The following is a 72,089-nucleotide window of genomic DNA, read 5'->3' as shown; positions in this document are numbered from 1 at the left end:
GTAGTGTTCATAATTAAAATGTGGTCATATTACTGCAATCCATTATAATTGCTAAAGGTTAAAATGTTATATTTTGATTCCATTGAACTGTTATTAGAAAAATACTAATTGTCTTTCTACAACAATACTATTTTGTTTTCCTTACTGAAAGGGATTTTAATGCTGCACAACACCTAGAAAACCCAGTTAGATTATATTGCATTTATTATTCTGGACTATAAACCTGTTGTTTATACAGGTCAGGTTTTTTTTTTTATTCATGCAAGAAAAACCTGAGAAGCTTCAGTCCTTCTACAAAGTGGACCAATGATCCATTTGGTGGCGAGCCTCCCATGACAAATTGTGAAAATCCACCATACAGCTTGACCAGTGGATCCTATGGTAAGATTTTGCCAATCTTGTCGACCAAAAATAACAAGGTCCCTTTCCTGGACATTTTCCCTGACTTTTGACTATTCCCCGTGACTTTTGACTTGACTAAATCTTGGATCCTCAAAGAACAATTTCTATAAGGAGCAATTTTGAAAAGGACATTTTATTTTAATTTTATTTTATTACTTATTGGGCCCTTAGGAGTTGCGCACATGTTATAAATTGTTTGCATATTTTGTAAAACTAAAAGTTCACATATTTGCAACATTAAACTTGTGTCACTCTGTTATTGCTTCAACTCGCAGCTCCTTACAAACCTAGCAGTGACGTGTACATACTCTGAAGTGGGTCACAGATGCTTGTAGACATTTTAATAATTTTATGACACATTCATCTGTACTTTTCTACTAGCCCGGTGTTATTTGGTCGCACTATGGTCTATCCCTTCTTTCTGCATTGGCATCTAAGATAGAGAACCCCTGTTGTAAAACATTTAGCACTCTTGCAAGCCAATGGATTGCATTGCTGCTTATCTATGTAGGCCCTCCCAGAACAGAAAACATTTGTGCTGGTTCCACTTTCAGTCAAGGCACCAAAATATAATTTCTCAACTATGAATGTTATCAGAAACTTTCTTTTGAGTCAGTATGAGTAAAATGACTGTGATGTATTTTGTTAATACAATAGAGTGATATCTGCTTCACAAAAACTGTCCACATGTTATTGACTGGCCTAAACACAATTTCTTAGGTGCTTGTGACTGTTTGTTCACACACTTATTATACCCACTTAATAATATACTGTAGCTACTATTGTAACCAATATTCCATACTGCATTGCACTGTGCACAGCATTATCAGGCCGCATAGTGGGATTGGAGGACTAATTTATTCCCTCCTGCATGCCTGAGGGCAATAAAAGGTGCCAGTTTGAGTCGTTGAGATCTTTACATCCTCGCACAGCCTACTCTCTTCTTCACTATAAACGCTCTCTTTTTATACGTTTTTAGTTCACCCTCTTATAATCTAAGCGAGATAGGTCTCTTCTCATGGCTGCAAGCAGTATAACTCTTCCCCGCTTTGCTTTATCTCCATGTTCGTACAAGTCAGCTTGAATAGGAAAAACTATTATCTCAGGGCTCACAAAAGAGCCAGACGTCGACATTCAAGATGTTCTATACATGATATATTGATCAATCCACAGAGACTAATAGTGTTGCAGTGAATAGAGGAGAGGATGGTAATGACATGCAAACTGCAAAGTGCAAATGAAGCACTTAAGTGACACAAAATGTCTCGTCCGGTGAATTATAACTTGACCCGACATGGCCCAATAAAAGTCAAGGGGTTGGTGCTGGGCCCTCTGCCTAATTACAACTGACAACTACAGCAGCCTAAAGCTATGTTTACACTATTTTGCTCAGCATCTATGGCTGCTCCATTTCAGGCCACCGTTGGCGTTGACAAGATGGGCTGAAAGTGAGACAACACGGGGGAGAAGAAAGCCTTGCCTTGACAGAATGTGAGACACCCCATAAGAATGTGACAGGCCAGAAGGGAACCTACTGGAATCTGTGGAGAACCACGGCCTGAAATATTTTGTGCATTCTAGCGAGAGTATATGAAATAGATTAATTTGGCGCACAAAATGAGATTTGTTTAACGTTCGATGACTTGTCATAGCTGATTCAGGATTTTCCAATACCACGTCCGAAAGGCAAATGCAAAGTAGTACATAAAGCAATGTCATCATAGCACAAGCAAAATGAGAGGCAATTAGGAGAACGTTTTCTCTCAATATTTTTTAAATGGCGCAAAAAAAAATTATTGCCCTCTATTTCTAGTCAGCAATGATCTCAGGGCTCACTTGGAGCGAGAAGCAGTCATGCTATAACAACTGACAAAACTCCTTTAAACTCTTGAGTTTTCATGCATCTGGATCATTTCAGCGCACTGTGACAATTGGTGCTGGCCTATCCCAGAGCAGTTTTGGGTTTTTACATCAAACAAAACATATAGCATTTATGCGGTTGCTAGCTTCCCCAAAATTGTTATCTGTAATTCAGGACTGTTCGCCTCCTCCACTAACACTTCCAATTCCTTGACTTTAAACCTAATTTTGCCTTGCACTACTCTCCCAAGTTACCATGGTGAAAATCATCAGAGCTCCCTAAAGCGCAAAACCCTCTTAAATATGGCAGTCTTTACCACTTTTACACCTGTTGTCAAAGATGCATGTAATCTATTAGAGTGAGGAAACACACAATTTGGGATCTTAGTAAATCAGAGCCTAAATATGTGTAAAAAAATAAAAAAACAAGCATATATAGGCTTGCATCCCATATTTCTTTTTTAAAAATATACTGTTTATTTGATCATAGCAATGGTGAAGGAAAGACTCTTTTTAGGTTTAAAGGATATGAAAAACAAAAAGGGGAGACATTATAAAAAAGTATTGAACAACGATCCAAATCAAAAGAGAACATTTCTTATTTTAGAGGAAAACCTAATTTGCAGTGCATGGCAACAGATCACATAATACATTAGTCGTATTTGGATCATTTGTTTTGTTGGTTTTAGTACAGTGATGTGCACGTTGGCTATAACCCTTTCATAATTCATAACAGCTGCAAAAGATAAAGCAAACACATTAGGCCATATGTAGCGCCTGTGTCAACTCCACAGCCATTTTTGTCATTACCATCCAACACCTCTTAATCTGCTCGTCTTCACAAATAATGCTAAGTTACTCACTGACAACAATGCCTCTCCTCTCAATATGTTCCAGCACCATCACAGCACGGAAGACAATTTGTATCTTTCTAGGCAGGCTCGCAGCAATATGTTTAGATGTAAGGGGGCGGGTGGGTCTGTAGGCATCTGATAGGCTAGGGCTTAGTTGGTTAGACAATGGGGGCCTCCGGAGAAATGTGTGATTTTCTTTTCCTTTCAGTGGCCCCTAGAGTAATGGTGTGTGATTTTTTTCCCCCCTTTTTTTCCTTTCTAGAAAGCACTCGAGGCAAAGCCCACCTACAGCTTGATGTGCGAACACACCTACTTTTAATCCTCTGCCATTCATTGGAAGAGAAAGCTAAGAAAGATGACTTTTGACAACGCAAGAAATCAAACCAGAGCTGTCATAGATTTTCCTGAAGTGAGGGTGGGGTGCAGAACTGAGAGGAAAGGGGCAGCCTACACAGTCAGCTCTCTTCATGCCTACACCCTTCAGTTTGCTAACACACACACGCACACACTTACAGGCACCAGCGTGCATCCTGCAAGTCCTGCCTCATCTTCTGCAGCTCAACAAGAACTTTTGCTGACACATTTTCTCTCAGTGAAGAGGGTTAAAAAAAAAAAAGACGGGGAGGCTAAGGTGTAAGAGAGAGAGAGAGAGATGAATGAGGACCTTCGTGATATAACTCGAGTTGGGGAGAAAAAGCATTTAAACGGATTAACTACAGAAGTAGTTCTCATATCAGAAGGCTCACTTTGCTGATCTGGTGAGCAATTGAGTCAAAGAACCTCTTTCCATCCCTTCACTCCACCTCAACTCAATTTTTCCTGCCTCAATAGGTTGCTAGAATTAGTGGCACTCTTGGCAGTCACTCCAGGTGTCATTTTGTGGGTTCGCTAAGGGCACCAATGCTTTTTTCCCCCTCTTCTTCTTTTTGGATTTCAGGGTCAAAGAAACGATGAAATCTTGCTGTGGTTCAAGTGGAACAATGGCTGCCCTGCAAAATCACGTCTTGCTTGGGGGTGGTGGCTTGTGAAAAATGTTGTTCTGGGGCCCCCTTGCTTCTTGAATAGATTTGTTAAAGCCCCTATGGTCGCTTTATGCTAAACAGAGCACAAGCATGAGGGAGAGGGCAAAGGCATGCCCAAACCAGAACATCACTACTTTGGGCTTTCTTTGATGCCTTTTTCTCTATTTTTTTTAGAGGGAATCTGAATCTTTCCCCCCCTCTCGTCACTTTCTTGTTCCATATATCCTCCTCCTTCAGTTCCCTTACTTACCCTTTTCTTCTCTTTCTGCCATGCAAAGATAATCAGGTTTATGTAAAGTATGTGTGCTCTTTTGACAGTCGGCAATACCTCATTAATTCAATCACACCAAGCACCATTGTTCCCAAAGTGTTTGAAATGCGTAACAGGGACGGGGGCCTTTTTTAATCCTGTCAATCAATGTTAACATTTTTCATGCTGTTGCCATGGTTGAGGCCAGAGTTCATGAAAACAGTGAATAAGGGCCAACAAAACAAGAATAAAGACTTATTTGAGATTGGTCTTTTTAAAGGGACATCTAGCATGCACAAAAACATGAGAGGCAAATGTAGACAACTTTGGACACTATAGCGTGGCTGAGAGGTGGTGAGAGAAAAGAGCATTTGGAAACCAAACATGCACCATAAAAACTTGACCTGGGAGGGCTCTGGGAAAAACCTGATGAATCACACTCCGGAAGGAACGTGTCTTTTTTTTTTCCTATGCATGGTCTCCTATAGCACAAAGACAATGATATATTTTAACACAGCGCTTCCACATTCAACACTGTAGTACAACAGGGACTATGACCTCTGTGATACCGGAAATATGTATTGCATATGCACTTAATATCGCTTGTTATCTCAAATATATAAATATATAATAATATATGTATATTTTTTTAAGACATGCACAGCATCAACTCCTTCACTGCCAGACATTTTTAGACCCTCTTTTACCCTAACGTTTGAAAATAATTGAGATAAATATAAATTAATTCCTGGGGTTGACTGTGTAAAGACAAATATGTCAATGGCAGTGAATGAGTTAAAATTCAAAACGGAATTATGAATGCAATTACAGTACAATAACAAAGCAGCATTAGTAGTACAATTAAGAAACACAAAAACACACACACATTCACACAATCTGGACCAACTTCCATAATCTTCATTCAATTCACTGCACAATTAATACAAATAGTCATGTTTGCCCTCTACTTGTCATGTGCATTGTGCTACCTGTATAGTTACAGCAAACAAAACAAACAAAAAAAGATAGAAAATCTCAATGTTCGTGTGTCTCTTGAAGTGATAATTCACAAGGCACACTTTAGTCATTCACTGTAATTTCTACAATACATTTCTCAAAAGGGTCACAGTTGATTTAGTTGTTCAGAAACTTGACTGCATGCAGTGTGGCTAAATTCTGTCTCAATGGCGGTGTGAAAGTACCGTATTTTCCAGACTATAAATCCCGTTTTTTTTCATAGTATGGCTGGGGGTGCGACTTATATCCGGAGCGATTTATGTGTGAAATTATTAACACATTAATACCTGTATATCATTTCACATGTTATTTTAACCCACATAAAGAACATAAAGATAAACTTATACTTATACTCAGACTCCGGTGCAACTTGTACTCCGGAGCGACATATAGTCCGGAAAATACAGTAAGGGTGAATGGTTGCCTGTCTCAATATGTCCCCTCCGACAGACTGGCCGTCACTCCCGAGTGCAGTCCGCCTTCCGCTCGAAGACAGCTGATCTCGGCTTCAACACACCGGGATCCTGAACAGGATAAGTGGTATAGAAAATGGTTATACCCTATAGAGCTCTCTTCATTGAATTTAAGATCTTTATTTTGGGAATGCATCTTAGTGGTGGTGAACTATATACTTAATCATCATGACACTGCATGACAAAAATAGGACACACAACCAAATGTTTATATATATTTAGTGAATAGAGGAAGTTGGACTTATTATTTGGGAAAAATATCCTTGAAAAGTTATATTTAAAAAAAAAAAAAAAAGTAAATTTTAATATTAATCATATGTTTTTACAATTATTAAATGATTTAAAAATGTGGTACAGGTGTCATACTGAAGCTAAACAGCAACTGCAAAAAAAACCAAACAAAAAAAACATTTGAACCCGTTCAGACAATCCTGGCTGATCGATAATAAAATACAAAATAACGTTAGTGTGGAAGGTTCTAGTGTCAAGGAGATCCCAATCCCCTCTTCCTATGTTCATTTACAACCTAATCTGTTGTGAGAAAGTGAAAAAGCAGAGTGAGAAAGAGGCAGATTAAGCTATTGAAGCGTTGGGGGTGCTTCCTACGCATCACTGACTCCTTTCAGGCCAATTTAAACACTGTTTGTTTATTAGTGTTTTACGGACGGCATTAGCGTCCTGGCTTATCTCAGCACACACACAGAAGGCCACAATATGTTACTGTTCAAAGCCCAGATGTGTGTGCGTGTGTGTTTGTGTGTGGTAGCTCAGTTGTTCTCATTGCTGCTCTGACCCTGTTTAAGTAGTGAAAGACCATGTGAGACACTAATTATTGGACACGGATGTTCTTGTGCGCTGTGTAAACATGCTCCACACACACAGTGGCTACACAGGCTCTGTGACACTGACAAAAGACTCAAAGGTGCACTGGGGATATTTGTTTTTAACTCATCTGTCTGTGCTTTTTTTCCATAAATACACAGACCTATCAGCCGCTGATTCCACCACTTTTAGAAAAATACCTCTGGTTTCTGTATCTGATCATGGTAGTAATGTGTAATCCTATTTTGACGACAAACAGGCATATCTCCCTACTTGCTTCAAGGATTTCTCGAGCCTATGATGCTCTCTCTTCTTTTTATGATGTTCACACTTTTTTTTATTATTCTAATGATTTTTTAAATTCTATCCATTCAAACATTTTCTATACCGCTTATTCTCACAAGGGTCGCGGGGAGCGCTAGAGCCTATACCAACTAAATAATTATAATTCAATTCAACTATGAAAACTGTATCCGTGTATAACTAGTATTTGGAAATATTTCACTCTAGTATATCAGTATAAAGTCCATCCATCCATTATCTGTACCGCTTCTCCTCACAAGGGTCGCGGGGCGTGCTGGAGCCTATCCCAGCTGTCTTTGGGCAGTAGGCGGGGGACACCCTGAACTGGTTGCCAGCCAATCGCAGGGCACACAGAGACAAACATCCGCACTCACAATCACACCTAGGGGCAATTTAGAGTATCCAATCAACTTACCATGCATGTTTTTGGAATGTGGGAGGAAACCGGAGTGCCCGGAGAAAACCCACGCAGGCACGGGGAGAACATGCAAGCTCCACACAGGGAGGCCGGAGCCGGGATCGAACCCACGACCTCTGAACTGTGAGGCGGACGTGCTAACCAGTCGACCACCGTGCCGCCCAGTATAAAGTCATTTCATTGAAATGTATAATAATGCCGGTCTAATTATTTAGTCACAGCCCTTTGAGGGTTCTGAGCATAAAACTACAAATTAAAGCCATTCATTTAAAATGTAATATTTTTAAATACATTTTATTTTGAAGTTATTAGCATGTTTTAATGTAATTTTGTTCAATAAATGTGTAATTAACTTTCTTCAATAAATCTCTCACAAACTCAACATCTATTTATTCACTCATTGTTATCCTGATAAGTGAAATCATTATCTGTTATTTGTAATGAAGATTGATATATTCCAAATTGATGGTCTTTGTTCTTGCTTTAAAAAAGGTACTTGTTAAAAAAGGCTGACCAGTTGCCCGCATTTATGAGGACCAGTTGTCCGAAGTACCGGTATGCACTTGCATTCAAAAGAGAGAATTATGTAAATGTAATGGGTTGACTGAAAATGTTTCCAGGTAACTTATTTCATTTTTATTTATTGTCTTCAGTGTGAGGACAGATACAGTAGGATATGGCTTCGGCAATATGTAACACACGTCAAAGGCAATCTGTGCTGCAGAATCGCAGACCTCTTCATTGTGTGAGTGACAAGACCCATCAATGTTGCATGAAAATAATTTGCCAGCTTTATTCAATCTACATACATCTAACCCCCACACCCTCTTTGCGCTAAATCTAAAACTCACTCAGATGAGACGCCATGTGATTGTTATCTTGCCGTGCCTTTGTATGAAAATCAAATTGGGAATTGCTTTTTTCCTTGATTCACTTCCGTGCAAACAAAGAACTTGTTTTCTTATTTTCATGTAAATGTCTTTTTCATAGGAGACGACAAGTGTAATCAATCTTCTTCAAGACAAGGTAGGAGGGCCTGCCAAGGGGGTATTATTGGTGCTTAGTAGCCCGGGGATCATAAAACAAGGAAATTGAAAGTGATATTTAATTGACACTGCCATTTCCACTGCATGCCGAAGTCTTGTCTCCCGTCGCTGCATCTCTCCCACACACTCGGCCATTTCACTCTCCACAGGTGAAGACAGGAGGACAGAATGCAACATATTCTTTGCAACCCTCCTCCTGAGAGAAGGCCGTCAATCTAAAAGCTCAGTGCTGTGAAAATAACAAGCAACGGAAAGTTCCTACTCTGAAAAAAATATATTTCATGTATAACACTTCATATAAGTGATGCTTTGCACTAGTGAAGTAGAACATGATCATCATTTTTTTGTCCACCATAATACACAATGAAGTTGATCTTGAATGCTCAGAAAACACCGTCGTTATAAACAAAAGAAACCATTTATAGATATGCAAAATTAAGCTTTTAGTTTTCCAACCTCAAATATACATGTGCGGTATATTAAAATGTAAATACACTGCAGTATTCAATACATAAGGTTTCTTACCACCATTTTTGACAGTTGATGCTTTACAAATGAAACTGTCTTTCATTTAATTACTACTCTGACAGTCTCTGGTCTCTGGCAGTGCACAAAACAGGGGGAATGGAGTAGAATTACCAGCTGAGATAATGTCCCTTGAATGGAAAGTGACACTGTCTAATTAGGGTAAACTAATGAGATTAGAAGTCTTTGTCCTGAGACGTGTCGAGCAATAGGCACAGGTTTGGCTTTGTGACCATTTTTAATGTTATTATAGGACCTATTCCATAGAGCTACACTATCATCCTCCATTATATACTATATATTTGATTCAGTCTTAAAAACACATTTAAATAGTATATAATGACATACACACATGTGTTTCCTCAATATGTGCTTTAACACCGCTGATTTGATTGACAGAAAATGTTGTGCCATACAAACAGTCACCTACTTCACCTTCAGGTAAAGTTCACTTCATCCTCACAATGTTATGAGATCCAATATTGAATCAAAAGTAGCAGAGAAAATTGGCCCTTACAAAAATTAATTAATTCAAATTTGATTCAGCTGTTAAGAAAATACCATTAAAACATTGTATACATTTATAAAATGCAATGACTGTCCATGCATGCCAACATTGGTGGAAATTATTCTTTGCCTAATGCTAAAAAGAGAGAGAGAGAGAGAGAGAGAGACAGACAGACAGAGACAGAGTGATATGATCTTTGAAAATGCTGCATTTTATTATCTAAAGTCTATGTATTAGAAGTAGTTGAAGTAGTAGTCGTCATTTTATACAACCTGCATCAAGGGAATAAAACGTGTATATTTTAATTGGAAGATAACATTTTATTTGTCTATTTAGGATGTATTAGTAATATAATTATTATCTGTTAAGATTTATTTATAACCCTTTCTTCCAGCTGCGGATGTTTGACAGTTTTGTATGAATAACGTTGAGTTCAGTTTTAACAAACGTATTGAAGCCATTGGCACTTATCATGTGGCCATATCATTACAGCATACGACAACCCGTCAATGTCATTCTTTAGCTAACCTAAGAGCGTGGTCATGGTAAGAGCAAGGAGTGTAGCTGCACTTTAGCCTGTATTTCTGTAAATTTGTTGAGGAACCTATAATTAATGTAAGTTCCCGGCTCCACGTTCTCGTATGCTGAACTCACTTCACTGAGTTGAATATAAAGACAAAACTAAATACACCACAGCAGCCTGCCTACACAAAGTCTATGTGGTAGCCATATTGGATAGGGCAAGTTCATATTAAAAGCCACTTATATTTAATCTCAGGTATACAGAATATAGCAGTTAATGAATTTCTCTGTAACTTTGTTGTGTTTCGTATATTTCTTTGTATATGGGTTTGCATGCTCACCACTTAACGTGACCTGAATCACTGTCTGATTAAAAAAAATATATATAATCAACAGAGGTCTTATTTCTATATTTGGTTTCTAAATACTATGATTATTGTCACTTCACAACTGTTGTTGATTCCAGGCCTGCAGTATGAGCGAGTCAGTCTCACTGACAAAAGCTGTTTAAAGAGTTTGCCGCTGACGTATAGTGGCATTAGGTGAGCTTTGGGGACAGGCAGCAATTGGTGTCAAAGAGAGGCCAAACAGGAATGATTTATAGCTAGGAAGATGTGACTGGCTGCTACTGCTCCTACAATTACCTTTACTGCTAAACTCACAAGTTGCATGCGTACGAGCTGTATCCACAGCTAGTGGCTCATGTGAGCACCAACACACAGAAATGCCACTCTCTCCCTTTACACGTTTTGTTTATGTTTGAATGGCCGGGCCTCTGCTTTGCCTGCCTTGTCCACTTAAAAGGGCATTAATCAACTGCTACTTTATAAATCTGGAGGTCCTCGCAGGCTCAAAGCGATTATGAGGTCAAGACTCTGCAGAAGTACTTAACCAATTCCCAAACCCATTTGGACTGGATATATTCTGCTTCCTTGAGGCCAAGCGATTCATCATCATTCTCCCACTGAGGCATAATGGACCAGGCAGCAAGGGAGGACTGGGTATTAAACAAAGAGTAGGAACTCATGGGGGGTATAGCTCACCCTCTATTAGCTGTCTATTCCTTGTCCTTATCTCCAGGTATGTCTTACCATCCCTGCATAAAGGCAGTGAATGATCATTTTGTGGAATGTCAACACTGAGGAGGCTCACGAAGGAATCACAAGTCCAAATTCTCCATTAAACTGTATCCAATGAGTTGTCTGGGTGGCTTTTGCAAAGTATACAAGGAGAATAAGTAGACTCAGGAAAAGTGACATTCAGAAACACAGCAAACTCAGATGATCCGATTGAATCAACTTAGATCAGATGTATTCATTGCCTGACTTGAATGAGCAGAAAGAAACACAGAGGACTCAGATGTTTAAAAAAAAAAAAAAAAAAAATATATATATATATATATATATATATATATATATATATATATATATATATATATATATATATATATATATATATATATATGCACCTCAACAGCAGCTACGAGGCAGACTAGCATCCCTCCAACAACTAGTTGCCATATTTACATTTTTGTCCGCACAGGACTTCAGTTGTGACACTGAGCTCCAAAGCACAAGTCCTTACATAGGAGCTACTGTCGTTGCGCTATTATTAACCGTACAAACAATGTTCATTTTTTTATATTTAATATTGACGGCCATTCAATTTTATTTACAACTTAACTGCAGGAATATTGATACATATTACAATAACAAACTCTCAACTGTAATGATGAATTTGGTGGCTTTCATAAAATGTGCCTCACAGACATTCATCTTGCATCTCCATATGGTTTGTTTCTTAATGACCTTTGAGCTGGAAGAGTTTTTAAGTTTTAGTGATCATTCAGTTAAATCAAGGGGTGGCATCCTGCCGTCAGTGCTTTATCAAGAATCAACTCTTAACAGGTGCTTTCATACCTTGATATTGGTGTAATGTCCAATTTAGGGAAAGATATTGGATTCATTTAGTCATGAAGACAGATGAGGTGATGAAGATCAAACGGAAAGAATGCAAGTAGCAAAGAAATAAAAGAAACAAAAAATCAAACAAATGGAAAAAGGAATAGGAAAAAATAATGACGAACTAAATAAGGTTATCACAAGAGTAGCTGAGGAGCTGGACATAAAGTGGAGAAGACAGTTTCCATTACCCCTGGCACCCACCTGAGAATAATTTGCTGAGGCTGAGTAAATTGTGATTTAAGAGGCGTAATCGCATCATCATTTTCTGTCTGTTAATAGTTGAGGGTCCTTATGAAATGGAAAAGCAGAGAGAAAGAAACACAAGCAGTACAAATTACTGGACACTTATGCAGTTATGATATTCATTTAGAACTTAAGCACTTTCTAATTCTCAGGAGAACACGTAGTATTTGAACACTCATATTGCTCTATTTTCGTGCCTAGTGTAAGTCTGAAGTGAGGCACAGTCTAAATCTGTGCAGGGGCAGACTGCACCAAGTTTTGATATTTTCACAGACCCGTGGAAGCCGACGCATTGTGACACATTCGACAAAGGGTGTTTTGCACTGTTGTGTACACAGCCAACATAACCAATCAAAGCAGCTCCTCTCATTCTCTTTAAATGCTTAGCGTGAGAGGACCGCAGATAGTCCTTGAAATGGCGTAAGGAAAAACGGATTTGCTCGTGTCCTCCGGCTGGTCGAGGTGTGCAAAGTACGTTTATAAGAAACTGCGAGAAGACTTCCACGGACGTATGGTATATAGTTGGCTACAGAGATCACAGATGTGTGAAGTTGGAATTTGGAGACTGCCTTCTACCCTGATCGTACATCCACCCGCCTCCATCCCATAGTGTTACTACAGTTCCTTCAAACAAAATGTATATCCAATAGATAATGCAAGTGGCTCGTCAGTTTAAAGTAATTTTCCAACTACAGTATAAATCCACATATTTTTATAAGAATAAAAAATGTATATTTTCAGTACGAAACAAGTCAGGAATGATGATATCCTTTATTGTCCTCGGGCTCGCATATATGGTCCCTCAACAAAAGAGTTTCATCTTTGACACATGTAATTTAATAAAAATAAAAGACCAGTCTTACTGTTATCCAAGCCTCATCACAAGCTCCAATAGAGCAGAGAATCATGGGCTTTGAGTGATTGCATTACCGTTTAATGTAAATTTGCATAGACGTGCACCACTTCAGCCTAAAAAATCAGGTGAATAAAGTGCAAAACATCATTGTTAAACCTTAAAGAGACTATACTATATATATATATATTATATATATATATATATATATATATATATATATATATATATATATATACACACACACAAGGATTAATTATTTAATGGGATGAAAAATTGTATGTTAATGTAAAGTATTGAAGAGGCCAAATTGGGAAGTCAATTTACAATAAATTCTTCTATTCAGTTTACAACAAAGAACATGTAGTAAGTATATAATGATGGTATGAAAGAGATGAGACAAAAATGGCTCAACAGATAACTGCATGAAGCGTGCATGCTTATTGTAATCAATAATATCTCTGTACAAGGGTTGGATAAGGATGCACATTGCATTATTGCAGAACACCTAAAGTCATAAATCAAATTGAAAGTTATATGGGTGTCAATGCAGCATAGTAACTAAGCAGCAGTGACAAATTCAGCAGCTTTAGTTTCTGCTATTTAGTATATGACATGTTCTAAATTTCATGTTCAGATCATGTCATATTTTATTTTATCACATTATTGTCATAATGATTATAAATAATATCTCTCTCTGTCTCCCTCGTCCTCTCTCACTTTCTCTTACACTCGCTCTCAGTCTATCTGTCTTGCTGCTGAAATGCTGATCATAAATTGTTGAAGTGCAATGACTTGTCTCCTCCACTTTCACACAGTGGTCCTACTAGTAGCAAGAACAGATTAAAAAGTGTGCCACACTTTCCAAGCGGTCTCAGCATACTATTAGCATATATATGAGATTTGAGACATTTTCTAATATTCTCCAGCAGGACTCATCTGTCATGGCCTGGCGATGAATTATAAAATGCTTGTTTGGATGTAAGGAACCTGAAAAAAGTGTGCCTTACTTCAATAACCTTTACTTTGGGTGTGAAGGCAGGAGAAACAACATGCTGATACTTTAATTAAAAAAAAGGTATTTTCGTGCACAACATTACCTATGCTATTGTTCAGCTTAATGTACAGGTGAATGGGGGACAGAGAGTTATGCTGCTATAAAACTAGTGATCAATTGCCATTTATATAAGGAAATGTGAGCTGCATACCTTCAATGAAAATATGAAATACCACCCAACTAAGAGAAGATTGGGAAATGTTTTTTTTATAATATAATTGCTCAAACAATATTAGAGTCAAAGGCATGCAATGCCTTAGAAAACACTCAACCCCCACATTCTCAAGGAACCAATAAGCGTCTTCTCTTCCGCATTACAAATGAACAATGACAACCATCCTAATCTCAAAGGGAAAATTTGTCATGAAGTTGTGTTGATATGGTAATATTAAGAGAACATCTAAGGATGTGTGAATTTAAAACAAATTACTACAGATGCAACTAGTTGTCAGACAAAAAAGTTGGACTTCATTGTAGAGCATATTAACCAATACCTCATGGGCTGTGATGATGCTTTATATTATTGCAAATATCCCATGTGTTAATTAAATTGGAGAAAAGTGCAGTGGCCTGTGTCCTAAATTAATTGCTTTCTATTCGATTACCTTATTGTAGATGAGACTATGCTATGGTATTAACATTGTTGTACATTTCCTTACATTCAATTTTCTTGAACATGATTGTTAATAGAAGCAAGGGTCTCTATTCCTTGAGCTCTCTCTCTCTCTCGCCCTCTCTCTCTCTCTCTCTCTCTCTCTCTCTCTCTCTCTCTCTCTCTCTCTCTCTCGTCCACCCTTCTTAAGATTGTTCCAAATGTGTATCATAGTGCTTTTGGCTCAGTTAATTAAAGCTAGCTAAAGTGCAGTGGCCTGTATCCTACTGCTATCAAATCATATAGCTTGGAGAGAAAACATTTACATGAACCTGCCATTAATGCCGACTTTCCAATTCCCGCTAAGTATGATCTTATACAATAATTACTGTTGTCTGTGTGGCAAAAAGTTGAGAAGGGCTCATGAAGGGAGTGGAAAGTGGGGATGGTAAATTAATAAAAAGTGCACCAGGGTGTGTCTTGGAAAACAGAGTGGTTTAATATTACTGTAATATGAAAATAGTAAACAATCCCTCTCCCTTATACATTTCAATTCTGTTTTCAATATTATCACGCATGGTAATGAAGTTTGGAAATGGGAACTTCTTGATAGCTGTCAGAAAGAAAGAGAACACAGGCAGCAGGCCTTGTATTCATCCCATGTTTTGGAAAACAACCAAGCTCAGCAGTCTGCGTCCTATCTCAGCTATTGAATCTATTGGATTGGATTGTTTTACATTTTGATTGAAACGATGTCCACACCAGATAAAAGCACAGACCCAGCCGTTGTAATTGAATCATTGTGGAGTTGTTTATTCACTTGATCTACAGCTGTGATTTCCATGTCCTAACACCCAATGCATAAAAGATCCACTCTTGTTTAACACACTTCTGATTAGATCTGTTTAAAATAACGAAACAAGAGTCGTCCGTGTCTTGAGATGGACCGGCATCAAGATAGTACATATAACGACATCGGGAGAAGGTGTGCCAAAGAGAGGACGAAAGGGAGGGTCCCCATCTTCCCCTGGCTCCTTGATGGGGCTGTTTGTCTAAATGCGTGCATGCATGTGCGTGTGCGCTTGAGTGCTGTCTGACTGCTGCTGAAGCACCATCTGGTTAACTTTCCATGTGTGACCAAAATGTTCACTAAATAAATTTAACGTGGCACAGATGCCAGATGAATATTATGTTTGGATAAACTCTAAATGGCATGTGAAGTTAATCTGAGATAGACTTTAAATTCGCTTTTGAAGATTTATGCACATATAACAATATCTTATGTACTCAAGATGTGGTAGGAGTCAATTTAGAGTTACTTTCAACTATCTGTATTAAGTATCTGTATTACACAAAGGGTGTGAGTACATTGTATTCGGGCTGTTCGATTTTGCCTAACAAGAAAATCCCGATTATTTTCTATCAAACCGGATTTCACGATTACGATTTCTTTGTAAAATAGAAAATAATGAAAAATGAAGTATTTTGAATGTCTTTTATTTCATCTTAATTTTTCTTTCTTTGAACTCAAAATGCCAGTCAATTTAACTTAATACACACAGAACAATCTATTAGGATTCACAGCATTTTACTTACACAATAGATTTCAGATCTGTTCTTAATTAAACCAATAATGAAAGAAAAAAGTGCAAATACCATCTGAAACGAAATCATCAACATGAGAGAAGGTAGACAGTCAAGTCTGTAAACCAAACAGTCTGTCAGCAAGTCATTTTGCCAACCCGCTAGTGACTAGCCTTTTACCTTTCTCCCTGGTTTTACTTAAACATAAACCAATGATTAGTTTAAAACTATCACTCAATAATACAATGCTTGTATTATTGTCAAGCTTAAGTATAGATGCATAGTCATGACCAGAGGTCCGTTGTAGAGGAGAAAAAAAGTGACGCCTTTCAGACTTTGAGTTACTTGCTCACGGGTTGTATTGTACATGCGGGGCACACACTACACTACAGATCTATATTTACCCGATGTATTAACTAAACGCTCACTTGCCTGAGCAAATAGCAGAATCGCCGGTAGCGCCGGTGTTGTTGTAGTTTTTCCGGACTGCGCGCTAGTGGGAGGAAGCGGAAATGCAGAGGAAACTACGGTGGCTTAGGTACACCAAAAATAAAAAAAATTGAACGTGCCGATTTGAACGTTTTTAACATCGTTTTATTAAGAAAATTCGGTTTCGGTTCAAAATCGCTTAATCGAGCAGCCCTACATTGTATAGTCAATTGTGTACGTTTACACTCATCACAGTGGACTAATACATTTATTTTCATCAAGAGGCTTAACGTGCTAGCGTTCAACGGAATCTCCGTTGTGTCGTCACCTCTGTCATGAATGTTCCCGCACTGACAATGCAATGGAAGCACTGAGCCAGCGAATATAGCAGTTCTCTGATTCTAAAGTTTGTATTTCATTCATTTCTAATTACTTGTGTGAAGACTCACTTGAGGGTCGCTGATGCTGTAGTGGTACACACGCCTGAGTTGTGTGTGGGCAGTGTGAGATCGGTTACCGTTCAGTGACGGTGTCTGTGTGTGTTCCCTGCGACTGGCTGGCGACCAGTTCAGGGTGTAGTCAGCCTTTCGCCCATTGTCAGCCGGGATAAGCTCCAGCACCTCCCCGCGACCCTGTACAGGATAAGCGGTGTGGAAGATGACACAAGACTCACTTGCTTAGAAACAGAAAAACCTAAAGTCAATCGTTAATGGTGTCCTGTATTTAGGAAGCCAAGCAGTCATTTACCACCAAACTTTCAAGTGGGTTGGTGCATTTGCAGAGGAAGGACGCATTACATTCTCAAAAGAACCACTTCATAGTCATAAAAGATCCGTTTTAATCATAACGCATAATTTAGCTACTGCAGTGTGCAATTTTACTCAGTGACTTGGCATGCAACAATCATAAAGTTACTTTGTAGATACGTAAGCGTCACTGACTGCCGTGACGGCACCCCCCACGTTCAGTGTTAGTGCTATTGATACAGAACAGCAACACAGATAAAGCAAGATAAATCCTTTTGGGAACATCGCCTCATCACAATTTAATTCCCATTTTATTCCCAAAAGATATTAACACTGTCACCCCGACCAGTAAAAGTTTCAGTCAAGAAAAAGACAAAATGAGTTGGGCCATTAAATGTCACGGATCAGCTTACACAGTACTGTTGATTTTCTGTAGGACTTTTCACTTACACTTTGCTGTTTTGTTAGTTTAACATTCATTGTGTTTTGCCATCAGCCCTTTCTCGCGTGTTGCTAAATTAGCCTGTTAGCTACCCTTGTGTTCCACCAATTTGTCTGATCTACAAATGACTTGATTGCATTTAATTTAATTTCAAATTAGATGTGCCTTCATTTGCAATTTAGTATTGTACTTTGTAATTTGTTAGGGTTCTAATTTATAGTATAATATAGGAGTATAAGATGCACCTCCTCCCTTTTTTTTCCTGATGGACTTTTTTTGTCTACCTGCCTTTGCCTTTGCCCAATTGCCTAATATCAAAAAGCATTAGGTCATAAGCATGATTTAGTGAACCGCATTTATGAGGACTAATAAATGCATGCTTCACAATGGATGGCTGATCATCAAATAATCAGTCATATCACTTTGGGAGTAGGATGCTCATCAATCATGCTGAGGAAATAGTGACACATAGCCTGGTGAGCAATGCATACTGATTTCAGTATCACTTCTTGAAGGACCCTTCATTAAAGGGTCCCTTGTACTACAATAACATTCTCAGCTGTATTCACATTGAATTTTTAATCCAATATCGTTGGGTAACATTTGAAGGCTAGTGGACTTTATACTACTTTCCATGATGAACTATCTCTTTACCAAAACAACAAAATATCACAAGGTATGATCGATGCTATGTACACACAACATACTAAAATGTAATCAACATGTTTTGAGGTGTTGTGTATCAACAATGAATATGAATTTAAACTGCGGAAATACCTGTAGAATACACAATTGTATTTGCTGTAAAAAGAAAAAAGAAAAAAAAGCAACAACAAACAGAGAGGAGTTTCCCATTCACATTTGGGATGCAGCACATAACTGCAAATAGTATCAACACTGTACTTCATGTGGGACACAAAAAATATGTGTAATCTTTGACATTTACTGACATTCAGATTAGGCCAACATGTGTCACAAAGCCCAACCTTTGTCCTTGTATCAACCCCATCTGCATTTCGTATCAGTTGAATATCTAAATACAGCTTTTTATGAAAGACACTGATCAAGGTTTTATTAATTTCTCCTGTTCAAGATGCTTTTGGGTCACCATGCTATAATCAATCATCTCTATTAACGGCCATATCTCGCGCTCCACCAGCCATGACCCCTAGACAGCTGAGCTCAGATGTTATCACAGCATGCATGCAGCGTTTTCCTTTCCCTGACACGCCAGTGTTACTGTACAACTCTCTCTCTCCTGTCTGTTGCTGTGGTATTTTGAGCAACCTAATGTCTTGTTGGGGTTTTATCAGGGCGCTGCAATTGCACATTTTGGCACCTTCTAACCTATACAGCGGGGAATATCTCCAGTGACTGAACTCTGTGTAGAATGGTGAAAACGGACGCAATATGAAGTACTGATGTGTGCTCTGACTTGACACAATAATTAATGATCCACTTACTTGTCATCTCACATAAGACCAAACATTTTTATTACACGCACTGCAGATATGGCAAACATGAATAATTAAAAAAAAAGGATTCTCATTTCTTAATCTGTCCATTGTGCATAGTTAAAACCTTGCTATTTGATACATGTTAAAAATAACCAATCATAGTTAATTTTGTATATCGTTAATGTGATGTCTGTAACACGGAAACACCATTCACGTAAAAATAAGTAAATTGAAAAAATGTTTTTCACAGGACAACGACGATATGGTTTAGGGCTGTTCGATTTTGCCCAACAAGAAAATCCCGATTATTTTCTCTCAAACCCGACTTTACGATTACGATTTCAAGTCATTTTGCCAACCAGCTAGTGACTAGCCTTTCACCTTTCTCCCTGATCTTACTTAAACATAAATAAATGATTAGTTTAAAACTGTCACTCAATAACACAATGCACTGTCAAGCTTAAGTACAGATGCATAGTCATGACCAGAGGTCCGTTGTAGAGTAGAAAAAAGTGCCGCCTTTTAGACGTTGAGTTACTTGCTAATGGGTTGTATTGTACATGTGGGGCACACACTATACTACAGATCTATATTTGCCCAATTTATCCACCAAACACTCACCTGCCTGAGCAAATAGCAGAATCGCCGGTAGCGCCGGTGTTGTTGTAGTTTTTCCGGACTGCACGCTCGTGGGAGGAAGCGGAAATGCAGAGGAAACTACTGTGGCTTAGATACACCAAAAATAAAAAAATCGAACGTGCCGATTTGAACGTTTTTAACATCGTTTTATCCAGAAAATTTGGTTTCGGTTCAAAATCGCTTAATCGAGCAGCCCTAATATGGTTATTGCTATCGTGTTAATATAAGGACAGGAAATAAAAATGTATTCATATATTTGATTTACAGATTTAATGAGGAAAGTATGTGTTAGAAAACACTGATGCTGATGTAGTCTTCATGGGGTTGATTTTTGACAGTTGGGAAACATTTTCAACGTATTTTAATTTGAATCTTGTGAAGACTACTGCTCTCGATGCTTTCAGAATTTGAAAATCTTATAGAAAATGGATGGCTTTTTTTCATTGGAAAGGGATATAATAAGGGGATGTTCAAGTTGGATTATACATCTGGACCGTGGTCCTGCTTGCGCCCTGTGAAAAGTGCATTGGAATACCAACAGTTGCGATTTACCGCTGCTTGAATAAAAGTGAAGTGATATACTCCCAATTGGTTGCTGTACAGAACACTCAATGCCATGTTGTTGATCTTTACATCAATACACATCAGACAAAAAGAAAGTGCACAAAAGGATTAAACAGAGATGTTTACATGTTCATGCCAGTGTTTGACCTTTTCACTCACGATTGGTGTCAGCTCTTCAGACACATGCACACGCACACACAAAAAAAACACCCATACACAAGCTTTAATGGAGAAAAACCCACAAAGCAATAATGTGGAAATGTTAACAGCTTACAATTAAAAATGTGATTTATGTTCCAAGCAGCTGTTCAATGACACGGCTGCCCCAACAATATTGATTTCCATATCATTAGCATGATAGTTTTATTGTCCTATAATTGCTAAATAAAACGGTTCCTACCTGACAAACCTTTACTGCATATCAGGGACTCTTAAACGAACAAAATGTTGCTTCACACAAGTTACATGGGTCAACTGCAGTCGGGGATAGTCGGGGGTAATGATTAGATCATTAAAATTTAGTCTATGCTTCACAGAGCATAGAGAAAATTAACTTTCCCCCACCAAGCCCATTTTTCTGCTGAACATGAAATAATGATTTTCTGCCAGTATAATTACAAAGCTAACATCTGATAGAGTCAGCATCCGGGGGGGAGGATTATCACATGCATGAGTATTAGACCTCATTACCAGCTTGACTGCAAAATTATTACATCTTGTAATTGGATGGTGAGATTTATACACAGATTGGGCCAGGGTTCCTCGGTAAGATTGTAATTACAGGCTTCGCTGGTTCGCTACTTATCACACTGTGTGCAGGAGGGAGGAGGAACGAAAAACAAGCGGAGAAAAGAGAGGGAGGACGAGAGGAAGAACCGTGTCATTAAGCAGGGCTCTGCTATCAATGGCAGAAAGGCGCCGAGTCCAAGCTGTGCGGATGAGGCAAGTGGGGAACATCTTCTCTCTCCTCTTCTATTTATGAGGCCAAACAGCTGAGGTGTTTGCAGAAGGCGTGTGAGGGGGGGTGGACATTTATTATTACGGGACCTTTTCTTCTTGACAAATGGGATTTCATTTATTTAACCTCTGCTGATTCATTTCAGCGCAACGTATAAACAAGCCATCCGTTTTTATGACCGCTGCCGAGTCAACGCCTCAATTATCTAAAGGCTAACTGAGTGTTAAAGTGAGCCATCTGCCAGTGGGAAACCCATTGATTTAATTTGCCTTGTAGTTGTAGCCACGATACAACCGGGGCTCCGATTTGTGTTCGCAGAAGAAGACGCGACGGATACACATATACCTCATTGAACTTGAGTTCACAGTGTTCATGGGTTGCTGTTCCGAGTAAGGCACTCACACAAACACACACACCCCAACGCACTCCTCCACACACGCCCGTTAGTCCTCAGTGGTCACTTTACACAAAGTCCTACGAAATCAAAAATACAGTCCGAGACTAAATGGAACTTAATATGTTGAGGACACCTTTAAGCGGCCTTAGTTTTGCTGTACCCAACAAATGTGATGACCATCGTTACCATATGTGTGCATTCAAATGGGTGAATTTTTTGTCCTTACGTCCATGATGTGCTTGTGTGTGCCCGTCCTGTAACTAATCTTATAGTCAGCCCCACACACTAATCAGTGTCCCAGAAGTAATGGAGCTGTTATTGGAGTCCATTACAAAAACCCAGGTTGGATCAATGCTGGTATCAGTGCTCACAGTTGCAGCTGTTCCAACCCAGAGGGGGACACTTGTGTTTGTCCAAATGTATGTATTGTGCAATGAAGTGGGTGGTATGTTTTTTCCACAGTTAACAAAAGTTCACACCTAAAAATCTAAACCTTGATAAGAGCTGATAAATGTTGAGCCGATAAACATGACTCGTAATCAAAGTTGAGATTAAGGGATTTTGTTTTAAGTTTAACAATTAACTGTTTAGCCGCGTAAGGTAGGCTACTTGCAAGGACAATTAAAAAATACTTAAAAATAATGAAAATAAATTGCAATACAAATTACTCTATGATAAGTACATGTTTAGCACTCGTTAAGGATCATTTCTGATTCATTAAAGAAACATCAAGTTTCCCAGAGTGGATTGTCTTGTCATTGTTAACTTTTTATATTTTTCGTACTATTTACTTTGTAAAGTATACCACTTAAATACAGAGATCCAAAAGTAAGTCATTTGTGGACTAATTACAATGCATTTATTTTTCAACCAAAGCAAATGAAATTCTCAAGAGAACAAGTTGACAAATTAAATATAACCATAACAGACCTAAATTCTCATAGGAAATATGTAAATGTTCGACACTGAAATAATAAATACTTTAGTTGCCATGGATATCTGCATTGACCCACTCTTATATATTATTCTTAATATTTACTTGTTTCGTGAAATAACTGTTTCCCCGTTACATTATTTGATGGTTTTCTTGGCTCCTTTTAGTCTTGTTCACTACCTTACTTTCGTTCCTGTCCCTTTCTCTCTCAATCGCTGTTCCCCAGAGTCCCTCAGATGGTATTTAAATAGAGAGGGGCCCATTAACCCTGCCAGCTTGCGTCTCTTCTCTACTCCATTGATCAGAATGCACACTGGAGATATTTTATTACAGCTGCTTGTGGGACTCTGACACAGCCATTTAAGCATCTCTTCATTTTTAGTCATGATGGAGGTGGATAACGTGTGTGTGTGTGCGTGTGTGCCCCAGTGTGTGTGTGTAAAATAGATGCACTACCCAAGAGAACTATCAGAGGGATTTATGAATGCAGTGAGTCAGACTGAAACTAGAAATGAGAAAATTGCAACCTTGCATATGCTGGGGTCTAAGTGTATAATAAGTTGTTGACTTGTTTACATGGAACCAGTTTTGCACAAGAAATTCCCTTACATTATTTTAGGTTACACTGTTTTTTTGTTGTTGTTGTTGTTGTTGTTTTTAACCATTATTATTTATTAGGAGCCAATCGATTAAACCACATGATTTGTTTTATTCATCCTTAATAACATTATTTCAAATGGTATTTCTAGTATTTCACAAATTAGAGGGACAGAACTCCATTGTCTTATGCATTGGAATTTCATTATTCAAACAGAGAAAAGGTCAACTGATTTACGTTACAGAAAAAAAAACGTTATCACATTACAGGCGCATTTAATATAAATAAATTGATGATTATTTTGCGGGATTACATTTTTAATGCAGGGAGATGGCGGAGTCAAGTCCTCACCACTTTCAAACTTGTTGCCCAAACACGTGTTCTCAGAGTTAAGTGGATAACTGGTCACGATATAGTTTAATGGAATGCTATTAATGTCCCATAAGCGACAGGTCACTGGGTGGGTACGCGTTGGTCTAGCGCAATCGCTTTCAAAAGTGATTCGAAGGGAATGGATGGTGACTGTTTGGGATTTTATTCACTGCAGGACTTGTTTTTCTTCATTTTAAATAACATTTACAAAGAAACATGTGCTGCCAAAATCATCGGGACTACTTGTTGTTAGCACAAGCCATCTCAGCCCTACGCCCGCAAATCGGAAGTACAAAATTAAATAGGGACTACTTCACCAATTCCCATCACAAATCAGCCACAGCTTTACTATTGAAACGCCATATTACCAATGTCATCTGCTAAATTTGTCACCGGCAACAAAACAAAATACAATATTTTTCTTTTCGCGGTTGACGTCACGTTCCAGCCGGTCAAGCTCACAAACATGAGCGTGTGTGTGTGTGAAGGTGTGTGTGTATGAGACGGGGAGCGAGGAAGGGGGCGAATCTAGCAAATCTACTTCCTCTCACCAGATGAAGATCTCTATCTCTGCGGCACGGTGCTCAAGTGTTTAGCATGTCTCCCTCACATTTATTTTGCTTTGGATTTGAATTGTGGATGCTCATCAAATACACCAGACAGATATAAGGCACAAGGTAAACAGGCACGAATAATTTTAGTGCCATCCATCCATCCATCCATTATCGGTACCGCTTCTCCTCACAAGGGTCGCGGGGCGTGCTGGAGCCTATCCCAGCTGTCTTTGGGCAGTAGGCGGGGGACACCCTGAACTGGTTGCCAGCCAATCGCAGGGCACACAGAGACAAACATCCGCACTCACAATCACACCTAGGGGCAATTTAGAGTATCCAATCAACTTACCATGCATGTTTTTGGAATGTGGGAGGAAACCGGAGTGCCCGGAGAAAACCCACGCAGGCACGGGGAGAACATGCAAACTCCACACAGGGAGGCCGGAGCCGGGATCGAACCCGCGACCTCTGAACTGTGAGGCGGACGTGCTAACCAGTCGACCACCGTGCCGCCAATTTTAGTGCCAGCTAATGCTAATGTTAGTGCACGTCCATCGGTAGCAGCAGGACTAACCATGAACACTACACATTGAATGACAATGCCACTCACCTCTCATGGACACAAAGTGGAAAAGGCAGCCCCAAAAAAACATCTCTTCAAACACCAACACCTTTGATGGGTGGTAAATCTCTTAACAGTGACCCACTCTTTAACTGCTAAACAACTTGCTCATCGCGCCCGTCATTCTCCCTCTCCCCTCTCGCTTGACTGCAATGCCAAGTTTGTTTTTTTTTTTTTTTTTGTGGTCATTGATTTGTGTTTGTGATTACCTTTTTTGTCTGTTTGGTTATTTGTTATTGTGATTTGCACTTCCGGGCCATCATAACAGCCAGATGATGTGAAGTTAGCAAGGGAGAACACCCACCAAGATTGTACGCGTCCGTGTGTGACCCCGAATCCACACCCTAAACCCTAACCCGCTCCCACCCTCCATAGCTATGCCGCGGTCAGTGGGATGATTTAAAAATATGTATAATAAAGATGATGATAATAATAATAATAATGCTTTCAATGTACAGTGGTAACTCTACTTACGAACGTCTCTTCATGCGAAAGTTCCGAAATGCCTCAACAGGAAAATATTGCCTCTAGTAAAGAAAGAAATTTCAGGATACGAAAAGTAAAGGTATGGGCTGCTACTCGCAGTATGCTCGCAACTCCAGAGTTTCCTGAACGCAACATACTCATAGCTGCTCTGCCATTGGCTATTACCTAGCATCTTCCTGTCATCCCGTTGGCTAAGAGTGACCTTTACCGTATGTGTCTATGTGTGTAGATAGACAGGTAGATAGATATATGTGATAGATATGTCTATGCAGCGTCCTCGTCATTCACCCCTCGGGCCATGAGGTGTTCCGATAGTTTTACGTGAATTAAAAACGAGGAACAGAAAAAAAGGAGAAAAATCTTTTTTTTTTTTTTGTCCATACAAACAAAGCAAAAGATAATAGAAAAGTATGAAAAGGGGATGATCTCGCCAAAGAATGTGACCGTAATGTATCGAGAGTCGCCACGTTATTAAATCAGTTCTTTACAAAATGCCAGGCAAAATCCACTTCTGAGAGAGAACATGAACCAAAGAGGGCAAAAAGCAATGAGGACAGCAATTAAAAGGCAAATGACCATCATTTTTATTCTTTACTCTATTCTTTTTTTTTTACATTATGCGCAACTCTCATTTATTGTGCAATAATCCAATTGTAACATGTATTTGTTACATGTTTTGATGCATTTTTATGCTTTATAAAACATTTATGTCTGAATATTGGGGGGCTTGGCACGAATTAGGGTATTTACATGGATAACACGTCTCTACTTACAAAATGTTCTACTTAAGAAATTTCTTCCAGGACCAATTAATTTCGTAAGTAGAGGTACCACTGTATTGTTTTTGAGCAGAGAAGAGCATTGCGCCTATGTGATGGACCGGTCCGCCTATCCACCTATGAAGGATGCCCATTTTGTAGGCGATAAACGATAGATGGGAAAAAATAGTCAGATCAAGCATAGTTGTAAAACCATTTTTCCCGTCGATGTAATGGTCTATCGTCTGTTTTCACAGTGAATCTGTCTGCCTGCACCTCAATCAAATTCACCAAAACCACATATTACACCACCTGCGCTAAAAGTTAGACATTGTTCCAGCAGCCACAGTCTACTTTCAGTCACCAAATTGTCAGGTGCGCCGGGCGCACGTCAAACGAAGCGCACTCAGTACGCTGGATCATCCAGCATGGTGCAGAGAGCTGAATCAAATTCCCGAACAAGTGCAAAACTTGCATCGACAGAAACATTTGGATTCGACTATTTCCATGCTCGAGTGCAGCTGCACTTTCGACAAATATAGAGCCCATTGCCTGTTGTTTTAGTCGAGTGTGCAATTCAGTGTAGGTGTGTTCTTCTGTGAGCCACTGTGGGTCGCAGGAACAAATGAGGAGATAATGAAAGAAGTCAGCCTGGGGAGAAAATCAAACAAAGTCAGTGAGTTTTTTTGCTCCTTCTTCCTGAGCTCAGCAGTTCTTGGCAAGTGAGATTTACATGATTCAACATGAAGGTACAGTATGAACTTGGATTTTATTGTAATAAGAACACATCCTCACTGGTGCATGCTCTCTGATGTATTTCAGCTGAAATGAGTGTCCCACATAAAGTCCAATCTGTAGAATAATTCGATTTCATTTCCCAAAAACAAAAATAAGTTGGGAAGTGGCAGAGGGGGGAGGATGGTCATTAAGGGAGCTTTAAAAAAATGAAGAAAAACTCAATAAAACTAATCAGGTGAACTAAAATCCATTTTTGCTATTCCACCCAATACACTCAGTGATCCCTATGCACCATGTACACCGTTGTACAGTAATGAATGAGTATGAGATATGACCATAGTGAGGTCTCAGTCATTCGCAAATAACATTTTTATTGTCATTGTTGCTGACATCTCCATGTTGACACATTGTCAGCAAGAAAAGAGGTGAGGGAGAGAGCACTTGGCAGCTTCATTGTTGTGGGAACAAAAACGAAATTCTACTGGATATGGAGTCTGTTCAGCACAATAAACTGGCCAATTATTTCTGAAGTGGCAGGGGAGTGTTTGAAATGTGAGAATTTTCCCCTTTATACACAACCACTGACAGGGAATAAATGACAAGCACATAAACAAGACATTGAACTGACGACTTTTCCTCCCCCCTCATTTTTTTCTTAAACAAACACACATAATAGACAGATATACAATTGACTGCTTGAACTGACTGCTCAGTATTGCATTCAGCAATGTGTGTGTTTGTTCAGAGTGCACACAAATTCCTTTCACCTGAAGCTGCGATTGAAAGGTTGGCTGGTGTATCATAAACCTGTGCTGTTTGACATTTGATTAAATAGCATTACTGCCAATCAGCAGAGTGAGATACCAGGCAGCTGCTCATACAGGCTTTGCTTCATTTTTGACTGGGTCAGCGTTATAAACCACTATAAAAGTGCTCACAAGACATACAGTAATATGCAAAACTGACTTTTTGATTGCTTGTATTCACCTATCTGTGCCTCTGGAATGCATGCATGCCTGTGAAATTGTACACGCAATTACATGTTCTAGCTTCCTATATATGGTATGTCAGAAATAATTTCTTTCAGCAAGCAGTTCAACTGTTGGTCCCACTCTGATGTGACTGGCTGGCCAATCAAATAATCATGCTCCCAAACCAAGTTTTTTTTCACCCATGTCTTGGCAGCTACCTGTGTGAAAATCCACAATTTGTTTTCTTGCAACCAACGGTTGGACTAAACAGATTGACCACTATCACGTTAAAGCCAAAAGACATGTAGTGTTTTAGACAACAGTATGTTTCCTTTATTACGCGTTTAATGAGAAAAACACTTTGTTCTGGTATTTTCAGAGGTTGATGTGGGCATAAGTAGGGATGTCCACATCAATTTTGGTGACAATTGATTGCAGTTTTGTGACGCTACGCTTAACATAAGCTTTTGTACCATTTTGTTAAGCGAGGCTGTCCTGTGTGCCAGTCTACTTCACTGTCCTTGGCTCTCGTTATTTTCGATGCATAGCCTATTTTACGGACATGTCATGCCACATTACACAATACCACACAAAAAACTTGCAGATTCACTTTGAAAAAGACCACACGAACATTGCTGTATTTGTCATGTACAGGCCTGACATTATTTTCAGAAAGGCTGTGATAGGCTGTTGCAGATAAGACTGGCCATCAATCAGACAAAGTCACGCCATCGCACCCATAATTTTAATATTTTAGTGATGACCAACACAAAATTAATATTTCACAACACAAAAGTACCTATAGCTGATATGATGAAATTAAATGAAAATTACATTTTAAAAATGCTTACTTTTAGAGATATGTGCCTCATGTGGGAAGGGTTGGGGGGGCATAGGCATCTTGGTGTGTGGGCCCATGAGGGCAGGTGTGTTTGTATGTCGGTACTTTCTCCAGCAGCTGCGTCTCTTTTTCCCAGGAGTCATGCTCACCAGTTGTCAAGATAATGCAAAACTGTGAGCAGTGACTTACATGAGAGCGGAGAGCGCCCCCAAAATTGGTTGCATGCAACATGGCTTTCAAGAGAGGATATTAAGAGTGCTGTAACTCTTGGCCCTTGTGGTATCATGAGCAAAGCACGTCACGTAATTTGTATTCAGACACCTCTTTTCAGTTTGTGGAAAATATCTAAATGTCGTTTAAGTAATATGACTAAGGAACACAAGTTTTAAATACTTTACCTGACGAATGCTACGTTAGTAAGACAAACCCGAATAAAATAAACTTGACTGTTTCCCATGTACAGCGTAAAACAAAAACAAAAAAACAACAATAGCGGATCTTTTGAGCTTGGTAAATTAAAACCTCGATCATTAGATAAACAAGTGGAATCGTGTATGGAACAGATGTTAGAAACATGCTCTGCTATCTCTATCCAATGTTCATTTTCAGCCAACTGTCACTAAACAAGGTCAGCCACTGATGGTCTAACAAGAACAGGAGTGTCACATATCGGGGAAGGAGGGCGGCAGCCGTATTTATTTGTTTTCAGGTCAAGCTACTTGCACAATAAAAGGTTGACCCATGACCCATCCGTCCATTAATCAATGTAAAGATGAATAAATGAATGATATACATGGCAGCTGGCTTTCTAACAGGCTCCCCTCAACTGTTCAAATCACTTCGAAATCATTTGCCAATGGGGGCCCGGTGGATCAGCCAAATGGAGTTTGAAACCTAAAGAGTGACCAGGGGATTGGAAAGTAGATGAGGGGGTGATGAGTGCGTGGCAATCTGCTACTGGTGTGGGAGGTCTCCATTACAACGGAACAGGGTTAAAGTGGAGGACAGAGAAAGTGTATGGTGAAAAGGGGTGGACGTGGGGGCATTTTAGAGGGGAGATGACGAAAGAGGGACAAGTGGAAAGCAGTGTAACAAGTAATCAGACAGCTATACTACTGGACAACGTGTTGATGTAGGTGGTCAGGGAGGGGCACGGAGTGGTGACACTTCAGACGCGGGATGTGTTGTGTGACGCTGACCTCAAAAGTAGAGAACCTGTGGAGGTGAATAGACTGGATGAGATGTCTGTATAGGCCTTCTGGGATGAATGGATACAGGGAAGAATAGCTATCCTCAGTTGTGTTGCACAGGATACCAGTATACCAGTACCGTACTGTGATTTTTCGGCGTCAAAAACGGCTCGATACCATTTTTTCTGAAACATCTGTATTTATCAAAACACACACAGACAAAGCAACATTACATTGAATCATTATCAATTAAATGAACATATTTGCTTGACAGTAACGGTGCAAATGTATTGTCAATACAATACATATCAACAGCGGATGACAGGAAATGCAGTCAAATAGGTCAAGAATATCGCATGTAATGTAAAATCTTATAGTGAATATAATTATATACTGTATATGTACATACATTGACATGTATTGTATGCATTATGCTTACATAAACATATAAATGCATGCATTGATCTCATGATGTAAAAAAAAATCTTTCTTAATATCAGAATTGGCTAATTTTGTGTCCAAAAAGGACGAAGGCTACACAGCTGCATATCTGGCCATGAAAATGATCATAACCTGCTCAATACGGCATTACAGTAGATGTCACACAAATGGCTCAATAAACCTATGTGCACATTTTCTGCTCGAGACATTTAAAAAGAATAAATAAATGGGAACTCGTTTTCTTAAAGTTTAATTGGCATGTAGTCTATAAAATATAAATAATCAAGTATAGAAAGAAACAATGTAAAATATTTATCTCACTCCCCCACAGGCCCACAAACAGATGCATATCTTAAAATTTAAATTAATAAAAAATAATAATAATTTGAAGTTCTTTTATCAGCTTTAATTTTGCTGCTGTCGCAGATTTTAGATTTTTGTCGAGGTACCGTTTCGGTACCGATATTGAGGTACTTTATGCAAATATGATCAAAGTAAAAATGTTTGTATCATGACAACACTAATCAGAGACATATTGGAAACGATATTTTGATACAGTGATAATTTGACCCATATCTGGCTTACTCTGTATATATTGTAAGTGCAATGAATATCAACTTAATTGTAAGCCTTGTCGTCAACCATTTTATTTTTTATGTTTTTGTTGTTCTGAAAAGCAAAAGAATATGAAATGAAACGGCAGAGAAGAGAAGAGAAGAGAGAAGGACGGAAGAGACAGAGGAGAGGGAGGAGAGGGTGTAACGGGGCACTCTATTCTATTCTCTAATATTGATTTGAATCTGACACCATACGTGACACCAGATGTCAACCACGCAGTTTAAGTTTCTGTTGGTTCAGTTAAAGCTGTCAAACCTCATATGACTCCCACATTTCTTTTTTTAACCACAAAAACTGTTGTATGAAAATATGTGCGTGTGTGTGTCTGTGTCTGTCTGTGCTTGCGTGTTACGCAGTTCCTGAAAAAAAAAACATGAATAACTAGATATATTCAAATGCATTCACATAGATTTTTTGGTTTTATTAGTACACCCTATAATATTTGCAACAATGCAAGTAATAACAATTATTGAAATGTTTGACTCTTTTGTCCCAAAACTAAATTATATTTGGTTTAGTGGAAACATGATTTTGTTATGGTACTGTATATTTTTGGCACTTACATTTTTGCCCTCCATCTAACAAAACATTTTTTTCTGACACAGTCTACATTTATGCTGTCCTCAATCTTAACCAATAAACACTAGAAATGTTTATTAATGTTTGCATCGTGCTAAACTTTCTATATAATAACACTGTATCTAGTCTTTAACATTGTACATGACTGTGTGCATTTAGATTTCTGTATGTCCATGTGCACTCTTGCATGCACTGCATTTGTATTGCAGCGGATGTGGTAAGGGGTATTAAATCACATTTCATTTTGTGGGGTGCAGATGCGATGTCCACGCCAGTGCTGAAATGTCGCAGCATTAATATGGTGTGACTATACCCATTCATCCATTAAGATTTTGATGTCACATTATAGAGTGTTTAGTTCTGCCTTGATGGGCTGCCGCACATGAGATTTTTCCTTTACATGACTCAATGTGCAACTAAGTATATTTTAAATATATTTTACATGGTGTTTTAATAACAGAAAAAAATGTAAACATATACAAAACATGTACTTTATTTAACATTTCAAGATTGAAACTAAAAAATACAATATTATGATAAGAAATGCTTTCACATTTTAAAAGCAGTTTTACAGCCTGTGACGAAGCCTTTGGTGCATTTTATGATTTCTGAACTGCATGGTTGCAATATTTCAGATAACCAGGAGGTGGCAGCTTTTCTACTGTTTCCGCAAGCTCCTAACTGACTTTGGGGGGCAGGGAGAAATTTACAGCATTCTTCAACAAAATGTAGAGGGGAGAATGATAGAATGTTTGAATTTTGAGATTGAGATATTTTAATGAACAATACTGTATCCGCATTCAGTGAATCAATGAAAATACAGTCATTTGTGCTTCACAAAGGTGTGGCTTACTGAAAAGATTATTTGATTAGAAACCGTGGAAACCTTCTTTGGAAAATATCCCAAACATAACATTATTTTTTATTTTATAATTGTATTTGGCAATTTTAGTCAGTGTTTTTTGTTTGTTTGAGATATCAGCACACAATTCCTCTTAAAAGTGACTTTCAAAAGTCAATATTGCCTTGCTGTGCTCTTTGTTTTAATCTGCAAACACCAACTTGTGGGAACATAGCGAACAATCAGCCATCATCATGCCTATAAAGCTGTTTTAGTTACACAGAGAACTCTCCCAGGGGGTGTTTTGTGGCCATTTAGTCCCCCGTCTTTCTCTGTGAGAGGTCACACACCCACACAGACAGTTTACATTTCCTCTGTCACAAAAGCAATACAGTGCAATTTCCCTGCACAAAATACCCCCTCTGGTCACCGGCAACACAATGACCTTTTCATTCTATCGGCACACCTCACGCTCATTCTCCCTCTTGTGATTTAAACAATGACAATACATCTTTAGATGAATATACACTGATGTGTTTTTCTTTCATTTCCTCACCGCAGATCCCCTCAAAGCGTTACAGGAATTGAGGATAATCCTCTTGAAAGAAACATGGAAAGGTAGAGATGGCGGATGCGCATCTTGAAAGCAAAGCAGGGGAACTTCATAGATGACCTGAGTAGTGAAGGCGTAAGATGGGCGGCAGGACTTATTCCCCCTTGACTTCGCCCTCTCCTTTCCACACTTTTCTCCCCCCACCTTTGCAAGCCCTTTCCTACACCATACTTGAGTACCTCCTTAGCCCCCCCAACCCAGCCCACCCCCTGCGTTTCCCCCCACAGATGCCCTGCACTTGTATTTGGCCTCATATCAGCGTTTCATTCAAATTGTGCTATGTCTAACTGTTCATCTCACTTATTTCCCTGTTTTTCACAACAAGTGACCATCGCTCTCTTTCTGGGCTCCGTTGGTTGTTACTGCCCTCCGTCATTCCCTTGCTCCGTAGTCCTCTCCTTACATCCACAATACACACATACACGCACACACATAGTGGTTTCTTACGCTCTCAGACAAATAGAAGGTGTTTCCAGACCACTGCGTCTCCGGATTCAGTACAACAAGACTGACCGGTACCATGATTTGATGATTGGCAAAGTTGGCAAAAGTTAACTTGAGCGTGTATTTGTGTGCATATATTTCTTTGTGTTGTGTGTGTGTGTGGGGGGGGGGGGTGCGGGGGGTGTCCTACATCACAACATGTAAGCAATGTCAGGTTCTATGTTTAAAACAAATAAACAAATAGTGAGTGTTTCGATCAAATAGAATAAAATTGACAAGTTGACAAGAATATTTTTTTCTTTTTAAAAATGTGACAACATTAGCCATAGCATTTTGGTGCATGCTGATCACTTCGATCCCCAGTTTCCTTTCGGCCTTCTTGCACGACTTTCCAATTTTGCTGTGGTTTGATCCATATGTGAATCCCGTTCGCTCTCCTTTTGTATGTATCTGAAAAAGTTACCCTTCATGATAATGTTGTTTGTGAGTGTGGATATTTTTTCTGCAAGTGCAGGCACATCAGGAGGTTGGGTTGGGTATCGACTATGTCGACTGTGTCCCCCTCACATTTGTGTTTGGTCGGCAGGCAATCTACTAACTGTCAATCACAGAGAGGCGACCCAAGTTGGGAATCATCAAGGGGTCTGACTTGGGGTGTCATTGCTGAGAAGGATCTATTTGAGCGCGACACGCTATCAGCTGCAAATCTAAAGATGGGTCCATTGTCAGACTGGATGTCCATATTCATGAGTGAGCTGCACTGAAATGCATGCTTATATATTGTTTTCTCTTTTCTTTTTCTTTTGAAATTACGCTAAATGCATTGAAAATATTGATCATGTAAAGTGTTGCCATTTGGTAAACCTTCAGGTCATTTCCTGCACTTTTTTTTTACCCTCTCACACGAGAACAAATATTTGCATGTATCAATTTGGTTTTTATTTTTGGACTAACATTTCCCACTTCATCAAAGCGATAAAACAAAAACATCAGATTCAAACTAATCGAAACAGATTTACTTCCTTCCAACTGTTCTTCGATTGCTTTTTATGAGACTGTATTAAATCATTGATGCCCCCTCAAGGCTTATGATCATTTGAAATCGATTGATAGAAAATTACTTTTTTTCCACAGTAATAAAGCATCACACTTTGCCTAACCTTTGAACTTTGGCCACACTTGCCCCTGGCTCAACGGCACAGACGGCTGCTGGAGTTCAATGTGACATCAAGATGCATTTAGGCGTGCTCATGCTTTGAATATGGATCTAAAAGTTGCTCAGTTTTGTTCTCCATCAAAACAGATACAATTAAAGAAATTCACCGTATGATAATAAAATACACCTGGACAATTAAAAGCTGTTTCAGAAAGAAAATAATTCTCATTTTTGACCAAGAGGCTTTAATTCAATCGCAGTATGCATGCACACATGTTTTTGTTTTTGTTGTTGTTGTTTTCTGGTTTTTAAGAACTGCACTGATCCTCCTACGCATAGATTGACCAATTCAGTTGTAAATAACTTTCTGGATCTTTTCTTTCTAACAACAATCCCTTCAACCTTTTATAAAACTTTACTGCATCGGAAACATGTTAATGAATTTGAGTTTTTCAATATTTCAAGCAAGGAAAAAACACGTTAGTTACGGTTTGATGACATTTGCAATGAGAAACCTATGATGTCGTAGCCTCTGCATATTGAAACCTTTCTGCTGCTAAAATCTCTTATACAGTTTTTTTTTTTGTTTTTCACAACAACAAACTATGTCTCTAACATCAGTCAGGTACCTTTTTGTATTAATTTGCAATATATTTTTTTGTACAAAAAAGATGTGTAGCTTAATGGTTTAGCTTGTTTTTCTTTTCTTTTTTTTTTGGAAGGTTATTGACAGTTCTTGTTACCTTAAAGTATGACTCAAATCTAACTGACCATGATTTAAATGCAATTTAATTTTAACAAAAGGCATATTGTTTATCGGAAAACCATGAACACCACATTTAGTTTCCTATGGTTATATCATCTAATGGGATAGTTTGTCTGAATTATGAAGGCAAAAGTAACCATGCATAATTATGTTTTTTTATGATGCTTGAAGTGCAGTGACTCAAATTTAGGTACTGTATATAAAAATGTGCATTTAGCTTGAAATTTCTCATTCCTATCTGATGTTGGACAGTCTATTTTTTTTGTGATAGGTGGTCAAATTAATTTTTGAAGCTGTATATTTTACCCCAAAATAGTAGGACGCATGCAGTTATAAATGAGCGTACCTCCATCAGGAGTGTATGTTGACAGAATGAGAGATTGTACTTTTGAGCCATGAAATTGCAGACTGGTAAGCCTTAGGCGATCACCAGGTGTGACTGATGCAACCAGGGCCTGCTTGGACAAATGTAACAGAGCGCACCAACATTCCTTCCTGTCAATCATATTATAGATCGCCAAAATGAATTATATGGGATAAAGTTTTCGGAGAGACTTCTCAGTCAAATAATTCATCAATAAGAGCTATGGTTAAGACTTAAAACCCTTGATATGCCTTTTAACTTCCAAACAATATTTTTATTCAATAGTACACATGGAAAGATCTACAAATGCATAGTATGATAAGTTATTAAAATCTACTAGCATCTTTTATCCATGATGTCAACTTGACTCTATTCAAAACTTTAGAAATTGATTATCTTTCAATATGTTGTCCAAGTTTTTGTGTCAGATACTTTGTTTGTTTGTTGATCCACTAAGCATATAATTATTCAAAATAAGCCCAAAACTCAATCCTCCTGTACATCCAAAATATCATTTATTAGAACATGTTGCAATATGCAGCACGCCATAAAATCTCATGACTGACCTAAAACTTTATAGGTGTATATTTTTAGTCTTTTAATTTATCCATATTATTTCAAATACATAGTTGTGCCATCTAAAACTTTTGAAATGAAAAGCAGTTTTTGTTATCAAGAATAGTAGGGCCTAACATGTAAGGGTTCAATTTTACCCCATGATAAAAACAACAACAACGCGATTTTAGAACAATATTAAATGTAAAAACAACAAACTCAGAAAATCAGAAACCAACATATTACCTGAAGTACATTCTTGTATTATGTCAGGGACTGCTCCATGCAATTATAAGTGCAGTGCATGTGTGAGATATTTTCCCGGGTTTGTCTGTCATCAAAGCGTATGACACAAGTAAAAACACAGATTGTGATGAGGGACATAGAAATATTGCCCTTCCAGTGTCAACAGCCCAAAGGCTTGTTGTTGTAATGTCCTTTGGATTGTATCCTCCTGCCAAAATGAGCAACCCAAATTAGGCTTGCACGCCACATCCATATCTTTCCAACTGCCCCCATAGATGCCCCTCCTCTCTATATTTTTCATCTCCAGTCAATTTTTGTCAATGGTGTTTTGCAGAGACGGGCACTCCGTCTATGTGACGGATCGGTCCGTCTATCCGTCACTGACGGACGCCCATTTTGCTGACGGTCGACGAATGACGGGAAAAAATTTAAAATAGACGGACTAAGCATAGTCGGAAGCCGACTATTTATTTAATCCGTCATACGTCTGTAGTCCATCATTAGTCTATTTTTTCGATGGCCGCAGCGAGCACGGTGAGGAACGAAAGTGATTTGTAGTTGCCTGTAGTTGACAGATTTGAGTGATGGACCAGGCTGTGAAGAGGCTTCCATGGCGCAGTAAGTCAGTCTTTCTCTCTTTCTGTTCAAACATCGGCCAGCGGGGAGTGAACGTTTAGTCAAAATCGCAAACGGAAGCCCATTTAAAATTAGAGGCGGACCGGCCTATTGGTTACTATTTTTTCTAAAAAAGACAAATGACGGATGACGGAAGGGTACCCATGCGGCAGACGGATGACGAATAACGGACGCTCAGTTTTTGGTAAAATACCCAGCTCTGGTGTTTTGAAGAGCTCAAATGCCGATTTGTTTTCTAGGACATTGCTGACACATTTTGATGACATTAGAAGCACTAAGTATACCCTGCTGTTCAAATGGGGTGGTAGACTACAATGACTTGGTATTTTTGAAAAGTAGAGTGCTTGCTGTTGGGCCAGAGATATTAAGAGAGGCGTGTACGCTGACGGTATGGTCTTATCAGAGGAGGATGCTTTATGATCTCTGTTCTCCCCTATGTCACTTTCCATCATGTCATGTCATCTTCCAAACCGCTTATCCTATACAGGGTCGCGGGGAGTTGCTGGAGCCTATCCCAGCCGTCAATGGGCGAAGGCAGACAACACCCTGAACTGGTCGCCAGCCAGTCGCAGGGCACACACAGACACTGTCACTGAGCGGGAATCGATCCCACGCTGCCCGCACACAACTCAGGCGTGTGTACCACTACACTACTATGTCACTTTCATGTACAAATAAATATGACAAAACAGCAAGAAGTCATTTTCAGATGCAATTGTCCACGGTCCTATTTTCTTAATCCAAAGCCACCTGCTGTTTTTTCTGTGGCCTCAGTTGCGATTTGATCGTCTTTCTCTTTTGCCCGTCCACTGATGCCCAGCAGTAAAGCCACCCTACAGAAAGATCTACCAGCATCTTTTGCAGCCTACCTCCAAAGGCTCATTGAAGGTTTGCCCTGCATTTTTCCACCAGCTTCTGCTACATGGCGCCCTTCGTCTTGTTTGCTCCCTCCATGTGCTCTTCCCAGGGATCTGTGAGCGCCAGCATAATCGGTCACTTGGTGGAATGTGGCATAAAGAACACGTCTGGTCAAAGCTGCGTCACTGCGATTCTGGCTGGGAACTTCAGATGCATGCCAAGGTCCACTTCCAGCTTCCAGTCAGTGGCGGTAGTGAGGAGACCACACTGTGCCTTTGATGGTGCACGAGACTTTTCTGTGGCTCTGTGAAACATGATGTTCTTCGACATGGTGTTGCTGCTCATGGCAGTGGCTATCCTCTCAGCTACTGTCCATAGTATCTGGTCAAGATGCCAGCAATAATGTCCATCTCCAAGGGATATGAGGCTGCTGCTAAGCAGGTGATCCAGGGATCCCCTTCCTAGAAAGAGGGCGCAAGTAGGTGTTTCACTTGACTCAAGACGTAGAAGTTTGCTGGACTAGGAAAGACGTCGTAGACAGCTTGGACTAGGAAATGGAAGTCTGCTCTCCAAATGTTAGACCAGGTGATCTTCCTTTTCAGCACCTCCTATTTAGGCTAAGATCATTGGTGTTCCATTCCCAGCAACTTCTTTTATGCCTGCCTGTACTTCCTCCTGGATGAGGTGCTGACGGTGTTTGCCCCGAGCTTTGTCAAACAATTTTTCCCCACACAAAATAACATGGAGGACAACGTTCTGCAGGATTTAACCCCATGTTTGCTAGTTTGCTATAAAGGTTTAGTTATCAGCATACTACAATCATGGTCAACTGACTTTGTAAATTGTTTTTCTTTTTTTTCTTTTTATTTCGCACGTGTAAAAAATAGATAATAATAATGAAATAAAATACCCCAAAACTGTTATTCAAGTACATGAAAAACAGGAACAGGCAAATAACCACATCAACAACAATTTAAACAAACATAGAAACAGAACTTAGTCATCAAAGGAGAGGTGCAAAAGAAAGAGTAAGACAGTGGTCGATCCATTGGTAGTATTTTGGACATAGGAAGAAGTATAAACTTTTATTTTACTACCCCTTTATCTCCATTTCATCATCAAAATATTCCAAATTCTAAACAATTTTCCGCTAATTCCATAACATAAGCGATATTATATACAATGCAAACTGCAGGCAATACACATCCGTATCCACTACTGACTACTGTATTTATAAAAGTTATGAAGCGCAGTTCACTATTGGATTATGTAGCGTTCTGTTAATGATAAGGATTGATACACCTGTTATTAGTAATAAAGGCCATTGGGTTTTACATAATAACAAGAACAATGATGGTAATAGCAATGATAATAACAATACTAATAATGATAATATAAGTAGAAAGTATAGCCAGTATTTCTACAACTCATTATCAATCACCTCTTCATCTTTGTATTTTGCTGATCTGCAGCACACATATTCTCCAAACTGGACCCTTCCCCCACTCTCCTCTTGGCTTTTACACGCTATTCAGTGGTGGCAACTGTGACACAGACGCAAAGGAATTCCTGACTAGGTTTGGTGTAAAATTTACCACAACACTAAACAAAATATTGTTGCGCCACTAAAAACATTACGTGGCTTCCAGGATGTTTCCTAAACACACCCAAAACGTCGATGGGAAGCGGGGGACCGAATCCCCTCCCATTAGAATAGTCGGGCACTGACACTGATCTCAATGATGATCAATGGTTCACTTTTTTGGGCTTGAGCACCTGCCCCCAAAAATGTCTCTGCGCGTGCCTGTGCCTCTGGTAATTTGATTACTTCTGCCAAGGATGTTTTGGGAGTAAATGGTAAATGGAGTTCAATTTCAGAACACTTTGCCAGAATTGGTTTATGCTTGCACATTTGTTTTTATTACTGATGTTGTACAATAACTACTAAAATTCTATAATGAAGTAATCTTCATCATACTTTGGGGTTATTTTGGTTATATTTGCAAGACAGTTTTATCTTATTACCACCCGCTGGACTGAAATCTAGTGATATTCACTGACTTGAACAACTATTCAACATTAATATTGTCATTTTGTTTGTTTTTAATTTATGTATTTCTTGCTGGGTATTGAAGGGATTTTTTTTGTTTTAAAATGATGTCTTGATAGATTACATTTTCATATCATGATATTAATTATTGCAAGCATGACATCCACATTATATACTCAATTGCAGGTTAAGTGTCTCTGGACACTTAACTGCACTGTGCTACTGTTACTCTACCATGACAATTACAGTGAATCAAAGTTGCTGAGAGGGGGCTTTAAATGTCTCCCTGGATTACCACACCTGTCTTTTGGCCACTAAGATGTATGACTCTGTCCTGGCTGCGCAGCACTGTGATGTTTAATACCTGTCACTGTGTGTTTAAGTGTGCTTGTGTGTGGGTGTGTGTGGGTTTGTGGGTGGTTTTGTAATTTATTTAGAAATAAACACAACAACAAAAATAATGTTACCTTTGTACTACAATTCAGTTTTCCTGTATTATCTTTTTGTCTCCTGCTTGGATAAAAACTTTGTCAAAGCTTGGTGTGTACTCGCCACTGGGACTGGAAATATGGGCAACTATTTTGCCATCAAAATGCGACAGCAATTTGAGTCAATGGCTCTCTGAGATTCTGTCTCTTATTGGTGATTATATGACATCATCATAGAGGGGCTCTTAAGAGAACCCCAAATATACATACATACATATTGTTCATTCTCTTGGGAGGTGCTGTTACTGCACAGTCATGCTCTTTATAAATAACATTGCAATCTAATTTCACCCCATACATCAGTAATTTGATTCTGTCTATGGAAGTCAGAGTGGAAATAGAAGTGCAGTGTCAAATGCAATACAAAACAACTTTATTTATATAGTGCATTTCATAACACACACCATTGGCTCCTCCGGCTATGAGGTGTTCCGATAGTTTTACGTGAATTAGAAATGAGGAAAAGAAAAAAAAGGAGAAAATCGGCTTTTTTGTCCATACAAACAAAGCAAGAGATAATATAAAAGTATGAAAAAGGTTGATCTCGCCAAAGAATATATATAAGTAATGTATCGGCAGTCGCCACGTTATCAAATCAGTTCTTTACAAAACGCCAGGCAAAAACCACTTCTGAGAGAGAACATGAACCAAAGAGGGCAAAAAGTGATGAGGACAGCAATTAAAAGGTAAACGACCACCATGTTTATTTTTTACTATATTGTTTGTTTTTTACATTATGCACACCTCTCATTTATTGTGCATTAATTTAATTGTAACATGTATTTGTTACATGTTTTGATGCATTTTTATGCTTTATAAAACATTTATGTCTGAATATTGGGGGTCTTGGAACGGATTAGGGCATTTACGAGTAAAATGCGTCTCTACTTACACTTACGTTTAGGATGTGCTTTTGGGAGAAAAATGGGCGTGGCTTATGCAAATAAGGACACGAGTTGGCCTCTTCCATGAATTCTGATTTATGGTGTGGAAACATTTTTCCCAGTAGGCACGTTTCAGGAATCCCACCGTGGTTTTGCATATACACTCAACTTGTGCACAGAGTATGAACATTCCTATGCATTTATTAGTGAAGGAGGCCCATTGTGTGGCAACAAAGTCTCTAGATTAATTAGACTACCAACACATTTGGCAACATTCTGAAAGACTTGTGGTGAATCCAGTTTTCATCCAATTCGGATATGGTTTGCAACTTAATGCATGCTAGGTGTATGTATTTAGATTTTGCAACGTATTGTATTTGTTTATCTGAATTCAAAAGGCACTACAACACTTAACCAAAAATAAATAAAAAATACCTTGAAAAGATCAGCTTTATTTAAATTATCTCCAATAATAATGAAGTTGCAATGCTTGTCAAAGCAGAGGGATGACTCCCAGCTATTGAAGATTGAAGTTGAGACAAAATATTGACCTTTAAATGCCAGCTTTTAAAAGGTAAACAGAGTCAAAATGCTTCTACCAATAAATCGGCCTCAAGAGACCACAGGGGATGTGTAGCAGGCAGAATAATACATGTGGGGAGGGGGGTAATGAATTGGAAGTGATGTAGAAAATGTGAAGCTCTGAGCATGGGCCTTTGAAATGTACTGGGACTTCTCATAAAATCCTCCTCAAATTGCCACTTGAGCATCTTCATCCACCAGAGATGAGTATATCTCAGCTGATTATGATGTTAAATTGAATGAGAATAGATTTTTACACCATTCACTTGCATTTGGCATTATAATTAAGTTAATACTACCACTGGCATCTGTCCCATTTTCCATTGCAGCAGCTCATTTTCCATTGTTTAGCAATAAAGGTTAACTTCTGCACTTGAGTGGGGTACCCATATAGTTACCATTGTAAATGCAAATAATTGGATATAGCTGTTGCATTAGACCGTTCTGTATAAACTGTTTGGCTTATATAGGAGTACAGTATATCAGTAGATTTTTTTGCTGACGCAAAAATCCAGTTTTCACATAATATATATATTTTTTTTAAATAAAGCTGAAATATAGTCACAGGATCTGGCATTTAGACAAAGACGAGACACAGGATGCTGTAATGGTTTCTGTTTCAGACACCTGATGAAATAATACTTAAAGCAATTTCTTATCGTTGCGTAATTTTTGTTTGCGAAATTTTTTTGTGAAATGTTTGATTTTCTTTTAAATAATCAAATTGACAAGCATACACCTTGCTATTCACATCAAATCTGCATGTCAACTATTTTTCTATGATGGTCATTTTTGACATGATTTACAGCATGTGTTTCCATGACAGTATACAATCCAAAAGTACTTTTTGGAGAACAACTCTGTGTTTACTTAATGCTTTTCTTTCTTTCGTTATTTTTTATCAAAGGTGTTGAAAAATAGATGGAATTGGGGACAGTGCAAGGTGTTGTATTCAATATGGGCTTTCATGTGATAAATTGAATGTTATTCATATATGACTGCACACTGTTTTTTGGTGATTCTGGAGAAAAGTTGCTTCTTGCTACCCAGGGACCCTTTTCCTTTTAACTGAGAAGCAGTTGAGGGGTGGCTTAGGCGGGGAGTAAGGGGGGCCCAGGGTAGGCGGGTGGGGAATCTCTACAGACCTTGATACAATTACTGTGCCTTCCCCTCTCCTTCCGCACCACTTCTGGCCCTGCTCTCACAGTGCCACTGGGAATAGAAAGACCCAGCTATCTGGCAGAAGATTCGGTCAGTCAGGCATCAAATGCAAGGCCCTCTTCTCACACTCTGTGCCGGGGGTGGGCACACCAGGGGACCTGCATTGTCCATTTTCACACACTTCTCTCAGTGGGGCCGTAGGAATCCTTGGCCTTCGAAAGAAAAAGTGGGTAGAGCGGTAGACGAGAGGCAGGCACATAGTGAGAGCGATGAGGCAAAAGGGGCAAAATATCGAGACAGAGTGAGAAAACTTGAAGGAAGGTCAAGAAAAAAGAGGACAACTGCTCTTGCAAAACAAAACGCATCATGTCGGCATGTACACAAAATGGCAAACAACAGACGGATTGGACACAACTCTTTTTTATTTCTTAATTTTCACCAACAAGGAAATCACATTTTTATCTGCATCATTTGTTTTTGATATACGGTATCAAACTGCGAAAAAAAAATAATGGTGGGTATATATTCTTCCAGTGAGTTTGAGTCATTCCAATAATGCCATCATTCCAATTAATGACAATTCACTTGTTGAAAAAAAGATTAATCTTGAAAGAAGCAAATATATATATATACATACATTATTCATCAGATTTGAAATTATTGTTTTAATGATTAGAAGCTACATCTATTTACAAAGTTTTGGAAACCTCTGGTGATAATATTATGCACACTTGGATCCTAGTTTCTACCTCATCCCCACCAATACCCTTACAGATCTTTGAAAGGTGGAAAAATGTCCTCAAGAGTTCACTTTAGTGAATGTGTGACAGTAGTGGTCAAAGGCTATTAGGGTCACAGGAAGCATGGGTATGTATTTAGATGAATTCAGGGAATTGTGCTTGAATCTTGACGGATGTCCCACAAACATCTTGAACTTTGTACTTTAGCTTAAAACCGTTTATATACAGTATGTGTAAATAAAATGTGATTGTTTTCAGGTTTTAACTCATTTGACATCCAATGTAAAAGGCCAATAAATCGTGCTCATTAATAAAAATTAACAAAATGTTGAATCCAAAATGGGTTGATCCTGCAATTTATATTTTTATTCTGTTATTGTGTTGAAGCTAGGTTTGTTTTCATCAGCCAAATGTAAGGCTAAATATACAAGAAATATATCACGATATAATGCATCTCCACCAAACTCTCAAAAATGAGCTGAGCTCACTGGGGAGACACAAGTTGAGTGATGTGTATGTTGTAGAATAATCCATGTGGCAGAGCAATTCAGTAGAACGTTTCATTTATCATATTTGCAAGTTTGTTTTGGCAGGGCTTTGGTATTAAGGATATACCCTTTTATCATTTTTTACGAAAACACAGGTTGATGACACTGTCTAATGAAATACATTCCTGATTGGAGAATACATGTGACACTTTACATTAAATTATCTAATGCTGCTGTGTACGTTTGAGATAAGGTCCTGTTTCTGTTGAACGAATGAATTCATGTAACACAGATAAAATGTGACTTCATATGGTCCACTATTACATACAGTAGTACATGTCACTATAATTACAGTTCTCACTCCACACAAATTGTTTTAACAAAAGCAGTAATTTTGTAGAACTTCACTTCTGGAAGTCACATGCAGGTATTTGACACCCGCTCTATTGTCATGACTGTCGCAAATCCACCATGGCGCACCACATTCAGGTACATTTATGTGGAGGTGTGATATACCAGATTTTGGTTATTCCACGCACGTGCACAATCTAGTGCATTAAAATAAATGGCGGTTTGCACCGCTGTGGGCGTAAGCACAGCCAACTCTATTCACCTCCGATCAAAGCGGCTCCTCACATTGCCTTGAAATGGGGCGCACTCACATCTCGCATGGAGACATCTCTGTGGGGAAAATGATACATTGATCTGTGCGTGACTGGAGCATTGTCACTGTCGGTCGCAACAGACAACAGACGTGGGTATCCACATTAAATACTGAATGAAATTCAGGTGATAACCGCAGGCAACTTTAATATGTCCGCGGACCTCATATGTCCATCCTAACCCCTGATCATCCGTGTGTGTCCCTCATAGCTGCGTGCCAACCAGTGGCATTATTTGAAACCATCCATCCATTATCTGTACCGCTTCTCCTCACAAGGGTCGCGGGGCGTGCTGGAGCCTATCCCAGCTGTCTTTGGGCAGTAGGCGGGGGACACCCTGAACTGGTTGCCAGCCAATCGCAGGGCACACAGAGACAAACATCCGCACTCACAATCACACCTAGGGGCAATTTAGACAGTCCAATCAACTTACCATGCATGTTTTTGGAATGTGGGAGGAAACCGGAGTGCCCGGAGAAAACCCACGCAGGCACGGGGAGAACATGCAAACTCCACACAGGGAGGCCGGAGCCGGGATCGAACCCACGACCTCTGAACTGTGAGGCGGACGTGCTAACCAGTCGACCACCGTGCCGCTATTATTTGAAACCTTTCATGATAATGATGATAATATTGTGTTCAACAAATTTATTCCTACAATGATTCAGAGAGTCTTATGCTTGGTTCTGTCATATTTAAAAAAGAAATACGATGACATCGCAGAATCGCCTGTGGCCCGATCGAATTGACCAAAATCGCTATTTAAATATGGTCCAAGCAGACATAACTTTAGACCGACTTTCAGCCACCAAATTGTCATTCCACCAGCGCGAATATCAGGATACGCCAACATTTCCACAAGTGCCGTCTATGAAAATAGAGCCTTAGATTTTGATTTCAGCATTACAATAATTGTATTCTTCACTGTTTACTTATTTCATTTACAGTAATAGGATTATACATCACTCTGTTTATTCACATGCTAAATGATATCACTAATATTCACTGCCTCGATAAGTTGGTCCTGTATTTTATAAAAATGACTCAGTGTCATTCAAACTTGATAAATCTCGCTTACTAACATGCACCGAGAAACCACTTCTTGAAGGTTGGTTGTGTATGAATATTATTACTGTTGTGCATCTGTGTGAAAAAGGGAGATAGACTTCCAAGGCATCTTTATTGCGGTGTTAAAGCCCAGGTAATGCTTCCGAATAATGCATGATAAGGCAAACAGAGGCACTCCTTTCAAAATATTCTAATGTGATCATTGGAGTGGAAAATAAAGGAATGCGGATGGGTGAAATGTCTTCCTCTTCTCCCTTCTCCTTTACAGAATTAGCATTGCCTTTTTTTTCACTTTTCTTTTTTACATGCCCTACCACTGAGGTACAATGTTATGTTTGCAGGGACCTTACTACAACCGCTGATGACATTTCTGTACTTTATGTACTTTACCTGTGTATATTGTATAATGGATAATATTTTTTCCATCAAATTGTTAATTTGTATCAGTTTTGGTCCATGTGTACTTGCGTGGCATTCCAGACCCAGGCATATCTACACATACTCAGTTCATCACGCTGTACCATTTGAACCCTGAATTTAGATTTGCAGATAACTTAACTTTCATGTCACAAACTGTCTATTCATTATGTTCCATATCATTATTTTATTACTCTATGTTTTTATGAAGTACTATATTATAGAATTATTTTTTTTTCGCATTAAAAACACTTTTTTCAGGATGGAATGAAACAGATTAATTTCAATTCATTTCAATTGGCAAATGTGATTTGAGGTATAGGCGAAGTGTTTTTCATTAGGATCATGGCCAAGAAACAAATTAAACTCATATCGTAAGGCACCATTGTATTTCCTGTATCTTGACGCTGTTATCTTTCTTTTTTTTTGTACATACTGTCAGGTGGCATTTTGATGGTCAAACATGGATAGTTATCTTTATGTGATACTTTCTGATACGTGCAGTGATTCAAGTTAGTAGGAGCCCATTGACATAATCAAATTCAGAGTTTGCGCCTTGATTTTGAATGCATCTCATCATTAGTGTAAGATGATAGCGTTTTTGGATTATATTTATCGACTGGTTTATCGAATTACCTCTTACAAGTAAATACAGCACATGCTGGTACAACAACAAAGTATATTATCAAATGCAATCTACTTTGTCTATTTATAACAAATGCAGACCACAGTGAAGACAACAGGGAAAAAAAGAAGTAGCTCCTCAGATTGCAGGGATAAAGAAGTTCAAGCAACCATTAAACCCAGAGAATCTTGCAGACATGCTTGGTTGGAAAACCATGTCATGCCCATACCTGCCAAAGTCACTCTCACATTACCTCCCTGTTTTTTTATGCAGAACTGCAAAAGTAAGAGGCACAAAAAGCAACTACATGTTAAATAGGTATTAAATTTGTATAGTTTTAATACCTTCAGGTAGGGGAAAATATTCAAATGCACCCATTCCCTCTTGTTCAGGTTTAGAGTGATTGAAGGAACTTGTGATTGAGTTTCCACACAGTGCTCCCATCTGCACATGCCAGCCCTTATCTGCCTTGATATTAACATGCCTCTTTCATTAGAAAACCAACCCATTTTCTGGTTTATGGGTAAAATAAGATGCAGAATGAGACAATAAAGTGCATTTGTGTTTCAGTAGATGCATGATGAATAAGTAATTGTAAGTGCCTGCCTGGGCTGTGTCGTTCTCAAGAAGATAATCACGGCCTGTAACACATTCTCTACCCCGTAACACAGCTCTGCCCGATGTACTAACTCTATTATGTCGGTGAATATTGAAAAGGGGATCATGACTTTATAATATCCATGTGCATCAGCAAGCAGAACGAATGGGGAGAAAATCGGGTCACAACTGCTTTCCTTTATTAATTATTTTTCTAAATTTGGGCAATGACTCAAGTTTTAACTCTTTCTAAATGTTAATGATTAGCTCATATTGATAAAGGTTTTTTATTCAAGTGAAAATTGTATCTATCGGGATTTGGAATACAGTTGCCTTGAAATCCTAATTTGTTCTCTGAGCAAGAACATTTTCACAATTCTACGCTTCAAACATGAGGCCATTTTGTGTTCCAGAAACAATGTGTGCCCGTGCACAAAGAAAAGTCCATAAATACATGGTTGGATGAGTGAAAGATGCCTCTTAATGAACAAGCTCCGACCTCAACCCCATCACTGACGCGTAACCTCAAAAATGTTCTTCTGTAAGTAAAGCCAAAAAAATCCCAGACTCTTAAAAATATGAAAGAAAGTTTTGCCTCATGTTCATTGATTTTCAATTCCTTATTTGAGTTGTGGCCAGGTAACCCATATACAGTAATGTATTTTAAACCTATTTCTAAGTCTTCTTCAAAAGCTTCCCTCTTAATTGTGTCCATGGAAGCCATGTTTATTGATCTAGTTTCTTCCAAATTTTAAATGCAAAGGGGATTCAAGAACTGGTGGTTGTGAAGAGCTGCATTTGGTTTGGCTGCAGTGGTGCTGGTTGCAGGTGTCAAGGGACTCTGGGTTGGTCATGACAGAGAGAGCGACCACCTGGCCCCCAGAGTGTGTGCGCATCACACCACGATCAGTGTCACTCCAGTGTCCAACATGATGGTTGTGAGGCCGTGACACGTGCACACGTACACAGGATTAGACACACTCAGGCAGAAAGATGATTGGCAAGTCCTTTTTGTCCGGCCAGCCACACTGTTCTGTTTTCAATTCCCCTAAAGAAGGGCATGCCGGGGAAAGGGAGGTGAATATTTATCAGATAAAGAATAAAGTGTCTTTTTATATGCACATATCCCTATTGTGAATTAAAATTTCATGATGAAATTCTACACAGGTTTAATTAACGCATACATTTATACATGTGTAAATGAAACAGTTTGCAAGATGTTGCAAGACACAACAGCTGCAGTAATTTTCCAAATAATTATCGTGATGGAAAAAACACACGCACAAAAAGAGACCTATGGTACATGAGTCTGGCTGGGAAATTTGTCCTGAAGGTAAAATAACTTTCACTAGCTGCAACCTGCTTACATATCCGGCAACTTAATCAAGAAATTGTAGCAATGCATGTTTTTATTCCCGCCTTCACTTTCCTGCAACTTTTTTCTCTTCTTTCTGATGTGTTCTTTCTTTTTATCTTTCTCCAAATATTTAATCAATCAGTACTATCAGTACCATTTACTTGCACGTTGCATTTCGCATCTGTTCCCCAAGGCCCAATGGGATTTTTATTTTAAATCATATTTTACTTTATTATGTCATTAGCTCTTGGACAGTGTTGCCACAGTTACCTTGAGAAAATAACCTTGTTACCTTACTGATTCCCGGGTTTTAAAAGTAACTGAATTAAAGTACAATAAGTTACTTTATTGTTATTTTCAGCAGATGCCAACAACACCACCTCAACATAAAAATGACAACCGGTTTTGCCAATATTTTGGAAGTGCGCTTTAAATGTTGAGTAATATTGAAGAATACGCTTGTATTTAAAATAAAGAGGAAAAAAGGCCGACAGCAACAATGCACCTGTGTCTTGTGCAAAGCTAAATCTTTGCATCAGCTTCCAACCTCAGAGGAGTTGAGGAATAAACTACTTCAACCAAATTTAGGTGAAACTCCTAAGCATTTCAGAACCTGAATTGTGTGTGTTCTGACACATTTTGAGGAGGATGGCTTTATCAACATAAGCTTTCACACGTGCTAAAAATACACCCCCGTGTTTTATGCAACACCCACACATATTGGTCAGTCAGCCACACTTTCTCACTGGGCGGCCGCAAGGTCCCCATGGAGGTGTATTAAAAAAAAAAAATCTGAGTACAACTGAGAACCAGCCAGGGACCATGGCTTTGCATTGGTCAGGCCATCTCAGAGGGCTTGTTTGGTGGCTGTGAGGTCATCACCATAGTGGCGTGGTAGGTAGGCGTGGAAAAAAAAAAATACAAATCCTCCAGATCCTTCAGGCCATCGGGCTACTGTGGCTGCCTGAGAGTGCCTCTGAATTTCATCTGAGCCAATCCAATGAAGAGACATAGTAGCCACAAGACACAACATATTCAGAACTAACCAATCGGAGGAAAGATGTTATCTATACATTGCATTTTACATAAGTATGAATGAACTTGTCACTTCTATAAATGTGGCATTTCCTTCAAAGATATATCCCTCCAATAAAAGACGATTGGATATATATCTCGATATAATTTAAAGTCAAACGATCTGATTTAGTTCAATTAATTGCATTCACATCGTTGAAATCAGAAACAATTATCCGATATATTGTTGCTGTTGGGGGCGAAATTCTCGTAGCATCAAAATGACAACTTTACAGGAAGTAAAAAAAAAAAAAAAAACACCAGCTTGTTTGATTTCGCAGTTACCGCTTCACTCAAGTTGTATTATACCTTATATTCCTATTGCACACTCACGTCAAAATACTACAACCTAAATGATACATTCAAATGCTAATTTAACGTTGGCATTGATTAAGAGAGTACAAACACGAAGTCGGTGGCGGCCGAGTACTTCAAAGTCTGCGATCGTGTGAAGCCCCCCCCATCAGGCAAAAAGCCTTTGAAAACATCACAAAAGCAAATCTCTACCCTAGGCTACAACATCTTCACAAAACGCCATCTTACAAGTCTAAAACCATGAGCCAACTAACCGTGTCTATTAAGTGGACATTAAAAAGAAACAGGCATCACGGTCAGTGTACTGACAGAATGCCCACCTCTGGTTTCAACACACTTAAGTAGTATGGATTTGCAAGAAAAAATAATTTTAAATGCTCTGTTTTGTACGGCACATAAGACCACCTCCTCTAACCATTAATCTGGAAGTGAGATGAAGTGAATGTGCCTTCCATGTGTCACGAGATGTTACGCAAAGTATCAGGCTACGCGAAACAGCTAGGGCAAAACCTAAAACAAAATGCCACATGTGAAATACTTAACTGCATGAAGCAACCCTCCTTTATGTCACACTGGGTTACAAGACTTGAGTGTTGTCACCCATGTCATGCATTGTGTATTGGACGTGCATCTACATCTGGAATCCAGAAAGATATCCAGGGAACAAGAACCCAACGCTAAGATTTACAAGACGTTGGTTCCGCAATTTTAGTGCTACACACAGATCCTCTCTGTGTTTTATGTCCTGGCCAGTTGCTAGGGCAACACCTGAAGATAGCTAGTTAACTAAGTGCAGAGGAGATGCTCCCGTTGTGTTAATCAATTATGGATGAGTGAGAGAACTTGGACATGTTAAACCTCTTAGAGTGGATGAAGAGGCAGAACAGTGAGAAAGAGGGGACTAAAGATCGACAGACAGACAGATGAATGCTTTGTGTCAGACAGAGCACAGCTGGGTTAAAAAAGTAGCAGGTATAAACGGTATTAACTTCATATGTAGGACTTTTTTTTCCAAGATAAACAATATCTTACGTTGATCTTTTGTTTGTACCAATCCGTGTTGGAAGCATATATACAGTAGATATAAAACGCTAATAGACTGACCTGAATGACCCTGGATGATCTCATGGTGAGCAAATTAAAAGGGCATTGTGTTTTAAAGCTTTTAAAGTGTCTCAGATAGAAAACGAAGCTGAAAATGTTGACTACTTTGCACAATTTACCAACTAAAAATAATGATCAGCACATTGAAGCATTTCAGAAATCTTCAGCAAGAACACCAGAGTCACCATTCTAAACATACTGCCTGGAGGATGCTGGAACACTATTCTACTCATGCAAAAACCATTAGGGCTTTAGGGCCCAATGAGGAGAAATGGGAAAAAAATCATTGTGTTGTTCAAGGGAAGAAATGGGAAATACATTGAGAAGATTGTTGGAGATCAATATTCCATTTGGACTCCACGAGTAGACAGGACTGTGGACAGTCTAATGTTTTGCTGGATAAGCAGTGTGTGTGTGTTTGTGTACGTGGGCGTGCACGCGCATGTGAGTGTGTGTTGCAGTGTGTGAGAGAGACAATGTTTGCACCTTATTTCTATGGCTGTGGAAGGAGAACATGGTCACTATTGGAAAGCCTCAGAGCAGCTTGGGGCTTCTTGTCACCAAGCAAGTCAGTCTGTGCAGCTGTCCATATCTATTGAGGTCAGCTGGGCTTTCTATGTTGTTGATGCCAAAAACAGAAGCTGAAACAGTGGACCATAAGACATTGGTGCGCTGGAGCATTTAAATAAAATACAATTGAACAACAGAAAATCACTATTTCATAGTGGGAACAAAAGGCCTTTGGTAACGGCACAAAACCAATCAGATTCCACAAAATGCTTGCCATTCGGCAAACCTTTTATTGTTAAGTTTAGAAATTATTAGGATGATTTCAGAGTACCGGTAAGTGAGTAAGCAGTATTTTCATGAAATACATTTTTGGTCAGTTAGAGAAGTGATTAAACTTTAATCTACCACCTTCATGTGTGGTGTCACACACACATGAAGTTCTAATTAAAATTATTCAACCCATCTGTCTAGTCATTTTTTAAATAATAATAATAATAATAATGGTTGAGGTTAGTTAGGCATCGCGACGCACAAATCGGTCGCGACCCCGATTTACCAGATCTTTTGTTTACAGAAAGTACACTGCAATCTTCTATCATGTTTTTATTTAACACAAGTTGGGAAATAACATACAATTGTAATTGTTTCTCTATTATGTATTTATTTAACACATAATAGAAGATCAGATAATGGCTTGTTTTTCAATTTCCAATTTTTTTAAATGAGAAACAGGAGACGGCTTGTTCCAATTCAGTGGAGACAGCAACACTACCCCCTCGCAGACGGAGGAGAGATGGCTTTATGGAATCTGAAACCTGTGTGAATATCTTGAAACTCATGTAAAATATATTGCATATATTTGTGGATCTGAAAAACATGTGAAAATCACAGACATATTTGTTGATGTTAAAAAAACGTGAAAATGATTAATATATTCTAAGACAAATGTCCAGAGGTGGGCATTCGGAACGATGGGACACCTTTTAATAATGGCGGACTGACGAATGACCGAAATGGACTTTCACCCTTCAGTGTAATCGTCATTAATTGCGTCCATCAGTGACATTCTGACGTTTTTTTGGGGAGGCCCGACTGATGGACCAAAGGATTTCTGACAGACTAACTGACAAACTAAAATGACGGACTGGTGAGTGACGGACGGGTACCCTGGCCGCTAACCGATGACGAATGACAGACCAGCTAAATTTAGTAAAATGCCCACCTCTGTAATTTTCCCTCTGAAACCCATAGAAACGCCCCAATATGCCCAGTTATACATGCGCAAAATCTAGGAAAATACCAAAAGAAAGAAAACTGCACCCATGCGCACAGTTAAACTGCGCTTTGTGCTAGACTTGCGCTGGACAAAAAATAGGGCCCATAAAATTTGGATGTTGCCCAAAGTCATCTGGTATGAGCTACTGCACACCATGATCCTGAAAAGGACTACCAGAAGAACATGGATGATTGAATGTTGTCAATTCATCAAATTCATTTTTTGTTGGTGTTCACAATATGTAGTTTTGTAATGTAGTATTATGTTTGCACGATGGCTCCCTGTTTCCTGGGGAATGTTACATTCCGTGTGTTAAAATAGACCGACGGGTTACTTGTATTATATATTTAATCCGCATGACATAAAAGTTATAGCTGCATTGTTTGAATGTAAGATCAGGTGCATAGTCAAAGTAGTAACATGATATTGTGCGCTAGCATTCCATGCTTTGGGATTATCTTCAAATAACAGCAAAATGGCGTGAATGGAATTTGGGGAGGTGAGTGTTTCACCTTCTTATTGATGATCCCTACCCTTCAAGCGTCTACCCCCATACTCCCCCCCCCCCAAAAAAAAAAAAAATCCACCACCCTCCCCCTGATGTGTACACGCACATAGACGCAATCATGCGCTTACCTCCTCATGGTGGCTCATTAATCAACGCCAGATTATCAGGAAAGTGACACCTTCATGATTACAACGTAGCTGGGGAACTTTCTTTAATAGGAGTTTAGTTGTAAAGGAGATGCAAATTACTGAGTTTACTTAAAAGTGCAAGCTAGCTTATTATTCAGGTTACAGTACTCCAGGGTTTGTGTCAAATGAAAGAAATGAAACAGGAATATGTAGGCTTAACTAAATAGATAAAATGTCAAGATCTTGGAGGTTGCATCATTGCAAAACGAGAGTAAATACACTATTAGTAAACACATAACTCAAGTTTAGCGGTTGATTGATTACGGTATTTATGGAAGGTGGGAGGCAGTAGGTCAATCGGTAGGAGAAGAAAGAGGTTGAGCAAAGTAGAGTATTAGTCTGACAGTTATCGTTAATGTGTAAGACATATTTTGTAACACGACTTTTATTATCCCCTCTTCATTCATCAATAAAGTTAAGACAGTATTTCAACAGTGTTTTATTGCTTTCCGTATTAATATTACAGTGAATGACATGTTCACACTTGTAGGACTGTAAAGAATGCTAGAATGCAACTTAATACATTAGCTGTACTATAAATACTATACATAAGTTTTATGGTGGTAACAGTTTGTCATGACTCTGTGACAGTCCGCAGACTGTGGATATATGGTGGATATCATCTATTTCATACATAAATATAACAAGGCCATGCATCTAACCCTCTGAATCATTGTAGAAATCAGTCATTGAATGCATTTGTCTTCTTCTTCTTCTTCTTCTTCTTCTTCTTCTTCTTCTTCTTATTATTATTATTATTATTATTATTATTATTATTATTATTATTATTATTATTATCATCGTCATCATCATCTTTACTATCTTTTTAAAATCATCACCCTAGCTGTGGCACAACATTGGGGGACGCGTAGGGAATGGTCACACATGGAGATGAACGAACGGGGTGGAAGGCGGTCTCCGAATGCACACTTTGCAACGCAGGTCTGTGTTGCAACTTTGCATCAGCCGCCCCTGGAGGTCCACTTGCAGTTCCTTAGAAATGCTACATTTTGCACGCTTCGAACTCCTGCATGGACTCGAGATAATACGTTTATTTTTCCGCCATGTCAAAGACTGCACATCTGACTCACCAATTTTAAAGGGAACAACAGGAGCAGCTTCGACTGGTAGCGAATCAAGTTAGCTGTGTTCACGCTCACAACGGCGCAAAATGTCCATTTATAACTGCAACACGTTGAATGCGTCTCCAAAAATACCAGAAGCGACTCTGCTCAGATTTGGGCCACACATTGCACTAGACATGTACTGGGCTTGAAAACAGAGTCCTATGGTATGTCTTTCGGCTGGCCTGGGGTGCCCCTGAAAGAACTGGATGAAGTGGATGGGGAGAGGGAAGTATAGACTTTCCTGCTAAAGCTGCTGCTTGACCTGACCCCAGAAATGCGGAGGAAAACAACAGGATGAACAATTTGACCCTGGAACAGATTAATTTTATTTAAACAATTCCCTTTTAGAAAGAATGTTGTTTACTCTTGAACAAATTAGAACTTCACCAGCATACAAGAAAAGAGTGGCTTCAACTTTCCACATTCCAAAGAATACTATGATTATACTGTAAGTATGATGACAATGACTTTTAAAAGATAGAGATAACAATATAATTGAACTTTAACAAATATATTTAAAGTGCAAAGTATTCTTTTGCATGGCTTCCAAAGGGGTAATATCAAAAAAGAAAGAAATGCAATCAAGTTAATCCCGCTTTAATGGACTCTCACATTATGCCTGCACTCTCTGTCCAAACATGGAGCATCCCTCTTTCTCCACATCTGTCAAAGAAAAAAACAGAAGCATCTATTTTAATGTTTAAACGCTAAACAAGCTTGAACTCCTGCTGTCGCCTTCATTTTCTGTCTAAAAGCATATACTCGGGTGCCTAAATATTTCATTACAGGCACCCGATAACACTGGGTAAGGCTATGGATAATCAAAAGGTAGGTCCTATACACCAAAGAGGGTGTGTGTTCTGTATCTATGGAGTATTGTCAGTGTGTTCAACACATTTTCTCTCTCCAGACTAATTCTATACAAGAGCAAAGGTCCTTGATAGGTTGCTTCCTGTGCTGCTCTGATCACGTTGGGCGAGTGTGACATCACCCGTGCACTCGCACAATCCCGAAAAATCAACGTGGTGACAATGATTGCTCACAAAGAAAGAAAGATCGTGTGTTTGTGTGTGTACGCGTGTGTATGTGTGTGTGTGGTTGAACGGTTCATGGTTGTTCAGAGCAAGGTGGCCTAATGTAAATTAAAAAGCATTGCCTGATCCCATTTGACCCTCCTGCCCCCTCCCGTTCACAGTCTTAATGCGACCATTTGCTTTGAGGTACTCACCCCACATAATTCAATTTGTCCGAATAAATGAGAGTGCACACATTTCATAAAGGCCATGCTCCCACACTCCAAATCTTACAAAGAAAACCAACAAGTAAAAAAATGAAAATACAACACTGAAATTACCTCAGTTAAAAAACAGCATACTTTGTCACAGTAGAGTTTTATTACCTCTTTCATCTGTAAATGAAAGCGAGCAATTATTGCAAGGTGCCAGTATCATATTATTATGTTGGCCTCGGTCCCCTAGATAGTCATCAATCACCCTCAATCGAGCTGTCACCAGTAGGCAGAGATCCAGCTGGAGAGCACTGAAGAAGGAGAGGAGGTGGAGAGGGAGGTAGAGGAGGGGGGAGGAGGGGGGGGGGGGGGGGGGAGTACATCATCATTAATTTGAGGAGTGACCCCAGGGGCCTTTCACATGTCTCAACCCGGGACTCTCCAAGCAAGCGCAGTGCATGAACTGGAGGGAAAGAGCTTGACTTTTGGGGTGCTAACCAGTTTGGTGATGACAACATTTTGATAAGCTAAGATAGATAGATAGATAGTTAGATAGACAGACAGACAGACAGACAGACAGACAGACAGACAGACAGATAGATAGATAGATAGATAGATAGATAGATAGATAGATAGATAGATAGATAGATAGATAGATAGATAGATAGATAGATAGATAGATAGATAGATAGAGAGATAGAGAGATAGAGAGAGAGATAGATAGATGGATGGATAAGACATAGACAGACAGAGTTTATACATTATTTGCATGTGTTGAGGAATCATCACAATTGTCTTAATTAGGCTGAATGCACCACATACGTAATGGGCAATTCATTGTTTTAAATTCACTTTGGTTACTCTTTTGCAAACAATATTTTTCATTGCCGACATGATCCCTACAACGAAAGTGAATAATAAAGTTACAGACGGATCATTTTTAGTGACAAACTTGTGACGTCATAGCCACTGCCTCTTAAAACAACCTGCATCTGCTGCTGACGTCTTTTATACAACTTTTTACAACGTAAAAATACATATGGGACAACAAAGTTGTCATTCTTGAAAACGATAGCTTTCGCTACTGTATTTTTATATATTCAATTGATAGATATTTTTCATTAAAAAGTACGCCGCAGCTTTATGGTTTTCTGTATTTTATTTATTTATTTTTTTTCTTTGAAAGGTGTTCGAGTGGGGGGGCATTTTACACAAATTAAACATGCTACCGTGCTTCGCCCTATAAGCATCCAAGAAGCCTGTGCTTCCCAATCAATTGGTACAGTCAAGCAGCAGCAGCCTGCGTGAGAGTGGAGGCAGACCTTCAGTCTCGCTTTATTTCTGGATATTGGGGGACCTCTCTACCATGTCATATCCACAATTTGGATATCCATATTCGCCTGCTCCACAAGTAAGTTCATTCAACTTGTTTAATCGTATGCACAATTTGACTGAAATGGTTGCGACTGGTTATCTCATCGATCTTAGTTTGGATCTTTGCGCACTTTGGTCAAAAATCTGAGACACGTGTCGCGGATGTGAAAGGCGATTTCTCTACAGTAATCTGGCACCTGCAAAGGTAGAAAACCGAGGCGAGCGAAAAAGGAAAGCTCCATTGTGATCTTCACTGAATTTGAACGGACATATAGACTTTACCGGCATTACGCACATGAACTTCTGCACAATTAAGCCATGTTCACGGTTTAATTAAACTGATATTCGTTTAATTAATTTATTTTTGGCTGCATGCCACTGGCAGACGTTGTTGTCATGTTTATATATCTATAGCTATATGTATGTATATATATATACCGCCTCACGTAACAAATATGCAGGGGGGGGGGATACGTCTTGTCAGTCAGCGTCTTTTAAATAATTTTGTTTTGTTTCTTTTTAGTTTGTTGATTCGGCAGAATTAACACTGTTCAATCCAAAAAGTCGGTTCTTTTGAATACATTCCAGCTTCTTGTGCACGAGCTGAAACTTTGTTGCACAATAGGTGATTTTGTTTTTAAAATACAGTTTCTCTCTGTTGGTGCAGTTCCTCATGACAAGCAACTCTCTGACCACTTGCTGCGAGTCTACCGGCAGATCCATCGCCGACTCCGGAGTGGCTGCGTCCGGACAGACGCCCGTCTACTGCCCGGTGTATGAGAGTCGGCTCTTGGCGACCGCCAGGCATGAGCTCAGCTCAGCCGCCGCACTGGGCATGTACGGGAGTCCCTACACGGGCACTCAAGGATACGGCAACTACGTTACATATGGAACGGACGCCTCCGCTTTCTACTCACTGGTGAGCGCCTTCTTTTTTTTGGCACTGATAAGGACACCCTGCAGTCGCAGCTCTCTGTTTAACAAAGCTGCCACTGTCTGCATGCTGTGCTCATGTTGCATTTTATCACTTCCCATACTGATGTCCATGAAACCCAACAAGATAAATAAATAGATTTTTTGGATACCATACTTTTACTTTTTAAACGACTTTACTTTAGTAATAACTTAAATTGTCAACTTTGTTAAAGCCTTATGTTCTCCTATGTAGGAGAAAGTGGGAAAGTGACATGCAGGGACAAGTAAGGCTATATCTGAGAATGTCAAGGGGGGAAAAAAGAAAAAAATAAATGGGAATTTATAAAGCTGCAGCGTTTGAAAAAGAAATGTTAATCCAACGTCCTGTGTATGCAAAATGTATTGCTATTTGTGCTTATTTAAAAGGTTATGGGTTTTTTTTCTCAACTTGTGGTAGAGTATTTTTCTGTGGTGTTGTTTCAGTTGTGCTTGTAAGATGGTACACAGTTGATTAGTAATTATTTTTTTTATATTTTTATTGCTCTTATATTGTTGCTGTATGGTCAGAAACCTACTCTCTTTTTAATTCTATGTTCAGAACCTCAAAGCTCCACCCAATCGAAAAATTAAAATAAAATAATTATTTGACAATTCCCAGTTTGAACAGCCGCAGTGAGCAATTGTCATTATTGATGAGGGGGCAAAAATGTTGTCAAGTGTATTACTAACTAAGTCAACATGTATGCTCCTCATCTCAAGTCAAACATTATTTTGTTGACTGGTTACAGGGTACATTTGATACAAAGGATGCCACGGCCTCTGCTCATGCAGGACTAACCCAAGCGACAGCCTACTACCCCTATGATCCAACTCTGGGACAGTATCAGTATGACAGGTAATTTGTCTCTCCATGACTAGACTCTAAACTGCCCAAAATTATTTTGTTTGTTGGTCTGCTTATTTCGGAAGCACGCAAGAGCTGTGAATTTGCGAAATTATCCTGGAGATGTGTAGCAGACTTTCATTGGATTGGAAAATCTATAGAAACGTTTGGAAAAGACTTTAAAGGCTTGATGATTTTTTTTTTTTTTTTTTTTTTTTTTTTTTTAAATACAAAGGGGATTACTCCCTACTAGGTTTAGGTTCTAGAAGCGGGTCATATTGAAAAGGAGTGAAGTTTGCCAGGTGATGAAAAGTAACACCTGGAAGCCAACAATTGTCCTTTCTATATCAGCATAATGATAAGAAACATTTCCCTTGTTTTGTATTTTCGGCGCATGTCTTTTGCTTAAATCACGCTAAATTCAATATAAATTATGCAAGTTGCATTAACAGGGCTGCAGTGTGTAAGGCAAGGCAGACTATCTGGCACACAGATGAACAAGGAGGCCTACAGCAGTTCCACTTTATTTTTTTATTTTACCTGAGGGCTCGTCATTACACCCCATAAAGCAATTTTACAGTCTGTTTTGTTTGCTAGAGAACCAAATGCAATGAGGAAAGGTGGAGCTCTTTCCTTTTGATTCCCTTAGCAGTGCTTGACCCTCACTAAGCTAGGCCTCATAAAAGGCTCCCTCGAGAGGACGTTTACAGCTCTCTGCTGACTGACGATCAACTCTGTGCATTTTAAATGCAGGGATATATTTGTGGGACTAGGTAGGGAGGCAGACAAACTACATTTTAAAATGATCTCAACAATAAAATGGTCCTTTACGTGTATTAGTCGAGTTTTATTTTACTTTCAAAACATTATGAATGACGTGTATGTTTGATGTGGTTACTGCTCTTTGGGCCCTGATTGGATGGATGTTGTTTTAAGAAACTAATGTCTACCCTATCGCTCTCATCGTTTGTGCAATAAGTTATAGTAAACATAGTCCTAGCTGGTCCCTTGTACTCTCAAATCATAAGCCATTTTTGTAATACAATTTTGGCAAATTAAGGAAGTAGAACGTGTACACAATTGTATTACTATAACGAGCTGCAGATGATTGCTTTTAACGTTAATTGAGTCCACCAGGTAAATATTCTGACAGTCAAATTCGTCACATATGATCTCATTGCCTTTGTGGGTGTGTTCCTCTCACGAGCAGATATGGTTCTATGGATGGAGGTCCTCGGCGCAAGAACGCCACTCGTGAGACAACTAGCACCCTGAAGGCCTGGCTGCAGGAACACAGGAAGAACCCTTATCCGACCAAAGGTGAAAAGATCATGCTGGCCATCATCACCAAGATGACCCTGACACAGGTGTCCACCTGGTTTGCCAACGCCAGGAGGAGGCTAAAGAAGGAGAACAAGATGACATGGCCGCCCAGAAACAAGGGCTCAGAGGAGAAACGATATGACGAGGATGACGACTGTTCTCAGGAGGAGCAGATAAAAAGTGAAAGTAATGAAAATGGTCAGTGTCACCGCAGTGGTAGTGGCTCAGTTACTTTTCAAAATGTTTTGGCAAAATGTAACAGGGGTCTGATGTCTGGCGCCATTGATGATTTAAAGGTATTTATGTCATGTGTAAAAATGTGAGTGAGTTGAGTCTCGACAGGTTTGTTTTTGGATTGTAATTTTTTGACTGTATGAATAAGAAAAGAAGAAAAAGTATGTATGTAATGTATCATCATTATGTAATGTTAAATAGTAATTTTAAACAGAAGTTTTATATTTGTGAAGTGATCATTGTAAAACAATATGATTATTATGATTGGAAAAGCAAAAATAGGTCAATAAAAAGTTAAGAATTGTCTTAAATAAGTCATAGTATATTTTTAATAAATGAAACATTGAATTGATAATAAAAAAATATAAAAATACATTATGTTACCTTTATAAGATGAAAACTATTATACACAAAGTATAGGGTTGTTGTAGTTGAAGTTACATATATTCATATTGTGATAGAAAAACAAACAAACAAACAAACATAGTTGAATGTATTAATTTGAGTCAAATGGAGCAGGGGATGCACATTCTATTATAGAAACACTAGACTGGGCTTTATTAAACAATAATCAGGTCCTTCTTAAATTGCTCTATCATGCGATAAAATAAGTAAACTAAAGACGGCTTTTATATTTTCAGTTGCTTTATTAAACAAACTGCATTGATAATTTTAATGATTGGTTGATGGGTATTTATTAATATTGATCAGGCCCAATTTCTCTGGTTGCCACTGCAATTGATTATGTTTTTATTTTTCATTTGTGTGAAGAGGAAAGTGCCTTTTATCAGCTATGATGTCAGTGTCCACTATCACTGGACTTCTAGCATTCTGAATGGACTGGAGAGTGGCTGATGCTGTTATCAGATACGTTGTTGCCATCCTTCATGCACTGACTGTCTGCGTTCTCATTTTCCAGATAGTCGAGGTCAATCCAATAAAGATCTCCAGCTGAGCGACCTGGAAGATTTTGACACACTGGAGTCAGAGAGTTCGGAGTGTGAGTTGAAGCACAGATACCACATGAACCCTCACATGACAACGACAGGCGACTGTCCAACTGAGCACCTCATCAAAGACATCTCTATGAAAATGTCCGGCCCGGTTGCACTCGGGGGAGAACAGGACTTGAGTAAAAGTTGCCTAAAAACAAACCAGGAGGAGTTCCAGGCGGAGAGCAGAGTGCAGCCAAAGTCTTGTTACAGCCAACAGCCGCAGCACCATATACTAGACGGCAAACCTCGGATCTGGTCCTTGGCCCAGACGGCGACCTCCTTGGTCCAGACTGATTACCCTTCCTGTATGCTGAGGTGTCAGGTACCGCCCTCCTCCTCCCTCAGCCCACCATCTGTCTCTACCTCACCCGCCTCAGGCCTGGACCACAGGCAGGACTCGCCCGTCACCACACTGAGAAACTGGGTGGATGGGGTCTTCCACGATCCTTTGTTCAGGCACAGCACTTTGAGCCAGGCCCTGACCCACACCACTGTATCCTGGAGCAGCAGCACCACCAAAGGATCCATCTTGGAAGCGGAGAAGAGTCCGGGGATTCTGCAGCATGACCAGGACTCGTCCAAAGACAGTGCCATGAGTTTCAAAACTATTAACAAACTCTTCTGTTCGTAATAAGACCAAAACGAATGATTTATTTAAAAAAATGGACAAAAGACATCTGGGATAGAAGCTATATGTCGCCCTTTTGCTGGTACATTCTTTAACACAAGTGAACTATTCCAATTGATCTAGATTCATTTTTCCAACGCACGCGCACAAATTCTCGAATTGTATAATATGTTTACATCTTGGGCAAATACCTTGAGGTTTACAGTATTTATTATTTATTTTACTTTTGTCCCTGTACGCATGCATATATAATTACAATAATTTGGAGGATCACTAGTGAATAATAATAATAAAAAAAAGGTCTCACGGATGCACAGCTCTCCAAAACGTGGATGCGTTTTAACTTTGTTCACTGAAAATAAAATAAAAAACAGGCAGTTCTGAGGAGAAATTGTGATGTTCCTTCAGAATTGGTGTCCATGGATGCTAAAGAAGAGGGACTTTATGTATTAATTGATTTAAAAAAAAATATTAATAAATAAAGTTATCATTATCATTTTAATAACAAACCAAAAATAGGCACAATGGTCTCCTTAAAACATCTCCTTTTAGAAGAAAGACCTCAGTACAGCCAAATATCTAAGCTCTGCCTCATTAATCCCATCTAAACAGGCTGTAATTGGGATGTAGGTGGACATATTTCATGGCACCTCATTGATTTCACCTCTCAGCTTTCTGTCTCTGATATTCCCCATTCTCAACCTTGTCCATGATGCAGCTGTCAAACCGTTAAGTTATTCACCATGCCTCCATTAATGGGTTCAGAAAAGAAGCTCCAATGAGATTATTTGAAATTTTCACTTTTGACACCGGCTCCTCAATTTCCATCAGACAACACCCAGGAAACAAAGGTCTGGATGTGTGGAAAGAAAGTGAAAGGGAGGCACTCACGTTGTCTAAAAGTGAAAAGGGCAAAGGAACTCGAATTAGTTGTTGTAGATAAAAGGGCAAATAGAGGAAAAAGAGTCAAGGGTACTTGACAGTAATGGCGAAAGTGGAGCTCTCATGGGACTCTGTCCTAGAAGAGCAAGGAGAGGAGGGAGGGGTGCCTTCGGAGATGAATTTTAATGGGAAAAAAGCATCAACGATTGAGCGCCCTTTTTATCCTGCAAGGAAACAAAATGGGATTTATTATAACAGAGCAGCATTAATGAATTTATTCACTTTCATAAAAGGTGGAACACAGCATTTTAAGAATCAAGTTGATTTATGTCAAGAAAATAACCTGAGATGTGTCAGATATGCAGGGTTAATTGGTACTTAATTAATTATTATAGGAAGCAATGGTTGCCTGATAAGACAACCCTGCCACAATGTTTGATTAATTTAGCATGAAGGTACATTTTATTAGACCTGCAATGTGGCCCTTTTTAATTGACTGAATAAGAGAGAGGTGGATAGAAAAAAAGGAGAGGGAGTTTAGAGCTAAATCATCCAGCCGTGTCAAATACGAACACACAGAGGGAGCGTGATGGTAAATTAACAGGCCCCTTTTACATAGAGACCATATAAAACTGTAATCAGCGACGCGTTACTTTTCATTAAGCAGCTTTGACAGTAGCATATTGAGGCGGGGGCCGGTGTCGGGGGGGAATTTCCGAGGCCCAAATAAACTGATACAAAGAATCATAAGATAATTATAAGAATTCCTTAAGATCCATTAACAACTCTTAGCCGCAGGAAATGGGCTCCCCTGAAAACATCTCCAAATCTAAAAGCTTTATCGACCTGGCAAACCTCAGCTGATGGTGTTTCTTTTTTCTTATTTTTTAGCCCAGCACACCCCCACATCTCTCTCTCTCTCTCTCTCTCTCTCTCTCTCTCTCTCTCTCTCTCTCTCTCTCTCTCTCTCTCTCTCTTTAAAGGACAAAAACATTCAAGTGAGGTAATAGACTTTGACACAATACATTAAATGGGGAATGAGAAAAGTGGCAAAGAAAGGGCACTCTTAAATGCCTTTTAAACGCTACCAATTAGAGGTTTAAAACTTGAATAATACGTAGGTAGGCCTTTGGCATATGGCTGACTGAGCGAGTTGAGCCAAAGGCCTAATAACAAGCTTGAGCTAGCTCACTCTCTGAGTAAAATGTGTACTAATCTCCTGAAACATGATAATCCTTATAGATAATGCTCTCGCAAGTAATGGTCACTATGATATCCTCTAAGATTTTCCCACAAACTCCCTAAAAAACAAGCATCCTTTCAAAAAGAAAAACGCGTACGCTGATACACACTGTTTATATGGGCCCACAAAAGGTGAGTGCAACACAGAACAATCAGCAGCCCTGAGCATCCCCTGAGAGGCACAGTCTGGGTCAGGTTAATGCCACTGTGACCCTGAGCCATAAATATATTTACACACCATTACACATCAATGTACAAACTCTCTCTTTCTACCCCACACTCAAGGATTGTATAAGGCTCACAAGGCTTGATTGAATATTTAATCTATGGGCTAACGAACATTAATAAGGGGAAAATAACAATGATGTGATTGGATGAAAACATGAAGCATGACAGCGTGAAGGGAGAACAGACACACAGCACATAATCAGATCAGTGGCGTGTCCGCCTCTTCTAGAGAATCAATGCAGTGTTTTTTTTTTAGGTTTTTTTTTATACGATGCATTAAAACGATGCAACAAAAATGCCAGTGTTACATCAAATTAAGTACCCAACCTGTTTGAAATGCCTAATTCATTTTCCCCCGAATTAAATAACATCTAAATGTCAAATGATGTGGTTTTTGTTATGGCTGATATTTGCAAATTAATATATTATTGACACAAGACAATACAAATTCAGTTAGGTTGCCCCATGCTCACCCAATAAGGAAATTGTCGTCGTTGTCCTGTGAGAAACACGTATGTCCAAATTTGGAATTTTTAAAAATGTTCACGTTAATGCGATGTCTGTAACACGGAAACACAATTTACGTAAAAATAAAAATAATGGACATAAGTGTTTTTCACAGGACAGCAACGAAATGATGTTCTGTTCAAAAAAAATCTGGATGGTTTCATCAGTTGACTTTTTTTTTTAAATTCAGCAATTTCAAAAATAACGTACATTTCTCATGGACTTTTATATTCAAGTTAAAAGCAAATGTCAGTATGCTAATATATAGGTTAATAGTGATAAAAAAAAAAATTATTTTATCTTGCTCTGAACTGCCACTCTAATTAAATTTTGATTTTAGTATGCAGGACATGCAAATTGAGCTGCCTTTTCTGTCAGCAGTCAGCAAACATCAAGCTGGTGAGGTGCAAAGCACCCCCACCTGCCTCCACTGCTTAAAGAATTTAAGAGCGTATTTGTCTTCTGCTGCTTATAGAAATGTGTCTATTGTGTGTGTGATCTTAGGTGTGTATTTGTTGTTGTGTTCAGTTTACTGTTGCCAATAGCATGTGTCCAGGATGTGCCTTTAGGCATGGGCTACTGGCCTCTATCAGACCCAAGCTGCCATCACCTCCCTTGCAGTCATTCCACAGGTCAAGAGGCTTTAGCCCGAGGGGCTTTGCTTTTCACCATCTTGACTTGCTTCTCCAAAGACAGACTGGATGACTCAACCAATAATGAATTTCAGTGAGTTATAGGTGAGGCATTAGAAAAAATCAATTTGTTTCAAATGTAGGTGAATGTTTTTATACTTTTACTCACTGAATAAAATGAAGATAATATGCTATTGTTTTTAATATGTAACGTAGACTGTATTGCCCACATTGGTGTGGTAAAATTCCACATAAACAGCAAGCCGAACTAAGATCCTTTCATTTCCATTTAATCCAATGCAGTGTGTGTAGCATGTCACAGGTGTTAAATGAGAGAAGAAATACAAAACTAAATAGTAATCATAATAAAACATACATGCATTATGTGTATGTTGTATGTAAAAACAATTTGGTTATTTGAGAACTGGGGGACATTTTCTGACCCCTCCATGACATTTCAAAAATCAATGTACAAAATACAGAATCATGCACTTGTTGTTTAGAATATAGCTTCAATGAGATAAAAAGAAACTTGTAGTAAAAGTGTTTCTTAAATATTTAAAATACTGAATACCTTTCGAGCACCCCCTTTGAATGGCGTTTTTCTTTTGTGCCTCCCTCCTGATGACCAACTTCCTGAAAACTGGAAAATGTTGAAGTCATGTCTTCCTCATGTCTTCTTTGTAATTGTTAAAACAGTTTGTTCTATCTCAGATATATTTTAAATTGTAGCAATTGTGCTCTGAACTTGTGTCTCTCAAAACTGTTACTAAAATCCTTTATAAGGAAGAGAAAACCAAATGAAGCTACATGACTCAACAAAAATTACGTCAAGTCTTGCTCTGACCATGGGTAGACCTGAGGTACTGTCTGTCTTCTACATATTTTTTCCAAAATTTTCAGCTGTCTAGAATTGTCACTCAAACCAATGTAGCAATGTTACTCTTATTATTATAAAAAAAGTTAACACAAACTCATCTTTTTTTAATTGTATAACCAAGTTTATTCTTTACCAATGAGTAGAGCAGTTCGCACAGCTAGCATTTACTCTTGAGCAAAAACTCCAACATTAGCATTCATTTTAAAATCCTGTTACTGTAATTGCAGTAATACAAATTAAATCTGCATTCAAATTAGAGTTAACTTTATTTACTGTAAAGGGTTTATTCATCAATATTTCTGTATGTCATTTTATTTAGATATTTGAGTATCTGTAACAGGGTTGCGCCAAACAACAAAATATATGTTGAAAAAAACATCTTAGAAAAAGAGTGCCGATGATCACTGAGCTGGACAAATCTTATTATATGAAGGATTAGTACTTGTTTTTCTTGAAAAATGTATTTTAACTCATTCACTGCCAGACATTTTCGGACCCTCTTTTACCCTAATGTTTGAAAAAATGGTAAAAACATACATATAAATAAATTCATGGGATTGAATGGTTGGACTGTGAAAAGAAAAGAAAATTTGTCAATGGCATTGAATGAGTTAAAAAAATAATAAAAATAAATATGGTCAATTTTTAATGATTTGGCGGGCTGAATTGACCCCCCCCCCCCCCCCCTCCCCTTCCGAATGGTGGAATGACCAACGTGCAGATGAGGTTCACCGACTAGGGCTCAAGAACCACATCCCAATGTATGTCATAATAGGCCTACAGCCTATTGAAGGTCAAAGCCAACTACTGTTTTACAGTATAGCTAAACACCGGGATTGAGTAAATAATATAATATCAATAAATACCACGATGAATAATAAATAGCAATACATTTGACTGAGTGATAGTTTAGTTTCTATACATGATTACATGTAATGTAATAGGAATATATATGCCCATACTGAATCAAAAGTGGCCCTTGAGGTGTCACATCAACCATTACAAATGCAAAATCATCAGTTGGTGACCAAAATGACTGCTTATGATGTTAGTCATATTTTATTGTTGTACCTCTCAGTGGTTATAGTCTGTGACTGTTTTAACACTTCCCCTCTAAAGGTCAAGGGATTGTCAAGAGGGTGTGATCATGGGTCATCACAACACACTTCATCTCCATCTGACAACTCAGTTAAGCTCACCACCAGATAACAGAGGTTCTACAAGCCAGTCTCTTTGGTTATTCTTATTCAAGTATGGTTATTTTGAGGGTGAAAATCAATGTCGCTGTTTTCTTTAGACATGATGTCAGTGCCTTGAGTTTTTACCAAAGCAGACATCCGGTAAACCATTGCATTTTAGAACGAAACATTTCTCACATTTCTACATAAACTGTAAACTGTTTTGTTTTTTTGTTTGCTTTAACACACTCTAAAACTGTACAATCCAAATCGTCACAGGGAATCTATCTAATTTGGATTTTGCAGTTTTTATATAAATGCACTCTACTTTGGCCAAAGCTATGAATGTGAGTGTGAACGGTTGGTTGTTGCTGCCCTTCAACTGACTGGTGACCAGACCAGGGTGTACCCTGCCTCTGGCCAAGAATTAACTGGGATGGGCTCCATGATCCTAAATAAATAAATTGAAAAAAAAAGGCAGTTTACAAGAATCTGCTGTGTGAATGTCAAATCACAGTATTCAGTATTCAGTAAAACGTGGAAAAGTGAGTCCACTCGCTCAAAACAGCCTCCCTGATATAGAAGCTATCATTCATTCCGGGATGTATTGGATGCCTTTTTTAACTGAGCAAATAGAAAATACACAGTCAACTACTTTTATTTTTATTCTATTTTTTAAGCTTAACCTGCACCATGTTCCTTTGCAAGCCTCAATCGCAAAACTGTGCAGTTGCTTTGCAGCTCAAGTTACTCTGTGGCAGCAAGAATGAGGTTCCAAAATAGTTCCTCTAACAAGTCCCACAGAGAGAAGAAAAGAAACACCTTTTGTGGGCACATCGCTCCTGGGCTACAACATGTAGTGTGACGATTCAGTAACTCCAACAGGTCTGCTGTAGACTACTTTGGTCGTTTTGAGAGACAGCCCGGCCAAGTGTGAGGTTGTGTTCACAGTTAGGGGATTCACCACCTGCAATGTGTCTCAATCAAGCCTAATGTCTGCTTCTTGACTTCACTTACTCCAAACTTTACTATTCTTGGCTATATTCTTTCTTTGTGCTAAGGTAACAAAAAAAGAAAAAGAAAAAAAAACCTTGGATTTAATTCGACTTCAAATTGTTCAGATTGTGATGAGTCAGCCAAGCGATTTGATTTCCACCTGTTTTCAGAAATATATGGACGACTCAGTTATAAGCTGTATACTTTTTTGAGGATCCACAGGGAGGAGAGAGAGTAAGATTCTTTGTTCACAGGCTTGTACCTGCAGTGGATGGGTAGTTCTGGGCTGCCAGACTAACTGGGACTCTGTAATGGCCAGGGCTGTCACCCAAAAAATGGTCAGGAATAGATTATTTAATTATTTACAAAAGATGACCCAGTGAATTTGAAATTGAAATGAAAAACAAGTACAGTATTTGAGTAACGATCCCTCACTTGGTTTGTTTTATTTTGCTTTGTGTTGCAAGCCACAATTTGAGCTTTGCACGATCTTAAGAATCAGCTCAAGGGAAGTGCAAGCAAAAGTAGCAATTGAGGTACTGTACTGACTTCACATGTGGAAAGGAAGTGCCATAGTTGTTGATGCACTTTTAGCTGTGTATATTAACACAAAAATACAAAATGAAAATACTTGCAAGTAGCCGCTGTAAGGCCACAACTGACACTCAGATACTTGCAGTTTTTATATAAATGCACTCTACACACAGAATCACCCACCCAACTAAGCCAACTCTTAAATGCATACATGAATGCTTAAGTATGTACAGCAATTACCAGAGCTGGGCATTCCATCCATGTGACGGACTGGTCCGTCTGTCCATCTATGACGGATGCCCGTTTTGCTGACGAATAACATATGACGGGAACATTTTTAAAATAGACATACTAAGCATAGTTGGAAGCCCATGTATTTAATTCGTATTTCATCTGTAGTCTTTAGTCTATTTTTCGCGGCGAGGAACAATAGTGAGTTGTTGTTGCCTGGGGGACAGATTTGAGTAAGGGACCAGGCTGTGAACAGGCTTACATGGAGCGGTGAGTCACTCTTTCTGTTCAAATATCATCCAGCGGGGGTGCTGCTAGTGAAAGTTTAGTCGGAGTCGCTGATGGACGGCCATTTAAAATAACAGGCAGACCAGCCTATAGCTTGGTACTATTTTTTCCGCCCGGAAAAAAAGCCAAATAACGGACGACGGAAGGGTAATCAGACGGCAGGGTACCCACGCGGCACACGGATGACAAATAACAGCTCAATTTTTTGTAAAATGCCCAGCACTGGCAATTACACTTTATGAAACTGTAGATTTTCTTTACATTGTCTTTTATTATGTTGTAATACAAGATATACATTTACTTTATCCAAACCCACCAAATGCAGTGTCCAAGAGGAACAAATGCCAGAAGTGGTTGTGAAATGCTGTGCGTTGCTTGTCAAAACTATCAGTCTCCAAATGTAGTCAAATCAAATGCCTTGTATGTTAATTCTGTATTAATATTTGGGGGCTGTGCAAACATTGGGAGTGATTCATATTGGAATTCGAGTTGGCGTGGAAAAGTAATCAGCACGTCATAATTTTCTGACTCACATCAGAATGAATCGTTGAATATTGTTGTGTGTGTTTGTGCTTTTGTGTTTGTGTGCATGTCACTTGAATGGGGAGTTCAGTATGTATGACCTTACGCAGAGCTGGAAATTCCATCCCAGGGATGGAACGGTCCGTCCCGACGCCCATTTTGTGGACGATCGGACGGATGACAAGAAGTCTTTAAAAAAGGATGGACTAACCAAGGACCGAGGTAGGTTTTGTCTGTCCTTCTCGTCGTCCATAACCGGGTCAAGTCCTGGCTGAAGTGTTGTGTTGGGTTCTTTTAACCCTTAGATGCATAAATGGGTCAAAAATGACCCGGTGAGGTTGTTTTCTTTAAATATCTTCGTAATGAAAAATTGTTAGGATTTCATGTTCCAGGTATTCCTCAAAAAACATGTTTTTGATATAATGCCATTCACATTTTTAACTTACCTTGTACAACTTTTAAGAAATTACAGTTTTTGTATTCCTACCCCAGACTTCTATAAGGGGGTCAAAAATGACCCGCATGCATTTTCTATGGAATCCAATGGGAACCATTGATTTTGATCAACTTTGGCTGTCAGAAATAAATGAACTGTGAACCACACAGACTATATCAAAAGTTTCACTCTTCAGGAAGATCGTTTCACACAGCAAGAGCTGACATGTGAAAGTATTATCTTCATATAATATTGTGTGTGTCATGATTGTTGTTATTATTATTTATAGAAATTACCCTACATTATAACTAGCTAATACTAACCAGAGGACCAGAGCCTTCTGACTGGAAACAGACCATATGGCAGCCTTCCGCAATGTATGGGACGTATTCCGGGTCAACTGCAAAAAGCGATTCATCCCCAGTGATTGTGTCACTGTGGATGACCAGCTTGTGCCATTCAGGGGTAGGTGCAAGTTTCTACAGTACATGCCAAGCAAGCCTGCCAAGTACGGCCTAAAGATCCTCTGGGTTTGTGATGCAATAGATGGTATAGTTTACACGGGGAGAGAACCACGGGAAGAAGTTCAGAAGAATCTGTGTTT

The 72,089-nt window shown here is 38.9% G+C and overlaps 1 protein-coding gene across 1 annotated transcript; it reads left to right on the top strand.

Moving 5' to 3' along the window:
- Window positions 1–57,637: 57,637 nt before the first annotated feature.
- irx4a (iroquois homeobox 4a) lies at window positions 57,638–63,306 on the top strand. Its single transcript, XM_086038246.1, has 5 exons — window positions 57,638–57,988; window positions 58,619–58,870; window positions 59,655–59,761; window positions 60,960–61,270; window positions 62,226–63,306. The coding sequence occupies exons 1-5, from the start codon at window positions 57,944–57,946 to the stop codon at window positions 62,930–62,932; spliced, it is 1,422 nt and encodes a 473-aa protein (XP_085894372.1). The 5' UTR covers window positions 57,638–57,943; the 3' UTR covers window positions 62,933–63,306.
- Window positions 63,307–72,089: the final 8,783 nt, after the last annotated feature.

This window comes from Filicampus tigris, chromosome 8, assembly GCF_054856515.1.
Source record: "Filicampus tigris isolate MCC_2025a chromosome 8, RoL_Ftig_1.0, whole genome shotgun sequence".
Classification (NCBI taxonomy): Eukaryota; Metazoa; Chordata; class Actinopteri; order Syngnathiformes; family Syngnathidae; genus Filicampus; species Filicampus tigris.
Note: the sequence above shows the minus strand (reverse complement) of the source record. Positions and strands in the feature narration are given on the sequence as shown.

What these genes read in the sequence shown, in the direction of transcription:
- irx4a (XM_086038246.1), top strand. Translation starts at nt 57,944, where the DNA reads ATGTCATATCCACAATTTGGATATCCATATTCGCCTGCTCCACAA. An exon ending in CCTCCGCTTTCTACTCACTG is followed by an intron (nt 58,871 to 59,654) that starts GTGAGCGCCTTC and finishes GACTGGTTACAG; the next exon opens with GGTACATTTGATACAAAGGA. An exon ending in AAGTGAAAGTAATGAAAATG is followed by an intron (nt 61,271 to 62,225) that starts GTCAGTGTCACC and finishes CTCATTTTCCAG; the next exon opens with ATAGTCGAGGTCAATCCAAT.